The sequence below is a fragment of the Diuraphis noxia genome, unplaced genomic scaffold (genome assembly GCF_037042655.1).
Source record: "Diuraphis noxia isolate RWA-SAM2 unplaced genomic scaffold, SU_Dnox_SAM2 contig0001, whole genome shotgun sequence".
Taxonomy (NCBI): Eukaryota; Metazoa; Arthropoda; class Insecta; order Hemiptera; family Aphididae; genus Diuraphis; species Diuraphis noxia.
In genome coordinates, this window is record NW_028301711.1 from 74,263,396 (window position 1) to 74,335,484 (window position 72,089).

General features: G+C 32.9%; 7 protein-coding genes and 4 pseudogenes across 8 annotated transcripts; 6 read left to right on the plus strand and 5 right to left on the minus strand.

The window, feature by feature from the left end:
• Positions 1 to 1,158: 1,158 nt before the first annotated feature.
• On the minus strand, positions 1,159 to 1,892 carry LOC149061683 (uncharacterized). The gene is made up of 3 exons (XM_089215887.1): positions 1,762 to 1,892; positions 1,489 to 1,705; positions 1,159 to 1,422 (listed from the first exon to the last, which is right to left on the minus strand). Exons 1-3 carry the CDS (start codon positions 1,890 to 1,892, stop codon positions 1,159 to 1,161), a joined length of 612 nt encoding a protein of 203 aa, XP_089072013.1.
• Positions 1,893 to 5,036: 3,144 nt separating this feature from the next.
• Positions 5,037 to 6,126, plus strand: LOC149061684 (uncharacterized). Its single transcript, XM_089216914.1, has 3 exons — positions 5,037 to 5,675; positions 5,733 to 5,842; positions 5,903 to 6,126. The coding sequence occupies exons 1-3, from the start codon at positions 5,156 to 5,158 to the stop codon at positions 5,993 to 5,995; spliced, it is 723 nt and encodes a 240-aa protein (XP_089073040.1). The 5' UTR covers positions 5,037 to 5,155; the 3' UTR covers positions 5,996 to 6,126.
• Positions 6,127 to 6,475: 349 nt separating this feature from the next.
• LOC149061685 (uncharacterized) lies at positions 6,476 to 7,575 on the plus strand (annotated as a pseudogene). Its single transcript, XR_016189641.1, has 4 exons — positions 6,476 to 6,644; positions 6,704 to 6,808; positions 6,871 to 7,374; positions 7,431 to 7,575. The product of XR_016189641.1 is annotated as an uncharacterized LOC149061685 (transcript).
• A 3,289-nt stretch (positions 7,576 to 10,864) lies between these two features.
• On the plus strand, positions 10,865 to 11,596 carry LOC149061686 (uncharacterized). Its single transcript, XM_089215071.1, has 2 exons — positions 10,865 to 10,955; positions 11,013 to 11,596. The coding sequence occupies exons 1-2, from the start codon at positions 10,865 to 10,867 to the stop codon at positions 11,594 to 11,596; spliced, it is 675 nt and encodes a 224-aa protein (XP_089071197.1).
• Positions 11,597 to 12,851: 1,255 nt separating this feature from the next.
• LOC149061687 (uncharacterized) lies at positions 12,852 to 13,682 on the plus strand. The gene is made up of 2 exons (XM_089215072.1): positions 12,852 to 13,415; positions 13,533 to 13,682. Exons 1-2 carry the CDS (start codon positions 12,852 to 12,854, stop codon positions 13,680 to 13,682), a joined length of 714 nt encoding a protein of 237 aa, XP_089071198.1.
• Positions 13,683 to 13,805: 123 nt separating this feature from the next.
• Positions 13,806 to 15,764, minus strand: LOC149061688 (uncharacterized; annotated as a pseudogene).
• A 5,133-nt stretch (positions 15,765 to 20,897) lies between these two features.
• On the plus strand, positions 20,898 to 24,611 carry LOC149061689 (uncharacterized). Its single transcript, XM_089216013.1, has 8 exons — positions 20,898 to 22,609; positions 22,693 to 22,909; positions 22,971 to 23,081; positions 23,139 to 23,350; positions 23,502 to 23,634; positions 23,703 to 23,879; positions 23,938 to 24,042; positions 24,112 to 24,611. The coding sequence occupies exons 1-8, from the start codon at positions 22,364 to 22,366 to the stop codon at positions 24,609 to 24,611; spliced, it is 1,701 nt and encodes a 566-aa protein (XP_089072139.1). The 5' UTR covers positions 20,898 to 22,363.
• A 7,784-nt stretch (positions 24,612 to 32,395) lies between these two features.
• Positions 32,396 to 35,713, minus strand: LOC149061690 (uncharacterized). The gene is made up of 4 exons (XM_089215073.1): positions 35,456 to 35,713; positions 35,239 to 35,370; positions 34,369 to 34,627; positions 32,396 to 33,801 (listed from the first exon to the last, which is right to left on the minus strand). Exons 1-4 carry the CDS (start codon positions 35,711 to 35,713, stop codon positions 32,396 to 32,398), a joined length of 2,055 nt encoding a protein of 684 aa, XP_089071199.1.
• Positions 35,714 to 43,264: 7,551 nt separating this feature from the next.
• LOC107166697 (uncharacterized) lies at positions 43,265 to 45,201 on the minus strand (annotated as a pseudogene).
• Positions 45,202 to 46,310: 1,109 nt separating this feature from the next.
• On the minus strand, positions 46,311 to 48,557 carry LOC149061691 (uncharacterized; annotated as a pseudogene).
• Positions 48,558 to 65,817: 17,260 nt separating this feature from the next.
• Positions 65,818 to 68,543, plus strand: LOC107166699 (uncharacterized). Its single transcript, XM_015515469.2, has 2 exons — positions 65,818 to 65,952; positions 66,103 to 68,543. The coding sequence occupies exons 1-2, from the start codon at positions 65,899 to 65,901 to the stop codon at positions 68,185 to 68,187; spliced, it is 2,139 nt and encodes a 712-aa protein (XP_015370955.2). The 5' UTR covers positions 65,818 to 65,898; the 3' UTR covers positions 68,188 to 68,543.
• The last annotated feature ends 3,546 nt before the right edge of the window (positions 68,544 to 72,089 follow it).

Genomic DNA, 72,089 nt, shown 5'->3' on the forward strand with positions numbered 1-72,089 from the left:
CTGTTTCCTTAACTTGTATGTTTTTAGGATAACACTTTCTATTTGCTTCTAAAATTTGTTCATAAGTAGGATAAATATTAACATTTTTTTTTTTTTTAGCAGAGAGTCAAATATTAATATATTGCTGTTTGGTTAAATTGTTGTCCAAGAAAAAAGCTAGAGCTTCGTCATTTGTGTACGGAATGATTACATTCAATGAATTATCGTACGCTTTTTTAATTTTTAATGCTCTAATAGGTGTTACGAACCCCTGAATCACATTATTATAAATATGAATAATATTACAATATAATATTATTCTACATGATATTTTTAAGACCATCAGGAATAGTGTGTTGTACGACGGCGAGACCGTGGAATCCGCTGACATAGGATTTTGATTGTGACACGGAGCGTCGTCGCATAATACACTATACGGGAGGCCAATCAGTCTTATAATTACGTCTGAACCGATACATTGTTATTAGCCGTAGTAACTAATAAAATATAATTTTTATTTAATTATTTTGCGTACGTTATTTTATTTTGTTGTGTAAAATCATAACATAGGTGTTTTAATTGACTCTTTTAATAAATTAGCTGCAGTTCTATTTCCAGATGAATGAAGTGAAGTTTGTGTAGCTTGTATCATTTCAGAAGGAGAAAATGTATTTATTATTGTTTTAATTTTATTCCGTTTCGATCTTTCACAACTATTTTCAAAATCTTTGACTGGTCTTCCTATGGCTTTTTTTTTGTTCTTGTTTAGGTAGTTCAAGTTCACATTTAAGTCACTCACTATTAACTTGAATAAATCTTATATGGTTCCGTGAGCTTTTCGTCCAAAATCTTTGTAAAACCAAAGTAAACTTCAAAATTAATTGCTCAACAGTAGGATAAAAAAGACAGTTCAGAAACCACCGCCACCGCCCGCCACCGCACCACCGCCACCGCCGCCCGATCGTGTGCGTGCGCGATTTATAATCAACAAATATTTTATCATTTGTTATCATTTGTTATCAGATATCAGTTATCATTTGTTATATATTTATTTAACCCAGACGTGGATCACATGCGTGATTTTTATCATTGTTATCAGCTATCAATAATAAATTTAAACACATAAACATACACATAGATAAAAATATAATTTCAGAAAAAACTTTACATATAATCATTTTATAACATAATTAAATGTTCTAGTCTCTCTAGTATAAATTGGAATGTATCACCTGTCAAGTCATAATACGATAAAATCATAATTACATTCATCTTCCAATCAACTCGAGAATGTCTGGCTTCTTCGGAGCTAATAATACCCATTCTCTCACATTCAGCTATTCTCCGACCTCTATATATTAATTGAAAAAATATATAGTATTGTGTATGATGTTCAGTAATTGTTCTAATCAAGGAAAATAAGTCTTGAAATGATATCTGTACCTACAAGTTTTAAGTGGTTAGTAAATCTATTAATTTTAATTAATATTTTTCTATGTTTAAACTTACTATGAATTCATCCATAGGAATTGAATTGTCTGTGAAATTATCGACCATTATTACGCCCAACACATTAAACTCTAAACGTAAATCTCGGGAAACTAATCCCACACGTGTTGCCCATTCATTGAATTCTGTGTTACGGTCTCGCACCTCCAAATATTCCTCATAGAGGTCACGTAGCGAAATCGAATTAATTTCAATAACATCGTCGTTGTTTATCTCGCTACAAAAATTTTAATATGTAGAAAATGATAAAATATAATAATAATTTTAGCTTACCCTTGCTGAAAACCTTCTCCATGTATCCTTATGAGGTCACCGCGAGACAAAATGATGTCGTCATCATCTTTAGCACGACTCCAAATGGGAATTATGAAATAATAAATGAAAAACATTATTTTGTTAAACATTTTTAAACTGTTATAAGAAAAAAAATTAACACTAAAAAAACTTTTAAATTCAGAGCGAACGATACATGTGTCGGGGAAAGACTAAATCAATTGAGCTACTTTACATTTTAAATATGCAGGGTAGACACAGTGTGCTAATAAAATGATAATAGTCATACCTAATGGCATGAATTGTATCTTATTGTCGATACGGTTAAAAGGTATAATGGTCATTATAATGTACAGGTGGCAGTTTTGTTTACTTTACCCTCGATGTATATATATAACTCTCGCACGGCATACAAATCGCCACCGTATTGTCATTACCTGTCATCACTTAAAGGATAATTATTAAAGGATAAATATTCACACACACCACCTGGACATTAGTGATTTTTAACTGCCAAATGGTAGTAATAATCACTAATAAATGTCTTCTTAATGTGCCCTACCGGTCGCTAGGATGTCGCGGACTCTTATATATTTATCTACATTTAATATTATAAATATTTTACACACACACATAATATCGAAAAGGGAGAAAATTCACATGGCTATTATACTAATGTCTTGTACGTAAACCAAACTGTGCTGAAACAACTGACACTAGCCTTTAGTCCGTCTACAGTCTTACACCGTTGTACACATATATTTGACGTTCGCTCTGTCTTTAAAAATATTTTGCAAAGTTTTTAATTCACTGTTTATATTTTTTTGTTAAAAAACTGTGTGTTTTATATAATTTAAAAATGTTTAACTGTGAAAAATGTGCATCCACGTTTACACGCAAAGACACTTTTCTTAGACATATGAAAACTCATGATGGATATCAAGTAGCATGCAGTGTCTGCAGTAAAAAATACTCTCGAAAAGATATTTTAACCAGACATATGAAAAACAATCATGGTATGTCATATTATTTATACAATATGGTATAATATAATTATTATATTTAATAATATTATTTTTTTTAATTTGATATATATTTTACAAGCTATTGATCGTGTTCAACATAATATCTAAATCACTCTGAATAGATCTGATGATTCAAACGTATATTTCAATGATGGGTATGATGATATGTGCGTTGAAATTCTGAACAATGCTGAAGATGCAGGGCTATGTAATGTGATAAGTAAGATTTTTATTTTTTATTATTTAATTTTAATTTTAATTTTAATCATTGTTTAGGCAATGCTTGCGCTCCTGCTCATCACAGACCTAACGATATAGAAATAGCTCCTAAAATATATGTCCCCGACATGCCGGCTGAATCGTCTAACCGAAATACTATGACTTCAAATGAAAAAATTAATAAATTAGTACCTGAAGATGGTGATGATATCTGTATGAATGCCATGAATGAATTTGAAAATACACATAAGGGACAAGGTTAGTTTTTTATTTTATTTTTTTTTTTTTTATACGAATACGTTATTTCAACTAAAAAATAATCAGAGTTAATTTATAAAAAATAATTTTGGTATAGTTATCTCATAATAAATGATAGGTTTTATATTATTCGTATATTTTACTAGCACTTGAATTAAACGACATTCGTATTTTTAATTTTAGATTATTATACGACGATAGGTAGTAAACGCATACATGTAGAAAATACTCAAACTGCAGTGAAAGCAAAAAAAATTAGACTTCAGAAAGTAAATTCGTTAGGATTCGAAGAAATTCAATCAGCCCATAATCGTATGGTCGTATGGTATTATTATAAGAATCTGAATAATATACAAAATTATTCAGAGTTCTATGAGTCCATCAAATCTGCATTGTTAGAGACCTTTAATACTCACAATCTACCAATTAAGTTTAATTTGAAAATTGAGAGCACATATAATAGACCTAACGTGGAAAATTCTTCCGAGAATAGAGCTTTTAAAACCTCCGCCAGGGAGATTTTCACGGATAGTGATTTATCCTCAATTTTGGAGGAAAGTTTTAATAAACTAAAATGCGAAGAAGAAGAATACACTAGCAAAGGATCTGGGTTTTCATTGCAATATATCGATGGAATGTTATTAGGAATATATAAATTTTCACCAATGTCGGGTTCATCATATTTATCACTACCGGCTAGTATTGATAGAAAACGGGCAACAATCAATCCTCAAAATTCAGACCAGCAATGTTTTAAATGGGCCATATTGGCAAAACATGTCACAGAACAACCTAAATATCGTGTTGGTAATAACTATTACCAACACGTAGATAAATATAATTTCGATGGGATATCGTTCCCTACACCACTGTCGGATGTAAAAATATTTGAGCGCAATAATCCAACAGTATCAATTAATATCTATGGAATTGAGAAAAAATTTCAACCACCATTAAAATTTCCGACTCATACTGTTTTTCCATTAAAAGTCGTGGATAACGAAAAAGAAGATCATTTTGACATATTATTTATAACAGAAGTTGGAAATTCACATTATGTTTATATATCAAATTTTTCCCGTCTTATTCGTTCACAAAAAACTCAGCATGATGGACAAAGATATTTTTGCAAACGTTGCTTTATTTCATATGACGATCAGAATTCTAAAAATAAATTAAAGGGACAGGTGGCACTAGATCAACACAAAAAAGTATGCGGTATACACAAACCGATATTACCTGTATTACCGATGGAGGGGGAGATTCAAGAGTTTAAAGCCTGGAAGCATACATTGAGACATCCTATCGTCATATATGCTGATTTTGAGGCGATATTAGAAAAAAACAATCAGAAAAAAGGTAAAAATACAGCTATTTTTCAAGAACACAAACCAATGAGTTTCGGATTGAAAATAGTTGCTTCGGAGGATGTGCCAATACATTTATTAGATCAATTTGATATACCTACAGCGCCAATAATTTTCAGTGGATCTAAAACTCAACAGGAGGTAGTGAAAAAATTCATTGAGGAGGTCACAGAGTTAACAAAAAAAATTGAAAAATTGTTTAAAACAAATAAAACAATAATTATGAACAAAGAAGACTGGTGTAAACATAGAGCGACTTTTAAATGCGATTTTTGTAATTGCGATTTAATAGGGGGAGATAAAATCCATGACCATTGTCACCTGTCTGGAAAGTTCCGGCATACCTTATGCAATAAATGCAATTTGGATCTTCGACAACCAAATTTTGTACCGTGCTTTATGCATAATTTATCTAATTACGATGCACACTTCATCGTGACTGAACTCGGAAATTACTCTAAATCAATCTCAGTGATTCCTAACAGTGAAGAGAAGTTTATATCCTTCTCAAAGTATATAAGTAATATGTTCACTGTTCGATTTATCGACACATTTCGCTTTATGGCATCGAGCTTGTCGAATCTTGCCGCTAACCTTATAACGCCAAACCTGACGAAATTCCGTGAAACGGCTAAAGTGTTTGCACCTGCTGATATGTCATTAGTTACTCGCAAAGGTTTATATCCATATGAATATACGGATGGCTGGGATAAGTTGGACGAGCCAAGTCTTCCACCACAAGAAGAATTTTATAGCACGTTAAACGAGTCGGGCATAATGGAGAATGAATACACGCACGCAAAGGTCTGGGAGCACTTTGGATGTAGGACGCTGGGTGAGTACAGCGATTTGTACCTCAAAATTGACGTTTTGTTGCTCTCGGACGTTTTTGAAAATTTCCGAGATATATGTATGAAAACTTATTGTATAGATCCAGCTTATTATTATACAGCTCCAGACATGGCTTTTGATTGCATGTTGAAGAAAACTGCCGTAAAACTGGAGCTTTTGACGGACTATGATATGGTCTTAGCATTCGAAAAAGGTAATAGTAAAACGTATAAAAAATTAAAAAGAATTTTAATACTTATAATTATTTCAGGTATACGCGGCGGATTAGTACAAGCTAGTATGAGATACGCTAAGGCGAACCATGAAAAAGCACCTGATTTTGACTCGACCAAACCAATGCATGGCTTGTGTATCAAGACTGTAAGAATAAATAAAAATAAATAAAATAAAATAAATGTATTAAATATTATATACTTTTAGGCAATAACTTATACGGTTGGGCGATGTCAGAATATATGCCATTTGGAGACCTTAAATGGGTCGAAGCTAAGCTCGAAGGTCTTAATGATTTAGATGAAACATCTCCTATTGGGCGAATTTATGAGGTGGATGTATCATATCCGCAAGAATTACATGATCATCATAATGATCTACCATTTTTGGCCGAAAACGGAATACCTACAGGTTCAAAAATAAAAAAACTGATGGCGACTTTCAAATCGAAAAAGAATTATATTGTGCATTACCGTAATCTACAGCAAGCCATTAAAAACGGTTTGATAGTTGAAAAAGTAAATATTTTATATATATGAGGGATAGAATATATTTTAATATTGTTATTGCGTAGGTACATAGAGTATTGCAATTCAAGCAATCATCGTGGTTGGCTGAATATATCTCTATGAACACTGAAATGCGGAAAAAGGCTACTAATGATTTTGAAAAAGAATTTTTCAAACTTATGAACAATGCAGTATTTGGTATATATTTATATATATATATATTTTTTTTTATATATATATCTTATATTATATTATTATTTTAGGTAAGACGATGGAATCTGTTCGTAAACGCATTAAAATGGAGCTGGTATCGTGCCCATGACGATTTCAAAAACTTGTTAATAAATCCACGTTTAAACATGCGACAACATATAATGAAAATTTATCGGCGGTTTCGTTGGAAAATAAAATCATTGATTTTCGTAAACCTATTTATATAGGTATATTTATATATAAATATATACTTAATTATTATCTAATATTTTTAATTTTTTCATAGGTTTTTCAGTTTTGGAAATCTCCAAGACTCTGATGTATGATTATCATTACAATGTCATGAAGAAACATTACAAAGATAATATTAGTTTAATGTATACCGACACAGGTTAACAATTAAATAAATAAAAATTAATTTCGTGTTTTTTAAAACAATTTATATTATTTTAGATTCGTTGATATATTACATCAAAACAGATGATTTTTACGCAGATTTGATAAAAAATCCAAATTTACTTGACCGAATGGACACTGCCAATCTACCTCCAGATCACCAATGTTATATTGCCGATAGGAAGAAGGTACCGGGTCTGTTTTCAGATGAGACGGATGGGCAAACGATGACAGAGTTTTGTGCACTCCGTGCAAAGTCATATGCTTATAAAATCATTGGAAAAGACGAAAGTGGAAACAATATAATCAATGAGAGAATTAAGGCAAGAGGTATCCGAAATCATGTTGTTAAGAACCATATATGACTCTAGAAGATCATAAGAAATGTTTATTTGGCGAATCTGGCTTGGATGTTTATATTGAGAATGTATCTATTCGATCATTTAAACACCAAATCAAGACAATTAAATCAAATAAATTAATATATAACAATTTTGACGATAAGAGGATAGTACTGGATGATAACATCCATACATTAGCTCACGGCCATTTTAGAATAGAGTAAGTTAATACAAATATGTTTATGATTTATACTTAAAATATTTTTAATTTTATAGGGAAGATGAACCCGATGACGTTTGGTCGGAACTCGACTCCGAGGTGAATGCTGAAGGAGTGAAATGGAGTGAACAAGATAAAGATTTGATGAGAGCGCTTCTTCATCATACATCTACCCTAACTTAACCTGTACATATTTGTGTAACATATAAACTTGTAAATACTCTAACCTTTTTGTAACCATGTAAAAATAAAAAACACAATGTTAAAATATAATTACGTTTATTAAATATAATGTTTACAATTTTTAAGAATTATTTACAAACCACTTTCTTATAGCAAAAACTTTATAAAATGTACATTGTTTTGGATTAAATTCCATATGAAAAATACAACAAGGTAGAGTTTCATCATCACATATTTGATCCAAACGAGGGCAGCCCAAGTCTTCAATGTTGACGAGTGCGACGTGTGGTATATACTCCATAAGAACTTGTTTTTTCTGTTCGCCTTTGACGTAAATGCATCTGAATTTTAATGAATTCATTATTCTACCGACTTCTTCATACTCTATGTCACCGTATTCTATAGATAGTTGATGATAATTACGTTCCAGCCACTTGTTAGTTTTACGACTTTTGTTATCCGCCATGGATTTTGAATGTTTAAAAATCCAGTGTTGGGTCGCCCAAGTTTCTGTGTCTACTATAGACATTTCTTTAATCATGTATTTATTGTTCAAGCCAAGAACGCATTGCATGTCCAAGATGGCTGAAGACATTATGGCTTGTCTTTATAATAAATTTCTATAGTGTTAAGACGGCTCAGTATAGCTGGTATTATTTTTTTAATATCATCTATACTTTCTTTGATATATTGTAATGATACTTCGCCTCTTGTCATATGCTCTGTAATCTCTATGCACGTTAATTCTAACTTTTCTGTTTGTTCCTCTTGAAATAGAATAGATTTATGATTTTCTTCAAGTAAATGCTCAATTTCATCGAGTTTATTCGAATACGATTTAACAACTTGTTCGAGATTTACTAAAAATTTATTAGTTTTACTAGACTGGGAACTACCAAATACGTTCATGTCTACAGCTAGACTGACACTATTTTCTAATGTCACTTGTATTTATCCAACTATTGTGTGTATTATCGAACCCGAGCCATTTAACGAAAATTTTGTCCCCCTTCTTACGTATAATTTTCTCTACTAAATAATCGTTAGGATAGTTTGTTTTCAATATTTCTTCTGAATAAAAGCAGCCAGCAATTGGTTTTCCAGTATAATCTTGTAGCTGATAAGTAGTAGGTAATGTTTCATTAATTTTAACGATTTTAAATATTTCTGTAGACCAGCTCGGTAAATAGCCTTTTGCAAACACACCTTTATATGTGCTTACACGAACGTTATCACCTATGTTAAATTTAATTTTTCCATTTATAATTTTTCGTTGTTTAATTTTGACTGACGTAGGATTAGCATCAGCTTGTACAGGCGTCATTCCTATAGTTCTATGTTTTGAGTTGTTGTACTCGTTAATCAATGAAGGTAAAATAGAAATCCATTCGTGTGAACCTCGTGCCGTAAACTCTCTAAACATTTTTTCTTTCAATGTGCGGTTAAAACGTTCTACAATACACGCTTTCATAGTACTATACGTAGAATACTTGTGTATTTTGTGCTTCCCCGTCAACGCGTCAAATGTTGAATTGTAAAATTATTTACCATTATCGAGCTGTAATAGTTTTGGTGAGCGTTTGAGCAGTATTTTAGACATTGCACTGGAAACTTCTTTAGCAGTTTTGGATTTTAACGCTATTGCCCAAGCATATTTCGTAAAACAGTCTATCTTACATAAAATATACTTGTACCCTTTATTTTTTTTCGAATATGGTATCATTTCGACCAAGTCGGCTTGCCATAGATCGTTTTTGCCATAAACATTAACTCTACGCCTTGTATAATTTTTTCTAGCTGGTTTGTGTAATTCGACTGAGATTTCACGTTTAGACATTTGGAATATGTTTTATTATCCCTGCTTCACGCAATTCTTCGAAAATCGAGATTATTTCGTTTGAAACTCCTGTATTACCAGCTGCTTTTGACGCTAATAGTAACTTCAACCTTTCGACTAGCTCGTTAGGATCATTCCAGTATACTAAATTATGTTTTTGTAATTTGACTGACAGTCCAGCGCCCGATGGAAATAGATTTTGGATTAAATCCGTGTATTTATTCCCACCTCTTTTAATTTTTGTTCCGTCTGCCGTCAAATAAGCCGACGTTTGAGTTAATATTGATTTATATGTTTTTAAATCGTTTTTGGTATACAGCTTAGGGTTTTTTGAAAATATTAAATTACCAAGTCCTTGTGTTAGTGGATATGTCGTATCTTCAATAGTTAGCGTATTATCAACGAGTTTAATTTCTTTTTTACCCAAGTGTACACTTCCATTTGATTGTATTTTAGGCCCATACGTTTTGTCTATATCGTAAGACTTATACCAGTCGTTTATTTTGAATGAATCCCCAACACTATGTTCTATGCTGTCTTCATTAACGGATGGAGCTTGAAATGTTGATGGATCGAAACGTTGTTTCAATGGTTCGATAATCGGACTTAATGTTTCCGATACTAATGAATGAATTTCTGATTTTCCTTGTTTTAATGCCGTATACTTGCGTTTAATATTTTCTTTGGCTTTAACCAGTTCTCCGAGTACATCACCACTGGCAGCCATGACTGTGAATGAAGCATTTCCACAATAACAGCACTTTATATAACGATGAATGTGTCGAATCCATGACGATATCGACCGTTGTCACGTTCACAGTCTTTGTTTATGATGATAAACTCAAATCTCCCCAGACGCCAACACGAAGTGCAAAAGTCTTTAAACTCCGAGTATGACATGTCACCAGAGCAATGCTCATTGTATACATGCTTTAAATTAGTCTCATCTTGTTTGAATAATACAATAAAATTAGCATTATCGCGCAAAAGTTGTTTTGGCACTTTTGAATAACTCTGAGCCAGATAGAAAACATCGACTAAATTATGACGACCTCTGGAGAAGTAAGTTCTCGCAATCTTTTGGTTTTCAGTAATAATATCGTCGAAAATAAACACAGAGTTTGGTAAAGCTTTCTCAGGTTCAATAACTTGTTCGTTTTCATAGAATGTAAATAATTTTATACCATCAATATCTGATAATATATCACTTAGCATTTTATATTTAGGTTGATCCAATGTTTTTGAATATATGTATACATTGTGAAATCTTATTCCATTTATATGCGTTAATAACGTAAATATTAAATTAGTTTTCCCACAGCCAGAAGGACCCACCATAAGCGCACGTATCGTATTAGGTAGAAGCGATCCATGTCTCTGTTTCCACGTTTTCAACTGTGAGTTTTATTCCTTGTTTGATGAACTTCATTATAAATAACTGAGCAACGACGAGAATGTAATCAGTACACAATGTCACTCGCTCGAAGAAGCACCAAGAATAAGGGTGGTGGGCTTATCAACACGCTTATAAATAAATTACCAATCGAGCTGCACGTGCCTGGTAAGTCTAGTATAATAAATCCAAAATAATAATAATAATAATAATAATTCTTTGTAGGTTATCAATACTGTGGGCCTAGTACAAATTTAAAAAAACGATTAGCTCGAGGCGATAAAGGTATAAACCCACTGGACTCTGCTTGTAGGGACCACGATATTGCGTACGAGCAGAGTAACTCTATCGCAGATCGTAACAAAGCTGATTATATATTAGAGCAGCGAGCCTGGGATAGATTCAAGTCGAGAGATTCCAGTCTAAAAGAAAAAGCTGTAGCTTGGGGCGTAACTACCGCCATGAAAGCAAAACGTAAAGTAGGTGGTGGTTGTGGTTTTAAAGCAGCACTTAAAGCCACTAAAAATGTTATCAAGAAAAATGTCGGTGGAAAAAACTTGATGAAATTAAGTAAAAAATGTGTAGCCGTCGCGCGAAAAACATTCAAAATTAAGAAGACCAAAGTTCCACGAACAATAAATATTCCGAAAAAAGGCGGTGTGCTACCACTCATACCGATTTTCGCAGGGTTGTCAGCTCTGGGAGCCCTGACTGGTGGTGTGGCCAACGTTGTGAAAGTGGCTAATGAATTTAATAGAAACACACCATCTCATTTGGGAAAAGGACTACCTATATCTAACACCATATAAAGGCAACTCGTATAAAATAGAAACACCGCATAAAAGTGGTGGTGGGGGTGCAAATACGAAAAAATATAGAAAGTCAAAAAACTAATAACCACGTTACCCAGAAGAGCGTTTTACGATTTCGAACTTATAAAAATCGCTCGCTTAATGAAAATACCTCATTTCATCGGAGTGTTTACCAGAGATAAGTTGTCTAAACGCCCTAAACGTCAAGAATCGGCGATTGTTAACTTGGACGCTGAAAGCGGTACAGGAACGCATTGGGTAGCGTATAAAAAAATCGGAAAAAAAGTCGAATACTTTGATAGCTTTGGGAATTTACCACCTCCAATTGAATTACAACAATATTTTCACGGATGCGACATACATTTCAATTACAGCAGAGAGCAGAAATATAATACTACAAACTGCGGACACTTGTGTTTAAAGTTTTTATCATGTTCACATTAATGTTGAACGGAAACTCGAGTGAGTTGTCGTGCGAGATCTTTCCACCGTTGGAAGTAGAAAATACTGCCCAGATATGTCTTTTGAGTTTACAGACAAATAATTCTATACCAAACATAGAACCTGGTTGCAATACTATCGGATTTCGTAATATAATCAATAATAACGATAACGTTATTATACCTACAGGCACTTATGAGTTGGATCAGTTAGAGTCTATTATACAAAACATGATGCCTGACTATGTCAGATTTTTTGAGTTAAAAGCAAACAGCAGAACATTAAAGTGTAGTATATCGTGTAGTCATGAAGTCGATTTAGGGATCGAGAATAGCATAGCGAAATTGCTAGGTTTTAGAAATGTGCTATACACTACTGGCGCTACTCACGAATCTGAAAATATTGCCAACATAATGAAAATAAACTGTATAAAAGTAGAGTGTAATTTAATCACCGGCTCATTCTGTGACGGAGAACCGAGCCAGATCATACACGAGCTTTATCCTACTGTACCTGCGGGATATAAAATCGTTGAGGTACCTAGGCATCCAGTTTTTTACGGTCTCAATACGACTTCAATAACTAAAGTGAATATCGCGCTAAAAGATCAGAACGATTGTCTGATTAATCTACGCGGTGAGCCAATAACAGTTCGTTTACAAATAACCCGTGGATATGGCGCTCAAATTTAATATAAAAAGAGCTACAATCAAAAACCTGTCAGTATACTACCCGCCATTAAGAAATCAACACCTAAGCCGAAAAATATCAAGCTCACGAAAAATAATTTAAATTTTCTCCGTTCGTTGCAATGATTGATGACTCATATTTAGACGTGACGGCCGACTATGTCGACGACTGTAAAATAACTCAAAAGAGTTACCATTCGTTCACACCGTATTCAAGCACCGCTCTATCATACAATGAAGAAATTAGAATTAATGTTCAAAACATGGATTCTTACACTTTGCCGTGTGAGAGTTATATTTTCATCGAGGGTAAAGTAAACAAACCTGCCGATGCAGTGGGAGAAGTTCGGTTTTCAAATAACGGATTGGTATTTTTATTCTCCGAGATGCGATATGAAATAAACGGAATAGAAATACAAAAATTGAAATCACCCGGAGTGTCATCATGTTTGAAAGCATACTGCTCGTACACTCCAAACGATTTGAATGCATTAGAGAATGCAGCTTGCGACTCGAAAATGGATAGTGAAGATAACAAAAATTTTATGACCAATAATATATTTTCCGGATGTATTCCATTAAAACATGTATTCGGATTTTGTGAAGATTACAAAAAAATATTACTCAATTGCAATCAGCAACTGATTTTAAATCGCGCATCTACCGACCTTGATGCGATACATGTTGTGGGCGAAGGCGCAACCGCTGCCGTCGATAAAAATAAAAAAAATACTGAACCGTTGTTATCAAAACATATTTTTCAAAACTATGTTCCAATCGTCGTTGTCGATTTGTCGCATCAGAATGATAACGTGAAATCATCGACCATAGACCTACGAATAGACTTTGAAACGGACACAGTTATTCCAGAAAAGACTGCAGCTTATTGTTTAATACTACATGACCAGATTATAACTTACAATCCGTTTAGTGGAGATGTTAGAAAATTATAAACCTTGTAAATATCTTATAATTATTTTTATACCTTGTAAATATTATTTTCTAATAATAAAAAAACTTGTTTTAAGTATCACGCTTATTTTATTTTCATATAAATTATGTTTTATGAACAAATATTAAAATAGTCGCCGCTTAACATTGTGCACTGGTGCTGGGTGTTCGGCGAATGGTAATTGATATGGCGGTGGCGTAATGACTTGAGATGGTGATTGCGCCCTGAAAAAATCTGGTCCATCGTTTACGTCGAACGACTGCTCAACCCCGTCTGGCACTTCAATATTATCTATTAGCTGAAAAAATTTACTATTAAATAATGTTTTTCTTTAAAAAATATGATTATATAAATTACATCTAACGGTCTAAGAGTAGCGTATGTAAGCGGGTCATCGTGCATGCCGAATATATTGGTAATGCTTGGTGACATTGGGGATTCCATTTCTCCATTCTGCGACTAAAATAAAAAAAAAAAAAAAAAAAAAAAAAAAAAAAATGGTATTAAATATTTTAATATAATATATTAAATTTATTAATTACCTCGTGTGTCGCCCGATTTAGCAAAGATGCTGCTAGTTGTTTGGCTGCGAACATTTGTATTTGACCGGTCAAGTTTGGGAAAGATTTGTCCATTCGTTCATCTTCCGCGTTCTTAACGTATATTATCATCTCTTCTAAATTTTTCGGTGGAGATTTAAGGAGATCGCATTTCTCACGTAGGTATGTCGCAAACTCATCAGTCTGTTCTATAACTAATTGAGCAGTGTATATTGTTTTCCTTACAATACTTTCGAAAATACAACATTCGAGATATTGAAGACGAATAAGGTAGGCCCGATTCAAGAGTACCCTGCATCCGCTTTCGATTTTTGACTCAATCACTAGCACATTTTCTCCTCCGTACACCATACTGGATATTTTATAAAGTTCGGTTTCAAAAAATATCGTACGCTTATATGTTAGTGTCTGATCCAATACGAATGACAGTATATTACCCATCAGTGAAAATATACGCCGGAGAAAATCAGGCAATATTTTAACGTGACGTGATGAAGTTAATACATTTACAACGACTTCGTAATTTTCGCTCGGATCAATACCGATATGCACAAATTTACGGTTCGCAAAATCCAGTGTGTAGCATGTAGTTTCGATGAGGTCAGCCGGTGGTGATGGTGTAACATATGTGAAATTCTTCTTGTACACTGCAGCCATGTTTCAAATTGACCTACTTAATGTCTCTTATTGTAAATAAACGCCCAACGTGCTTAATTTGCTAGTAGAAACGGCTATGGCATATTTCAATAATAATGTATAACAATGATAAAAATCACGCATGTTATTTATATATAATTTATATTATAATTTATTTATATATAATAACCACTGGGTTAAATAAATATATAACAAATGATAACTGATATCTGATAACAAATGATAAAAATCACGCATGTGATCCACTGGGTTAAATAAATATATAACAAATGATAACTGATATCTGATAACAAATGATAACAAATGATAAAATATTTGTTGATTATAAATCGCGCACGCACACGATCGGCGGCGGTGGCGGTGGCGCCGGCGGCGGTGGTTTCTGAACTGTCTTTTTTATCCTACTCTCAACTAATTTTGTATAATGCGAATTCCATTCTTCAATTTCGTATCTAGCCTTCAAAATGTCGAGTAAGTATTTTCTTGATTTTATAGAGTGAGGATTTAATGGACCTCTATTTCTTAATAGTTGATATAAATCATCATACCTAAGTATAAAAATGAGAATATGAATTATTGCAATTTAAATTTTCGCTAATGTCGATATCGTCTATATCAACGTTACTACTGGAACAGGCTACAAAAAAAAATATTAAAAATACAGACGCAAACTAATTTTTGGGATATTATACAGTAGAATATATACAATACTTATTATATATTTGTTAACGATTATTTTTTAATTACACGCTTTGAAATATAAGTATTATTTTTTTTATGCGATTTTTCTAAATATTTTTTTTGTTTATTATCACAAAATTATATATTTAGTATATTAAACACTTACCTAGGTGTTCGTTGTCCATTTCTTATTTGAGAATTAGTAAAATTGAACAAAAGAATCAATTTAATACCTCATACAATAAGAGCCGGCGCAAATTGGACCTAGCCCATGTACACGCCACGCGCAGCACACGTGTGACCGAAACCCAGTCCAAGTCCACGTTTTTTAATAGTAACGCATATTGAACTCAGCCCACGCCCATGCCTTACCCATACCCATTACCCTACATATACCAAAATCTCCATCATTTCTCCCAGTATAGCTCATAAGATGACAGCAAGCCAGCAGCAACTTCTTCTCGATTTAGAATCTGAATCTGAGGACGATGAAAGGTATATAGTTTCACACCTACTCGGCAAAAAAAGTAAAACGAATGAATATTTACGAAAAAGAGAGAGTCATGGAGAGTTTAAGTTATCCAGTGAAGTTCCAGATAGTGTGTTCAAAGAGTCGTTTAGATTAAACAGAAAACAGTTTAGTGAAGTTCATGAATTAATTAAAATGGATATCACTGGTCAAGAGTGCAATGCACAAAAACCTATTGGAAGTGAAGAAAAACTAGCAGTATGCCTAAGGTAAGCGTTTAATACCACGATTACATTTGATGGTTACTAATAATTATGACTGGCGATAAGTTAGTGTTTTGAAATAAATCGTAGGCGATCATGTACGGTTTCAAGAATCTAATAATATATTTGGTTTTTGTTTTTATCTGTTTTATGTACTTTTAATGAAAATAAGAAAATTTATTTTGCATTTCTTGACAATTTTTAGGTTTTAGGTTATTTTCTTAATTTTTTAGAACATTTTACAGTTTTGTAGCATTTTTAAAGATTTTGGATACGAAATTTGAAACTTTATTTTAAGATTTTTATATAAATATAACAAATTACAAAGTAGGTACTCGTAATTCACCAGTTTTCGACAAAATCAATTTTTTTATTTGGCTGTTACTTTAAAACTAAAAACGAAAAAAAATGTAAAGAAAAATGTTTTTTTTGTAAAATATTATTATTATATTATTATATTATTCAATTACACCATGTTATAACAAATCAAAAAATGTTCTTGAAGAATCGTCTTCATGTCTTGAGCAGTTTCTTTCATTTGTGTCAACTGAGCTAATCGAAGTTGAATTCGATGCAGAAAAAAATTCAGGGTATCCTTGCGTTAAGGCACAAGACAATGAACTAGTAGGCTGGGGTGTTATTGAAATAGCACGTTGTGTGTTCATCTGATAAGTTTGGTTAACTTCACGTTTGTCTGTGATTTCATCCTCAGCTTTATCTTCGGCATCAGAAACAGCTTGAAACAAATTTCTTCTGACTACTCTTTGGTATTTTGTTGGAAGACCTTTAGTGATGTTGTACATAGACATAAAAAATTGATACAAAGCATCATTTTTTAATTCTTCTTGCTTTTGTGTTTCTGCAACAAGACTCTGACGTAATTCATCCCTCTTTTTTGCTCTCTTGTCACTTTCGCATAACAGGATCATTAGAAATCGTGGATTTTTTAAATCTTTTACGGGCGACATTTTCAGAAGGTTCGGTTGGTTCGCCATTTGTTGCTTCAATTCTGGGTTCATCAGATGGTGGAATATCAAACTCTTCCAACTGACTTTCTTCACAGGGTAAAGTGGCCAATTGACTTTCTTCAAGGGGTGAAGTGGGATTTCCAACAGTATTTCTGTTTTTCATAAAAGGTTGGAGAAACTCCATTTGTTTTTGGTACGTCCATAGCCTAACATGTGTTGCCTGTTGCCCACTTTTTTTTTGTTGTCTCCGAAGAGCTTCTCTATGACATTCTCTTAGCTTTCGCCATTGATCCTTAGCAGCTTGGGCTGTAATTAAAAATAGTCGTATAAAATAAAATACAAATTCAATCGTCAATTATAAAAAAATAAACAAAAAAACACACATCATTGTAAAATCAATACATTTATCACTCCGTTTAGAAACTATATCATTTTTTTTCATACTTTTTTAGGTATTTGGCCACTGGTGACATGTTTAAAACTATAGCATTAAGCTATAGATTGGGGGAGAGAACAGTATCAAATATTGTAAATGAAGTATGTGCAGCTCTGGGGCATCGTTTACAACCCTTCTACATACCTGCACCAACAGTGGAAACTTGGAAAAATATTTCCTTGGATTATGAGAGAAAATGGCAGTTTTATAACTGTTTGGGTGCAGTTGATGGAAAACATATCGCCATTCGGAAACCACTTCTTAGTGGGTCTTCTTTCTACAACTATAAGCAATATTTTTCCATTGTTTTGATGGCGACTGTGGATGCAAATTATCGTTTTACAACTATAAATGTGGGTTCTATGGGTAGGTTTAGCGATGGAAACATTTTCGCCAATTCCTCGTTAGGGAAAATGCTAAACAGTGGGTCTTTACAATTGCCCGAACCAAAACCGTTACCCGGGCAAAATACAGGAACACCGTATGTCTTTGTCGGAGACGAAGCATTTCCTCTAATGCCAAATTTGATGCGTCCATATCCTAGAGCGAGAGTGACTGGCAATTATGAAAACAAGGTTTTTAATTATCGATTATCCCGAGCAAGACAAACAGTAGAAAGTAGCTTTGGAATATTAACAGCAAGATTTCGTGTGTACAAAAGACCTTTTGAATGCAAATTGGACACCATAGATAAAGTAGTGTTGGCCACAATTGTGCTTCATAATTATTTGAGAACTGATATTCTTTCAAATGCCAGTATACAGGACGAAGATGATGAAATAGCATACAGCTTTGATGAAAGTAATTTTAGTTCATTAGCACCTAATCGAAGTAGAAGTTCTAATGAAGCATTTTCAATTCGACAAAATTTCACTGAATGTTTTAATTCTAACTACGGATCTGTTGACTGGCAAAGAAGAGCAGTACAAAGGGGACAGTTTTGAATAAAAAATATGTAAATTAAGATGTCATTATTTAAGAATATTTAAATTAGGATGTTATTAATTAATAATATATAAATTAAGATGTTGTTAATTAAAAATGTTGTTGATACAATATAAAATGTAATTTACTACAATGTAATATAAAAAATAAATTACATGTAAAATCGAAAAAATAATATTGTTTAATATTATAAATAAAAAATAAAAATAAAAAACTGTGATGCCACGCTAAATCTTAAAATTATTATCTTTATACATACTTGTTAAATATTTAAATATTAATATTTAAATACTTTTTCTGTATTTTAAATACATATTATTATATTTTGTTTTTAAAAATATTAAATATAAAATTTTCAAACAAGATATTATTATTTACTATTTAGTTTCGTTTATCGATTATGAAGAAATATTGCTTATCGTCGATGAAAAGACATGACGATTAAAAATAATATTTCCCGTATATCGTATATCTATTTGGCTATTTATAGTTCATAGACTCATAGTATCATAGCACAACGACACCACGAATCCCAGTCTCACACACACACACACACACATACACACACTCCGCACTCGTTAATCGTTATTCGTTAATATTTTAATAATCGTCAAAAGTTATTTTATTACGTATTGTTTCTTAAATGAAATAAATTTTAAAATAGTATTACTGTACAACTGTATAAGTTAATTATTATTTCTACAAAATATTACAAACAAGATTACTCACCTGATGGTATTTCTGGCGTATTTAATTCTTTAGCTATCTTATCCCACAAATCATCTTTCAGTTTTGATCTCATATAATCTTCATGAGTATCTTACAGAACAGGAAAGCCTCTAACAATTTCAATTAATTTTTCCATCTTAAAAAATATAGGAAATATAGGAAAATATATATTAATATAATATTATATTATAATATAATCCAAATATAGGAACCCACGATCCACGAAACTGTGTTGAAAGCACAACTTTACCCATGCGAACACAGGCTGGAACTGTACTGGCCGTGGGATAGGTTTAATATGCGCCACTCCGTCTCAATCAACGTTCTACAAAATAGTCCACGCGTGTGCTGCGCGTGGCGTGTACATGGGCTGTGTCCAATTTGCGCCGGCTCTAATCGACAAAACTCGAATGCGAATAAATGCTAAAGTAACAGTTTCATGAAAACATTATCTACTTTTCTTATCGCCTGAGCAGTCTAACGAGCTCAATATCATTTTAGATAATAATTCCTTATTACATATGATATATATATTGGATTAATACAAAACAATATTTATTTCAGTCAAATTTAAAAATGGACTTTTTTCCGCCTAAAACTGGATTTCAGACCACTGTGTAACGGCCCGAGTAATGACGGTGCTTGTGGTGGTGGTGGTGCTGTTAACGACATTGAAGAGGTGATTATTACTATTGAAATATAATATTATTTCGTATTACATATCCCTAGGATATCGTAGAGAATATTATATCTTATAATATAATTTGATATTTTTTTTCACAGCTTTTAGGATTCCACGAGAACGAAGGCGCCATGTACACATATTGAGACTATTGCCGGTAACGTCCTACTTGACCTCGACATTCCAACCACTGTCCACCACCGCCGCTGACCGAGGAAAATAATATATTAAGATGAAACACGTCATGTATAATAATATCATCATAATATGTCTAATAACGGTGTTATATATATATATATATATATATATATATTTATATACATATATATATAGCCCTTAGTCAGAGATGAAAAAAAAAATTTTAATATTTTAAATTTCTCACCCCCTCATTTTGTTCATTACTATAAAAAAGTAATTTTTGTTAAATTTGATCATTATTGTTCATCCCCTTCGCGTGCCCAAAGAGGCTAAAAATGCAAAATAGGGTTTTTTTGTCGTTTTTTGAGTTTTATCAAATAAATATTGCACTTTTCGATAAAATTAATAGAACTTATATAATAGATATTTATATTTTTAATAATAATCATATTTATAAAATTTCTTATGAATTTATTATTTTCCAAGAAAAATTATAAAATACAAAATTTTTTATTTATTTAAAAAATTTATTTTTTTAAGGTTATTTACACATTTTATTAGAATAACGGTTGGTGATGTTTATGATTATTTAATAGTCCTTGGATAAAGTGCTTTTTTTACAATCTGGAAATTGCTGACGATACTCGCTGACTACTTGCAGTAAATATTGCTTCTGATCTTCGTTTTTGGTTAATAGCTTGTTATAATCTTCAATCAACTTAACTCCTCTCTCCGCAATATCATTTACGACATTTATATTATTTACCAATTCTTTACTTATTTTGTACTGGTCATTTTCATTCCACAATTTGGGATCTAAATCTAAAAAGTCCATCTGTATACCAAATCTATTATAAAAATTACTAGATTGGATAGATATGAAATCATTGATATCTTTATTAGCATAATCGTATATTTCATTTGGTTTTAAACTTATTCATTTGTTGGCTTCTGATTCGATATCACGAGACTGCATTATTGCTTTAACCGTTTTTATTTTGGTTTGTGATGATACTTTGTCATCAAAAAATGCTAATGAAGTCGCTTCTGGTGTTAAGTACCATAAATGACCACACATTTTTTTTAACGCTGACTTAGAAATTTGTTCATCAATTACCTCATACAATATAATATCTTTAATAAATTGCAAGTCCATGTTTGGAGCTAGAGCAGCAGCTCTAGCACAAAACCATTGCTTTATATATATACGAACTATAAAAATACATAAGTCACGTAAAGCATTATTTTCTTTTAAAAGTTAATTTAAATTCTTTACGAAATAAAAATATTTCAACAAGTGATATTCTTCTCTAACTGGAATACGTGCTTTTTCCCAAAATATAATGACTTCGTGGATCACTAATTTAGCACTGTCGCGTAAATTTAAATTTAATTTACTTTACGTATGTTAAAAAAGAGAATACTTAATACCTGTTTTATTGAAGGTAACTTACTACCTTTAATTTGATTCGAAATATGTCCAACTAAAAATACCTTATTGGAATCACGAAGATTTATTTTTGATGACGACGCCATAATAATAAATTTAAAAAATAAGTATGTATCTAAACGAATGGTATTTGTAAACTTTGAGTAATAGTAGGATATATTAGACAGTTCTGACCGCTGAGCCGCTGAGCCGCTGATCCTGTGCTGAGCCCGCCGTCCGGTCGTGTACGTGTATGACGTATATTTTACCCCTCCTCCCCCTTACCTTACCATGTTACTGAGCCCGCCGCCGGTCGTGTACGTGTATGACGTATATCTTACCCCACTCCCCCCTTACCTTACCATGTTACCGAACCCGCCGCCCGGTCGTGTACGTGTATGGCGTATATTTTACCCCTCCCCCCTTACCTTACCATGTTACTGAGCCCGCCGCCCGGTCGTGTACGTGTATGACGTATATTTTACCCCACTCCCCCCTTACCTTACCCTGTAAGTGTACCTTGTAGTAGCTCTAGTACCTTACCTAAGTTTGTACCGGTTTTTTTTCATAATCTTTCAAACTACGATTCTCACTATGTTATTTCCCAACTTGACTATGACACCTGTAAGATTTCCGTTATACCGAACAGTGAGGAGAAATTTATATCTTTCTCAAAATATATAAGTGGCGACTTCACTGTTCAATTTATCGATACCTTCCGGTTCATGGCATCAAGTTTAGGGAAATTAGCCGCTAACATGATTACACCATTATTTGAAAATTTCCGAGAAACTAGCAAACATTTTGCCGCCGGAGACATGCCACTCGTGACACGTATGGGGGTGTACCCTTATGAGTACACAGATAGTTGGGAACGGTTGAAGGATACAAGACTACCGAGTAAGAGAAGATTTTACAGTTCGCTGACCGAATCGGGTATAGAAGAAGACGAATTTGAACACGCGAATGAGGTATGTTATTATATGATTATTTCTATATAATATATTTTTAAAATGTTTGTTTGTTTCATGTATGGTCTCGGTTCGATTGTAAGACGTTGGGCGAGTATTCCGACCTGTATCTTAAAATCGACGTGTTGTTACATACCGATGTGTTTGAAAACTTCCGTGATGTATGTATGCGGACATACAACCTGGACGCAGCCCACTATTTCACCGCCCCCGGCTTAAGTTTTGACGCAATGTTGAAGTTCACGGGGCAGAAACTTGAACTGTTATCGGATTATGACATGATGTTAATATTTGAGAATGGTGAGTATATTATTTAAAAAAAAATACACATATGATAATAATAACGATTTTTTTTTTTTAGGTATACGTGGTGGATTGGTGCAGGCCAGTATGTGTTACGCGAAGGCGAATAATGTAAAGACTCCGGGTTATGATGAGCCAAAGGAAAAATCATGGCTTATTTATCAGGACTGTAAGTATATATAAATATTTTTATTTTTATTTATTTTTATACTTATTAATTTTTTAGGCAACAACTTGTACGGATGGGCAATGTCCCAATACATGCCTTACGGTGGCTTTAACTGGGTTGAAGCCACATTGAATGGATTGAATGATCTGAGCGATACCTCCCCCATAGGGCGAGTATACGAAGTTGATGTGTCTTATCCGAAAGAGTTACACGATAACCATAATGATCTGCCTTTCCTGCCACAAAATAGTATACCACGCGGATCAAAGGTACGAAAACTGATGGCTACATTTGAAAAGAAGACAAACTACGTTATACATTATAGAAACCTGCAGCAGGCGATTAAAAATGGTTTAATAGTTGAAAAAATAAATTTTTATTTTTTTATTTTTAATTTAATTTTATTTTATTTATACCTAGGTTCACAGAGTGTTGCAGTTTGACCAGTCGCCATGGTTGGCGGATTATATAAATTTGAATACGAAAATGAGGAAGAAAGCGAAGAATTTTTTCGAGAAAGACTTTTTTAAACTCATGAACAACGCGGTGTTTGGTAAGTTAATTTATTTACTACCATATATATTATGTATATATATGTTTTGATTCGCATATTGTTTATAGGTAAAACGATGGAATCGAAAAGTAAACAGATAAAGTTGGAATTGGTGTCAGATGAAAAGCGACTTCAGAAATTGATAAACAAGACGACTTTTAAACACTGTACCAGGTACAGTGATAGCCTGAACGCCGTTTCACTGGAAAATAAAATAATTAAATTCAACAAACCTATCTATATTGGTAAAATTTATTTTATTTTCAAATTTTTGCATTTATTATCACATTTATTTTTCTATAGGATTTTCAGTTCTGGATATCAGTAAGACGATAATGTACGACTATCATTACAACGTGATGAAAAAACACTATGGAGACAGAATAAAACTTATGTACACCGACACAGGCAAATATATTAAAACTAATCTCATATATATATATATATATATTAATTAATATCATTATTTTTTTCTAGATTCGTTGGTGTATCATATCCAAACTAACGATTTTTATGCTGATGTGACGGCTAACAGTAACTTATTAGACCGGATGGACACCGCAAATCTTCATCGCGACCATCCGTGTTATGTGGCAGAGAGGAAAAAGGTACCAGGATTCTTTTCCGATGAGACTAACGGACATACCATGACTGAGTTTTGCGCACTTCGCGCAAAATCGTACGCATATAATATATATGCAGGGGATGATGACAGATTAGAAGGAGAGTACATAAAGGCGAAGGGGATTCGACCTCACGTAGTCAAACACCACATGACTCTAAAAGAGCATAAAAAATGTTTGTTTGGTGAAGTTGGAGTGGAGGCATACAAGGAGAATGTATCTATTCGCTCATTCAAACATCAGTTGATGACGATAAAAACGAGAAAGCTAACTTACAACAGTTATGACGATAAGAGAGTGGTGCTAGAAGATAAAGTGCACACACTAGCACATGGACATTATAGTATAGAGTAAGTTATTACAAACATATATATATATATATATATATTTTTACTAACATTTTTCTTATTTTTACAGGGAAGATGATTGGCCTGAATTAGATGAAGAAGGACAGAACTGGAACGATGAAGAGAAAGGTTTAATGAGGGGCCTTCTACACTACATAACCTGTATATAGTTAAATAGTTTTATTGTAAATATTGTTATATTGTAAATATCACTCGAATAATTATTTGTATATTCGTGTAAATGTAAACACATAAAAATATAAAAACAATGTTAAAATATAATGTTTATTAAATACAATCAAATTTTTAAGAATTATTTATAAACCATTTTCTTATAGCAAAAACTTTATAAAATGTATACTGTTTAAGATTAAATTCCATATAAAAAATACAACATGGTAGAGTTTCGTCATCGCATATTTGATCCAAACGAGGACAGCCCAAATCTTCAATGTTGATAAATGCGACATGTGGTATATACTCCATTAGAATTTTTTTTTTTCTGATCACCTTTGACGTATATGCAACTGAACTTTAATGAATTCAATATTCTCCCGACTTCTTCATACTCGACATCACCAAATTCTATAGCTAGTTGATGATAATTACGTTCCAACTACTTGTTAGTTTTACGACTCTTGTTATCTTGCATAGATTTCGAATGTTTAAAAATCCAATGTTGAGTTGCCCAAGTTTCCGTGTCTACTACAGACATTTCTTTAATCATATATTTATTGTTTACGCCAAGAACGCATTGCATGTCTAAGATGGCTGAAGACATTATTGCTTGTCTTTATAAAAAGTTTCAATACTATTGAGTTGACTAAGTATAGTAGGAAATATTTTCTTCAACACGTTGTTATTTTCTATGATGTTTTGTAATGCAATTTCAATTTTACTCATACGTTCCACTATATCTACGGACTTTAATTGAAGTGTTTCCGTGTGTTCTTCTTGTATTTGGACGGATTTATGATTTTCTTCGAGCATTTAGCTCGATTTTATCCAATTTATTCGAATACGATTTGATCGACTGTTCGAGATTTGAAATATTTTTTTTTGTTTCACCAAACTGAGAACTACCGAACACGTTCATGTCTATAGCTCTACTGAAGTTATTTTCTAATGTCACCTGTATTTATCCAGCTATTGTGTGTATTATCGAACCCGAGCCATTTAACAAGTATTAGATATCCCTTCTTACGTATAATTTTCTCTATTAAATAATCATTTGGGTGATTGGTTTTTTGAATTTCCTCAGAGTAAAAACAGCCTGCAATCGGTTTTCCGGTATAATCTTGCAATTGATAAGTAGTGGGTAACGTATCGTTTATTTTAACAATTTTAAATATTTCTGTAGACCAGCTAGGTAAATAACCTTTTGCGAATACACTTTTATATGTGCTTATTCGCACGTCATCGCCTACGTTAAATTTGATCGGTCCATTAATAATTTTTCGTTGTTTAATAACGACAGCCTCCAGATTTGCATCAGCTTGTATAGGTGTCATACCTATTGTCCTATATTTTGAGTTGTTGTACTCGTTAATCAATGAAGGTAAAATTGATATCCATTCGTGCGAACCACGTGCAGTAAACTCTCTATACATTTTTCTTTAATTGTTCTACGTTAATTAAATTAAATTAAATTAAATTAAAAAGGGTTAAGACGTTCTACGATGCATGCTTTCGTTGTACTATACGTAGAATATTTGTGTATATTATATTTCTTCATCAACGCGTCGAATGCCGCATTGTAAAATTCTTTTCCATTGTCGACTTGTAAAAGTTTTGGTGAGCGTTTGGGTAATATTTTTGACATTGCATTTGAAACTTCTTTAGCAGTTTTAGATTTTAATTCTATACCCCAAGCAAACTTTGTAAAACAGTCTATGACGCTCAAAATATACTTGTATCCCTTGTTCTGTTGTGAATATGAAAATGTGAAAATTGTATCATTTCGACCAAGTCGGCCTGCCATATATCGTTTTTGCCATAAACATTAACTCTGCGTCTTGTATAATTTTTTCTAGCAGGTTTGTGTAGTTCGTTTGCAATTTCGTGTTTAGACATTTGGAATATGTTTTATTACCCCCGCTTCATACAATTCTTCGTAAATTGAGAGTATTTCGTTGGAAAGCCCTGTATTACCAGCCGCTTTTGACGCTAATAGTAACCGCAATCTATCGATTAACTCATTAGGATCATTACAGTACACTAAACTATGTTTTTTTAATTTTATAGATAACCCGCTACCTGAAGATGAGAACAATGGTTTGATTATATCAGCGAATTTATTCCCACCTTTTTTAATTTCTCTCCCACCTGCTTTTAGGTGTGCTGATCTTTGAATTAGTATAGATTTATATGTTTCTAAATCTTGTTTGGTGTAGAATTTTGGAGATTTTGAATTACCAAGTCCTTGTGTTAGCGGTTATGAAGTATCTTCAATAACCAACTTATTATTGACAAGATTAATTACTTTTTTACCCAAATGTACACTTCCGTTTGGTAGTATTTTAGGTCCACACGTTTTGTCTATATCGTAAGACTTAAACAAGTCGTTTATTTTGAAAGCTAGCGAATCGTCTGTGTCGTTTATTTCAAAATATTGAGAGCCTTTTCCAAGTTCCGCGGGTGAGGATTGAAATGTTGTAGGATTTAAATGTTATTTCAATGGTTCGATAATCGGACTTAACGTTTCTGATACTATTGAGTGAATATCAGCTTTCCCGTGTTTTAATGCTACATACTTGCGTTTAATATTTTCTTTGGCTTTAATCAATTCTCCGAGTGCCTCACCGTTAGCAGCCATGTCTGAGAATGAGGTAATTTCATGAAAACAAAAATTTATATAACGACAAATGTGTTAAATCCGTGACGATATCGACCGTTATCACGTTCACAGTCTTTGTTTATTACGATAAACTTGAATCTCCCCAGACTCCAACACGATGTACTAAAGTTTTTAAACTCTGAATACGACATATCACCAGAGCAATGCTCATTGTATACATGCTTTAAATTAGTTTCGTCTTGTTTAAATAATACAATAAAATTAGCGTTATCACGCAAAAGTTGTTTCGGTACTTTTGAATAACTCTGAGCCAGGTAGCAAACGTCTTTTAAATTATGTCTAGCTCTGGAAAAGTAAGTTCTTGCAATATACTGATTTTCAGAAATAATATCGTGTCAAAAATAATTACAGAGTTCGGCAAAGCTTCTTCGGGTGCTATAACTTCTTCGTTTTCGTAGAACGTGAATAATTTTATTCCATCAATGCCTGATAATATATCGCAAAGCATTTTATATTTAGGTTGATCCAATGTTTTCGAATATATGTATACGTTGTGGAATCGTATTCCGTTTATATTGGTTAATAATGTGAAAATTAAATTTGTTTTTCCGCAGCCAGAAGGACCCACGATAAGCGAGCGTATCGTATTAGGTAGAAGCGCTCCATGTCTTTGTTTTTCATACGAAGTAGGCGGGTCCACGTTTTCAACTGTGAGTTGTATATCTTGCTTAAGGAATTTCATTTTTAAATATATCTGTTACACTGAGAACGTGATCAGTGCACGATGTCACCCGCTCGAAGAAAGACCAAGAATGGCGCCGGTCTTATCAACACGCTTATAAATAAATTACCGCTCGAGCTTCACGTACCTGGTGAGATCATAATATGCATATATTTTATTAGCAATAATAATAATAATATTTATCCAAAGGTTATCAATATTGTGGTCCTGGAACAAATTTAAACAAACGTTTAGCTTGTGGAGATCCAGGAATAAACCCATTAGACACTGCATGTAGAGATCACGATATTGCATACGATCGTAGTAACTCACGGATTGTAACTAGGCTGATGACTATATATTAGAGCAGCGAGCCTTGGATAGGTTCAAGTCTAAAGATTCTAGTTTAAAAGAAAAAGCTGTGGCTTGGGGTGTGACTACCGCCATGAAAGCAAAACGTAAAATCGGGGCTGGTTGTGAGTTTAAAGCGGCTGTCAAAGCAGCTAAAACCACTATAAAGAAAAATGTCGGTGACAAAAACCTGATGAAATTAAGTAGAAAATGTGTAACTGTCGCACAAAAAACATTCAAAAATAAAAAAAACTAAAGTTCCAAGGGTTATATCAATTCCAAAAAAAGGAGGTGTGTTACCACTCATTCCAATTTTTGCCGGTTTGTCAGCACTTGGAGCGCTAACTGGTGGTGTTGCCAACGTGGTTAAGATGGCTAGTGAATTTAAAAGAAATTCAAAATCTCATTTGGGCGGTGGATTATACATCGCATTGTATAAAGGCACCTCGTATAAAATCGGAGCAGGGTTAAATCTCGCACCATATAAAAGTGGTGGTGGCTCAAAAACAAGAAAAACTAAAAAAAAACTAATAACTACGTTACCCAGAAGAGCTTTGTACGATTTCGAACTTGTAAAAATCGCTCGTTTGATTGAAATACCTCATTTCATCGGCGTGTTTACTAGAGATAGGTTGCCTGTTCGTCGTAAACGAATAGAATCAGCGATTGTTAACTTGGATTCGGAAAACGGTACAGGTACTCACTGGGTAGCGTATAAAAAAATCGGAAATCAAGTTCAATATTATGACAGTTTTAGAAATTACCACCTCCATTAGAAGTACAAAACTATTTTCACGCGTGTGATATCAATTTCAATTATAGCAGAGAACAGAAATATAATACTACAAACTGTGGCCACTTGTGTTTAAAATTTTTATCATGTACACGATAACATTAAACGGGAACTCGAGTGAATTGTCATGTGATATTTTTCCACCGTTGGAAGTAGGAAGCACAGCACAAATATGTCTTTTGAGCTTACAAACAAATAATTCGATACCAAACATCGAACATGGCTGTAATACTATCGGGTTCCGAAATTTAATCGGCATGCACGAAAACATAATTATACCTACGGGGACATATGAGTTGGAGCAATTAGAGAGTATTATACAAAAAATGTTACCAGACTATGTCTCTCGGTTTGAATTAAAAGCAAACAACAGAACATTGAAGTGTATTATGTCGTGTAGTGATAACGAAGACTTATCCGTTGGAAATAGTATAGCTACATTAATAGGGTTTAAAAATAATGTATACACCACTGGCTCTAGTTACGAATCGGAAAATATAGTTAATATTATGAAAATAAACAGTATAAAAGTGGATTGCAACTTGGTCACCGGTTCATTCTGAGACGGAGAGCCGAACCAGACTATACACGAGTTTTATCCATCTGTATCTGCAGGATATAAAATCGTTGAAGTACCTAGACATCCAGTTTTTTATGCTCTTAACACTAGATCAGTAACCAGGGTAAGTATCACACTAAAAGATCAAAACGATTGCCTAATTAATCTTCGCGGCGAACCAATAACAGTCCGTCTACAAATCACGCACGGATATGGCACTCAAGTTTAATATAAAAACCGGTACAATCAAAAAACCTGTCAGTTTACCGTCTGCCGTTAAGAAGTCAACATCTAAACCGAAAAAAACTATTTCTAAACCGAAAAAAAACGAGATCAAGCTCACTAAAAATAATTTAAATTTTCTCCGTACGTTGCAAGGTTAAAAATAAATATGGATGACACGTATTTAGACGTTACGGCCGGCTATGTCGATTAGTGTAAAATAACCCAAATGAATTATCTTTCGTTCTCTCCGTACTCAAACATGTCTTTATCTAACAAGGATGAGAATAAGTATTTTAAATATGGATGCATACACTTTACCGTGTGAGAGTTTTATTTACATCGAAGGTAAATTGAAAAAACTTAGTGATGCTGTTGGTGATGTACGTTTTTCAAATAATGGATTAGCATTTTTATTCTGTGAAATGCGATATGAAATAAACGGTATAGTGTTGTATATGCATGCCTGTGTGTATGTATATAGGTATGTATGTATGTACTACGTATATATTAAATTTATGTATGTGTTGTAACGTCACAGCATTTTTTTTGCACTGATATGATTATTACAACAATTATACCTGTACCCGTAGTTTCACTAATGAGCATACCTTATTTATATATTATTATGACTATCGCGCGCTAATGCAGAAATGACCGCAGTATTATGTAATAATTGTCCCCTGGCCCTCCACAAACCCGCAGTGTACGGTGTCCACACGTCGCCACGCACGGCCGTCGTTGCTGTCAGCGCTTTCGTCGCGTCCGGCGGCACCGCACCGGCGGAACGATGCTGAAATCTCCCCGAATATTATGTATTCCCACAATATGACGACACTGGCCTGCCCCACCAACATCGAAAAGCTCCGCCGCCAGCACCAGGCCACCGCCGTCGCCGGGTTTCCGACAAAACAAAATCATTTCTTTTTTTTCTTCTTCAACTACGCTGTACCTGGCCGGTATTATTTTTCAACCGACGTCTCTACACACGTTCCGACCGACGTCTCTACACCCGTTCTAACGACGACGATACACAGACCACGCGGTCAACAATTTTTGGCACACCAATCAACTCGGTGAAACATATGCCGATTGCTATCATCATTTTCCACACCTGCAACATATCACGATGATGGGCTAAAACCACCCACGAGGGCCCGGGCGGCGGCCACAACTGCTCCAGCCACAACAACCATGCAGCCACGTCAAAAGTCGTAATATGTTTTTATTCCCCCTGTCCCCCCCTTTACCAGCACGTAGGCCACAGGTTATGCGAAATTCATGTTCGTATAACCTGTGCGCCAGGGAAGCGTCGCACGACGCGGGTCCCTAACAAAATCTAATTCCCCCTACTTTCGGCTTTAACAAGCCCGGCACGTTTTCCCGGTAACCCTGCGAGGACACGCCATGAGTGATATGGTGTGTTGCCTCCCGTGGGCCGCGGAAACATGCGACAAACAAATTATTATATTCTGTAATTGCCATGTGCCACCTTAAATTATTATATTCTGTATTTGCTTATTATTTTATTATGATGAACATTTTGTTATATTATAATAATGTCAAGTATTAAACACATGTTATGCCAACCTATTATATTGTCTTAATAACCAAAATCATTATTCTTATTATTCTTTAATATTATCTTTTTCTCCCCTTAAATAAATAAATCCTCGTCATTCATTTGCCGTTGCGTGTGCAAAGCCTGTGAGCTCCACCGACTTGGCCCTCGGGTCATCACCAGTGTTGGGAATAGATAACTAATAATTTATCTAGATAAAGATAAAGATAACAGTACCTAATTTTATCTAGATAAAGATAAAGATAGTTATACTAAATTTTATCTAGATAAAGATAAAAATTATTACATTTTTATCTAGATAAATATCAGATAATTTCATGTTTAATTTTGCAAATATTCAGTTATATAGCTATTATTTTTTTTTAAATACATCATATATTTAAGACATTAAAAATTTACATAAAATAAAATAGTTTATTTTTCAAATACATATGAAATGTCATTCTCTGACTTAATTTTATAATAATACAATGAAGCTGTTAGCTAACATTTGAAAAAAAAATAATAACAGTTTTTAAAATAATAATAAGTCAAACCCTACAACATAAAATCATTTCAAAAGTTCTTTCATTTAACCTATTATGCCTAAGTGTTACAACTTGTATTGCCAAAAAAAAAAATACATACTTATTTAAAACATATTACTTATTAACATAAAATAAAATAGTTTATTTTTAAAATACATATGAAATGTCATTCTCTGACTTAATTTTATAATAATACAATGAAGCTGTTAGCTAACATTTGGAAAAACAATAATGATAAGTCAAACCATGTTTGATCTACAACATAAAATCATTTCAAAAGTTCTATCATTTAACCTATTACGCCTAGGTGTTAAAACTTGTATTGCCTTGCTAAATAATCTCTCAACTGGTGCTGAGGATGGAATTGTAGTATTATACTTTAGGAATACCTCTTTAATAATAGGGTATTGGTTTAGAATGTCTAAGTCTTTTTTTGTTGAACTTAAGAATGATATAGCTTCTAAATTTGCATTATTTAATGTCTTTGTTTCGGAACCAGTGTTACTTATACCAATTTTATTTGTTGTACAGATATTGCTATAAAATGCATTATCACTGTTATCAGAATCTATTTCTTCATCTTCAATAACCGAGTTTATAAAATGTTCGGAAGTTGTAGCTACCACGCTGCACTCTTTTAAAAATAGAGTTTTACAAACATTTATATACCTAACAGGTATCCAACTGAGCTTGAATTTGGGGTGGCTTATGGAAGCAATAACGAATATTTTACTTTCTGGACTACTTAAATCAAATAGATAACTAAATCTAGTTTCTATGGATTTTATAATTATAAAACTTAATGGCTTACAATGTTTCAGATCTGTAAATGCTATTAATAATCTCCTTAGTACCAGAATAGTTGGTGCTACATAACCCAAAAAACTCCTATTTTCACCCTGTAATTTGTCCAATGATATAGCTAAGGGTTCCATGGTTTTGCTATATTCTTCTAAAAATACCCATTCATTTAATTTTAATTTAGTTAAATGTAAATCATCAAATAACTTAATAATTTGTGTTTTATGTTTCAAGATTTTTAGTGATGCATCATACAAAGAATTCCAGCGCGTTATTACAGGTACTGGAAATTTACAACTACATATTTCAAGTACTTTGTCTGAAGCAACAGTGCTTCTACTAATTAAGTTCCAAAAACTATACAATTTTTTAAAAGTTGATTCAGAAAGACGTAAATAGTTAGTATCAGTGATTTTAGCAATGTCTGTGGTCGCAATCAAATTTAATGTATGTGCACAACATTTTAAATGATGTGGTAAACAAAAAGAATCATCTGAATTAGGTAAATTATTAAAAATTTTCTCTACATCCATTATTTCCATGGTATCTATTTCTAAATCAGAATTATCATAATCAGAATTATTTTCATTTAAGTCACCAACTGAAGTTGACTCGGACTGAAATGATGAGTCTATTGAAAATGTTCTAAATGACTTTCCAAAATTACTAGCGTTATCAGTCACTGTATGCGTAATTTTAGAATAATGGATACTGAAATTCTGTGTTATTTCTGTCATGACTTCAGCGATATTAAAGTAGTTGTGACTCCCTTTGATTCGTTTGCAGCATAAGACAAACGATTTACGCAGATATGACTCGGAATCAATAAAATGACAAGTCATTCCTAAAAATAAAAATATAAATTAGAACTCTTCATATCTCTCTCTAGTCTAAAATATTATTGTTAAGACTTAACAGATATCAGACAATTTCATGATAAATTAATAATCATAAATCATAATTATTTAAAATAATATAGTAGGTTTAATAAGTTAATAATATATTAGGTATCTAGACACTAGGACAGGTATACATTACATTAGAAACTTTATTTAACAAAACTGTAAGTGGCCTGTAACTACTTAATTTATTTGTTTACATTTTAATAACTAATTTTAGGGAATCATGAAATGTTAACTTAAAAATGTTTCTATAAATTTATTTAATAAATTAATGTTTTACCATTTTAATAATAATAGTGGTAAGTGTCTTTATACAATGCTATTCCTTTAATAAATATATAATGTAACATATTATTATAAATATTAATTTAAAAAATGTATTTTCAAGATACCTACTTTATTAATTTATGAGAAAATTTAAACATAACATATTTTTTTAAGGAAGCTTCAAGTTTGCTAAATAAAGGTTTGACTGCATATTGCAAAATGTACACAAATATCATACATACCCATGTAACTTTTATTATTCCCACTCCAAATATCAGCAGTTGTGCAGATATAATTTTGTTTTTCAATCAAATCAGTTAGCATTAATACATATGCATTGTAATTTTCTGTTAGCTGTTTTGATATTTGTTTTCTATTTGGCAGAATTGTTTCATCTTTAGATTGAGTCAGTCCCAGAATCAAATTGCGAAAACTTGGTTTTTCACAAGTTACAAGTGGACGCATCTCACTTATGATATACTCAAAAACCAAATCATTTATCTATTGACATAAATTTTACTATGAAAATCAAATTAATTCAAAACAATTAAAAAATGCTATTATTTAGGTACCTAGTTAAAATTAAATTAAACAACATTAATATAATTAATTTGGTAAATAATATTATAGTTTATTTATGTATACTATATACATATTACATAGTAGCCGTGGATTATTATCTTCCAGTATGGTATGGTCTACCGACATTTTGTGTACTACCTACCTAACTAACTATAATAAATATAAGTATAGTATGCAGTCTACAAATTATATTTCTTATGGGTACTTTTCTACATATTAAACATCTTTCATGGTATGTACTAAATTGGATGTTTAATATTGAAATACAAAACAAATAATTAATACAAAATACAAACTATGTAAATGTAAATATATTTAAATGTTAGGAAAAACTTTAGAAGTAGGGTATTAATTATTTATATGTAATTTATATTAATAATAATATACCTTATAAAGTTATACCTAACTATTTTCCGAAACAAAATAAACAAATCTCAGGACTGAAAAGGTTAATTTGGTTTCCTACTTACCTAATAGATTTAATTATATTATTAATTTATTCAACTTTATTAATATTATATTATTATTACCTTTTGCTTTGTAATTGCTTTTGAATGAATATCCAATAATTTTGTTTGCTTGGTATTTGTGAATTTATCTTTGTCCATAAGATTATTTTTTCTAGATTCTTCAACTTTGGACATGATTGAAGCATGTTTATACTAAAATAGGTGTAAAGTATTATTTATTAATATCTTAGGTGATTACTATTTAAAATTAAATCGATCTTCATAAAGTTATACATACCTTGTAATGGCTAAGGAAATTGCCACTTGAATTAATACTCCCATTCACAATTTTTGAGCAATTTTGACACGATGCAGATAATTTATTTTTTTCTAAGGATACTATTTTATAAAATTCATTAAATAAATACTTCAATTTCGAAGTATTTATCAGAAGATTCGTAGATTCCGTTGTTTCAGTTGATTGAGTAAATCTTGTATCATTATCTGTTTTTTGGACCTTAGATGGGCCACTTAAAACTTGCACAAACCGCTTCATAATTATTTAAACAAACAATTAATAAGAAAACTAAACAAAAAATAATAATAAAAACGGAAAGTTGCACAAAATGTCACAGACGACTGACGAGGAATAACTGAGAAGTGAGCTGTGAGAACATTAAATGATAACTGAAAACAGCCAACGACGACTTATAATTAGTGGGAATAATATTATTAACTTCCACAATGGTATTATAAATTTATAAATATAAAGAGTAAAGACGTATCACTCGTATCAGCTAATGACGATCGTCATAATATTATGGTGGCGGCCGGCGGGTAATAGGGAATCCTTATTAGGGATATATCATAATATAATGTTATCGCTTTTGCTATTATTAGTTATTCTTCTATAGAACGGCCAACGAAACTATTGTGACTGCGGTCGCTGTCGATGACCGTTTTTGTGAAAACCAGGGGTTCTAATTATAGTTACCTTCTGGCTTCTACATAACATAGGTATTTTATATTTTTAGGTCTTTTCATTATTTTTATTATTTACGATGTAATACTCGAGACTATAAATGAACATTCATTATTAAAATACATGGTATAATGACGTAAATATAAATATTTTTAATTTAAAAATTAAAAAAAATTTTTAAGTAAATTAAAATAAATTATCTAGATATGTTACTCATAGATAACTAGAATTTTATCTAGATGAAGATAAATATGACAGAGTTGAAATTTATCTAGATAAGATAAAAGATGAATAATTTTTATCTAGATAACTTATCTAGATAAATTTATCTAGATATTTCCCAACACTGGTCATCACGCGGTGCGGCTCATAGGTCACGGCAAGAGTGTTCCCCTTTTGTCGTGGGTGTTTTACGGAGCTCTAAAAAGCTCCGGATTCTCACAGTGTGTATGTATATATGTGCAGGGGGGGCTTGCATATATATAACGCTCAAATGTGCTGTCTCAGGATAAAATGACTGTGTGACCGATTCGGTTTTCACGATGGTCTACGTGACCAAAAAGGCTGGGTCAGCACATACTGAAGGCCTCGGACGGACCGTTGCAACGCGCCCCGTCTGTTGGTGGTCAGTCAAGTCTGGTCAAAAGAGTGAGTAACACCCGCGTTACTCAGCAGAGCATCTTATAATTTGTATAGCAGAACCTCGTATAGTTTCAATCAGATCCTCTCGTAATATTAGTATTTTAATATTCATTTCTTTAGTGTGTAATTCATTTAAATATTCAGTTCTTTAGTGTTTAATTCATATCAATATTGATTTATCCAGTGTTAAGTTCATAAATCAGTAATTATAATATAATATATATACCTATAACCAACACATGTGTTACTTCATTTGACACTAACAACTAAGATAAACCTCACACGACGGTACACCACACTTCATTGGTGGCAGCGGTGGGATCTCTAAAAGCGAAAAACTATCGTAATTTACTTTGCGACAGTGCAATTTTGGAGATCACTAAAGAACCTACGTGGACTACCGCCGATTGAGTTCAATCGATTTTGGTGTCAGAAATCCGATACAGAAAATCTACAGAAAATCCGCAGAAACTCGTGCAGAAACTCAATAATCAGGGACACGGTCACACGGACGACAAAAGGTGTATAATATATTATATTATAATAAAGTGTATTATCGATAACATTACGCGTCGCCACCAGCAGTGTCGTATCTGCGCGTCGTTATATCCTACCGACGGAGTATTAAGATATATATATATACACACACACACACACAATCGCGTATATTATACATTATACATAATATATACGTATCCATTGTCATTATATCGCTGAACGAACGCGCCGCCGACATCGCTGCATAGCCGCACGTCATCAAGGTCGGGTAGGGATAACATATGCAGTGCCGCGTCTTAGCTGCCGTGGGGGCAACCCGTTCAAAGTACTCGTACGTAAAATAACGAAATAGGGCCCGTGCGTCTGGGAGGAGCCCGTTCATTAGTACTCGTCGCTATTAAAAATTAAATATTATCATCGCCGCCGCCACGGTACACGTCGTCGCGTAATTAATTCAGTCAGTAATTAACGACTTAATTAGTGCAACAATGGAGGGGGGAGATTACGCGAATGGAACGGACATTGACAGGTTGTTACACAATCAGGTGCTCAACGCATTTATAAGCGGCTTACCCGAATCTTATCGGATATTATTAAAAGCGCGAGGCCCTAAGAAGCTGAGCGACGCGTTAGTATTCGCTTTAGAAGAGGAAACAGAGGGAAACCTGGCGAAGGAAACTCAATTGTTCAGTATACAAACTAACACCAAGAATCAACAGCCATCGAAATCTTATTCCGGAGTGTCAAAACATGGAAACAATGGTAAAAGCAACAACACCAATAAGGGCTGTTTCAAGTGTGGCAGAACGAATCATTTTGCCAGAGACTGCAGAGCATCACAATGGGATCAAGAAAAGTTTAGAGCCAATCAACAAAGTGGACCACAAAATTTCAAAAACTCCGTTAGAAATGTATTGATATGTAGATATTGCAAGAAAGAAGGGCACGAGCTAGAAGAATGCCGCAAAAGGAAATACGTAAACAGCAAGAAAGAACAGGACCCAAAAGAAGTCACTGCAGAGAATCAGAATGCGGGAAACGGGGCAGAGCCGAGCACAACCAGCGCACGTTCGGTTCAGCAGATTCAGAGCGCTGTTTTAAGTCTGCAACGGCCCTCCACTTCTCAGCAGCATTAATAGACAATACGACCTCGCTCAGGATTGCACAGTGTGTAAAGGAAAATGTAAGATTGTTGGTGGATACTGGTAGTGACGTAAATATGATAAAACTTTCAGAGCTGAAGAAAAATATACTGGTGGACGAAACCACTATTTACAAACTAACAGGTATAAATTCACAGCCAGTGTTCACCATAGGATCAGTCACTTTAAAAATCCAACTTGGAACGGAAGATACAACTGCCGGGTTCCAGGTCACGCATGACAACTTTCCTATATCAGAAGCAGGGATTTTGGGCGCTCCATTTCTCCGAGACAATGGAATAAATATTAACTTCAGAACCTCTACATTGTCGACAGAATCTTCAAATCCAGAACCTCCAGAACCTCAGATTATCCAACCACGTTCGGAAACACTCATACCCGTCTTGACAGACAAGGAAGATGGGACAACCTTAATAATCCATGCGCAGAACATCGGAGAAAAAGGGATTTTATCGGGAAATCATGTAAAGGATGGACAGATATTGGTCTCTGTAATAAACACGTCAGAGGATCCCATCGAATTGTTTCCACCCTGGCTGGGGGGTGTGCAACATGAAATCTTCAGAGAATCAGGTGCCTATGTCTGTCATCAAATAGAAGAACAGAAAGGTAAAGAGATCCGAACAAAAGGGTTAACAGAAACAATTCAAATGGACCACCTAAATCACGAGGAGCGAGCCAGCCTCCTACGAATATGTAAAAAATATCAGGATTTATTTCATTTTGAGGGAGAACCTCTGTCGTTCACCACAGCGATTCAGCATGAAATCAAAATTCCGGAAGGAACGGCTCCAGTAAACATCAGGCCTATATGGCCTATATGGTAAGCCTATATGGCTTCCCTACGCTCATAGACAGGTGATTGTCGAGCAAATCTTAATTAAGATTAACAATCCTTAATCAAATCCGTTGAGATCGTTAATAAAAACATCAGAGATTTGAAAATTGACTCGACGGATGCATGCGCCAGGATCGATACACTCGAGGATAAAGTCTTTGGATATCATCAGTATTCATACAAGCCTGACGCTAGTAAGACGTTATAATATATATATATAATAATATAGCAAGTACAATCGCGTATACGATGCCGTCGGCCATTCTGGATATCCAGTGCGTGCTAGGTCCGAACTCTAAGTATTTTATAAAAGAAATGTCTATAGTTGATATAGACGGGTGGGCTAGCCAACACTGGATTTTTTAGTACACATACGAACATCGTCTACGGCTAAAATCAAGTCTGTCAACCTGTGGTTGTTTCGCAACTACTTTCTTCAAATGTCTTTGGATTGCGGGGACGTGGAGTATTCCGAAATAGAAAAGATTTTAAAATCGTTACATTTCGAATGCATTTACGTGAAAGGCGAAGAAAAACGGCAGATCATTCAAGACTTCATTCCCAATGTCGAAATCGTCGAGATGGGCACGGATTTGGACTGTCCGTGACTCGATCAGCTACACGCGGGGCTGGGCAAAAATATACAACCGTGCTGTTTATACCATATGAATTTAGATAGTGCACAATGTAGATATAATCGAGTTTTTGCATTACTTAAATGGTTTAAAAATAATATGTAAAAATAATGTGATATACCATTTAATTTTTGTATATAATATTTCTGAAATAAATGCATATTATATTATATAATCGTGTAAAGAGTTTTATTACGCATATTATATCCTTGTGTGTATAACATGTATATACTCCACATCTGGGATTGATGGTTGGTCGGCGTCACACAAACGACCTCGCACTCCATAACATGATTTTTAAAAATAATTTTTTTCTGTATACACTATATAGTCTCCAAGTAGATACATATACATAATATAATGTCTACGAATATCGAGTTTTTCACACAAATAATCGTATTCGTTAGCCGCATCTGGATGACCTTATAGACGGAGGGTGTAAAGTATCATCATCTCGCTGTGACGGTAATCCGCCTGCAGTCACATGTGGTTCGGACAATACATACCGCTAGATATACGACGCGCTACGCGCAGGATCCGCTCGAGGATCGACCTTTTTCACTGTAATTTACACATGCATGTATATCAATCGGTGTACCCGTTCAATATTGCCCACGCCGAACGATATAGGTGGGGGTGGCCGTCGACGACGATAATTTTGGACACATGTCCGCTGTCCACTCAATATTGAATCAATCCTATTTTCTCTACAGCACTAAGCAGACCTCTCCAGATGTCATCACTCGCCAGTTCAAAACATAAATATTACAACGCCTCCGTACGAATAAAGTGAGTTTTATTTAATTATTATTATTATATTCTGACGTATTACACGAGACTAATGTCTTGTTAAAGTCTAATGTCAGTGAGAAATTTTTATATCTTATATAAAATTAACGGACGATATTTTTTTTATTTTTTTTAGTTCTGAATTCATAATCATTCAACCATATCAAGACGACTTCATCACACGACTCTACACACACGTCGTCTAATTAAAGAAGTGAGTTAATTCAACTAATTTAAATAATTTACTTTTTTTCTAACGTAAATTTTTTTCTGTTCACAGTTAATTATGGATGTTTTAAATTCGCTCCAGCGGCAGACGAACGTGTTGAATCTATCTATCGGGGAGCTGACAAAGGACATCGAATACCGTGTGGCGTGTACAATCGATTAATTATGTGGAGACGAAATTTGGAACGGCTGTGGCATGCGTCTTACAAGATCCGGCTGGCGGTGGGATAATCAACGTATTTCTCCCCAAGTCCGTGCAATTGCCAAGTGATGAAATACAACGGTTCAATCAACATGAGGCTGACCCGGTAAATCTCATTTTTTGGAGGATGAGTAAAAAAAGCTTTATTATTAAATTCGTACCCGCTTAAGCTCGTTTTTCGGGTGATGTCTAATGTAACTTAAAAAAAAAAAAAAAAATATTTTTATGTCTTGTTTTCAATAAAAAAATTTAAAAATATGTTTTTATTTTCATTTTATCTAGATCCTATAGTTTTAAGGGACGTATAATATAATTATATACATTTAACAAGTTATAAAATTATTTTGTCCGAGCAATGAGTTGGTTTTAAAAAATATATTATTTAAAAATTATTATAAGGTTTATTCTCGCAAATACGAGATGATGAAATATTTTATATTTATAATGTTTTATTATTTAATAGTCGACATTTGTATACGAATTTAGGAGACGTATAATATAATTATATACATTTAACAAGTTATATAATTATTCTGTCGTAATAATAATAATAATAATAAACCTAATAATAATGTTGTGACCTCGGTATAATATTATATCGGATGAAGATAAGGGTGAGTATAAGATAAGATAAGATAAGATAAGATAAGATAAGATAAGATAAGATAATGATGAGACACAGATATATACAATAAACTAGATTGCTAACTATTGATAAGACGTGAATCAAAGTTCCGCCATTTTATCTGAGGCCAGAAGTATTATCAATCATTATCACTTATATATATTCTTCGGTTTTATGCGGGGCAAATTTGGGCATAATAATAACCCAAATTGTTCTGGAGTTTAAAAATGCTCTAAAAAGTATCTTATTGCATAATTCTATAAAAATGAGCTCTGGAAATTGTGCATTGTTGTCACCAGTTGAAGATTCACTTTTTGCGATTAAATGGAACTATAAAAAACCCAAAGAGCAATATAATGATGAGATTGATTATTATTTATTGGCAGATCATTGGAACAATACATTTCTTAGTTTGATCACTGAAAATGTTTTGTATTACATCAGTGGATATGTAGTAAAACACTCTTACAGAATTTTAAGTGTGAATCTTGTATTCGAGCTATTCTAGATACTCAAAGTGTCCATGATCATACATACTGCAATGAAGGAGATGATAATAAATCAATTAGGAAATTTACATTTGTAAAACAACGAGACGGCCTTAAACTACCTTCAGATAGCGTCTATAAAACTATTAGATTGACAAAAACTTTGTTTAGATAAATCATTGATAATTGATAAAAAAAAATTGTTTGTTAAAAACATGGACCAAAAAATAATTATTTATGTACAAAATGAATTAGCAACATCTTCAACAGTATCCAGAGAGTGTATTAATAGTTGGGATACAACCAACTTATATACAAAACCACATAAAATAGATATAACAAACCAAATAACCAGAACATACCTCAAGATACGACTACATGCCTACAGTAAAATACTGACATCGTCAATTGTAAAAACGGCAAGCAAAAGACAAAAACTGACAAAAACTATTTTATTTTATAATATGTAATTTACTGATCAACGTTATATTTAGTAATAGCTTGCTATAGTTTATAACAGCTACCTATACCATATACCTATTTATATGTAAAACTAAAAATATTTAAAAGTATATTTAATTGAATTGATTTATATAATTATTAATTATAACTAATTGTGATTTACAGAATTATTTTTCTAATATCGAAAAAAAAACATTTGTTATCAATATAAATAATAAGTGATATGGTGTTCCGGCCTCGATTAAAATGGCGGATTGTTGGCTTCAATTAAATACACAGGCTGTATAGGTCAGTTAGCAATCTAGTTTATTATATATATCTGTGTGATGAGAAGATAAAGATAAGATAAAATATGATAAGGATTGAAAGATGAATCTGTGATACTAAAATAATAATAATTTAAAAAAACGAGATTAAATATAAAAACGGTGTTAATATAATATTTTAGTTAGCATGGTACATGCACATATTTTTGTATACAACGAACGTATTTCAAGAGGTTATACAAATTATATATATATATATGATTTGAGGTAATTTAAAAATAACAATAATTTAATATTTCGCGAGGTAGTGCCCGTGCGCATACGTCGAAATGTCCGGTAACACGTAACGCTTGTCGTCTCTCGTCTACCCTGTTCAAGACGAGTTTCATAGACCTAATTGTTTGCACTTCGTGCTTAAACGACCGCATAGACACATTGTCTCTATACGGCGTGAAAGGCATATAGCTGTAAACGTGGGATGGGGGCGTGATCGTCGACGGCTGAGTCGACTGCGTAGCAAGAATTGAGGCGTTCCTTGATCATTTTACCCCTAGTAGCGTCAAATTCGTCGTCGCACTCGTCGGATTCTGCATCGTCGTCCGCGTCGGCAAATAAGCACCGCTTATGTTCGGCGAACGTCAGGTGATTACGAATCACCTGCCCCATAACACCCTTAGTACGAATGCAGACGTCCTGCTCCACGTCGTAGGCGTAAGACTTGGCACGCAACGCTACGAATTCGTACACAGTGCGGGAATCGGTCACATTTTTGAACAGGCCCGGAATCCGTTTTCTAACAGTCGAGTAACACTTATGATCGGGCGGTAGATTGGAGGTGTCCATAAACAGCATAAGATTCGGATTGGCTGCCAAGTCGTCGTAAAAATCTTTTGTCTCCACACTGTAGAATAGGGAATCTGAAACACATAATAATAATAATAATAATAATAATATAATATAATACATGTTTTTTCTAGAATGCATATATTGTAAACGCACCAGTATCGGTATACAACAACTCGATGTCGGTTAGGTTAGGTTAGGTTGTACACTTTGCTGAGCTCTAATACGGCGAATCCTATGTTGATAGGTTTGCAGAAATCCACTTCTTTACTGTGTAACTAACGACCGTGTGGTAGCTCAGGGAAGCTAATTACGAGCGATAGAGGTTCAGACGACGCTACTGCGGCGTCCTGGTCGTCATAGGGACCACCAGCACCGGGTTGCCCCGTACCTTTCTGATTTCGGTCGGCTTACGCTGAGAGGGTTCCGTCCTCTCACTAAGGTTCCGTGATTGGTTACTATCTAGCGCTGGTCCCACAGCCACCGCGTTTCAGCCGAGGTAGGCTCCTCAACCTTGAGGGGCATCGTCTCCGGAACGATGAGCCGGTCCGGCGGACGATGGGGCTCCCCTATCCCGCGATACTGACTTGATTTTAAGTTGACGTTAGTTGGTCAACCCGAGGCGAACCTCTCCCACTATTCTGGCTACCCGGGCCGGCTAGTGGTTGGCCTTGTTGTCCCATTCGGTTCCCATCAACCGGATGGGACTAGAGTATTCCGAGCATTGGATGATAGGCTCCATTATGCTCGTCATTATACCCTGATAAATCCTTTTAGTCGCCTCTTATGATTAAGTTGGATTAAACTGATGCTGCAATTCTGTTCCCCAGCAACAGGGACGTAAATGACTCCTAAGCCATGTCCATCTCCTCTTTTGCAACAAGTGTATCTTTTGCAAATCTTCTTTTAGTGTGCTGTATGTTTTCCTTGTTTTCGTGAAAGTGTTTGGCTCGCATGGCCATGCAAAGCCTTCCTCTGTGATTATCTGTGCTAACCTTATTCTGTGCTCACCCTATTTTATGCATTTGTAGATTGCGTGCTCCGGGTCATCTATACCCTCGCCACAGCTGCAGTTCGGTGAATCTCTGAGATTCAACGAGTGTAACTTAGCGGCGAAGTTTCCATGTCGGGTATTGGGTGGTATAGTGGTCCAGCTCGATTGGTATGCTTAGTCTAAATCTTATATCAGGAAATAACCTGTAAGTCCATCTTACCTTTATTGAATTTTCCCACCTTGTCTTGTTCACTTGGTATTAATGTATCTAAAAGGTGTTGTAGTGTTTCTCTGAGAGTCTTTGTGTTTGTCATTTGGCGTCTTGAGAACAGATGGTGCTTCATGTTCTGCCGACCCCTTTTTTTATCCATCTGAAGCATCTTCCCCATTTTTTGTCTCTAATTTCTCCTGAAAATCTTCGCCAAGAATTTCGTTTTTTCCTTTCTCAGAAGTTTTACAAAACTATTTCTTTCCTCATTATATTCTCTTCTATGGAGTTGCCTATCTTCTGGGTCTGAGTTTATTTTTCTGTGTGCTGCTCTCATCCTCTTTCTTTGTTCCTTCAGTTCCCTGGTCCACCATGGAGGATGCTGTTTTGTCTTTACTCTTCTTCTTGGTATTGCTATGTTTGCTGCTTTTGTGATGGCCTGCATTAATAGCTCAGTTCTATCCTCTAAGTCTGCGTGTGTAAAATCGTCTTCTACTATACTTAGGTGCGAAACTAATTCAGAACTGAAGGTTTCCCAGTCTGCTTTAGCCGTGGCATATCTTAGCTTGCTTTTAAGGGTCTTGAAGGAGTCCCCTTTTCCTATGTTATAACTTATTAATCTGTGGTCGCTTGTTATTTTGCCTGCTATAACTTTCCACTCTTCTATTTCTTGTGGTATATCCTCTGTTGACAATGTTATATCAATATTGTTTTCATCCCTTGGGCCCGAGAATGTGAATAGAGGGTCTCTCTTGTTGGCTAACATGAGTTGCTCCTCCGCTATCATATCCTCAACAATCAATCCACGTCTGTCTGTCGTTCTACTAAACCAATTTCTTGAAAAGGCATATATGTCTGCTCCAATTAATGTGCGATTGCCACAGGCTCTCTTAATTCTTCTTAGTGTTTCTATTAGCCCGGCGGTGGGTTCCCTGTACTTAAAATACGCTGAGATAAGGTTTATCTCTTTGTCATTTTCTGCACTTATTGTTGTTACCGTGAAGTTATCGCATGTCAGATCGTTTCTCGCCAGCACTGTTAGTGCTGGATTAAACACAACTATTGCTGCACCATGTAAAATGTTTTGCGCACCCCTATGTTGTACCCCAGGCGATAAGATTATTCTAATCGGCGAAACCTCCAATCCTACGAGCCTCCCTCGTCTGACGTAGGGTTCCTGCATTAGCGCTACATCTTTCTTTTTCCTTTGGGCATAATCTAGAAGGTCCTCATTCTCTGTTGCTGTTCTAGCCGTATTAATCTGTGCTATTCTCATTGTATGTTTACTCATTACTGTCGACCATAATCCGTATTGCGGACATTTATCCTGATTTTCGACGCTTTCATTGTGCATGCTTTGTGATAAGAGGTGTATACCTCACCAAAATTGGCACACTTGGGTGGTTTGTCCTTATTTTTACAGTCTTCGACTTTGTGACCCGATTCCGCACAGTAAGAGCACACCATCTCGGTGGCTTTGCACTTGGTAGCGATATGTCCATACTTCTGGCATCTATAACAAATAGAAACATCCAAGAATTCCTTTACCTTACACGCTGAGTATCTGATGTATACGTTCCTGACGACAACTTTTTTGAATGTCTCGGGTCTGACCTCGCAGACCCAGTGAACTATATCCTTGTCCCTCGGGCCTCTTTTGAATCTTGGGAGTATCTTGTCCTTGTCTGATATATCAAGGCCCAGCTCTGAATTCTGGTCGATTATTGCTTTTGCCAATTCATACAGTCTTAACTCCTTCTCGACTTCGTAAATTATTATTCTAGGCAGCCATGCCCCTGTTTTTTGGATACCAAATCCTTTTTTAGTCAGTGATTCTATTGCTGCCCTGGTTTCGTCATCCGCCGGTGTGATCAACAGATCACCTCCGCTAAGTACTATGGAATCCTTGTTCTTCGGTGCTTTATTCTTTGAGACCATTTGAACCCACAGTAGCTTCTTGGTCTCTTCTGTCGTTTTTTCTCCTGTATTAACTATGAATTTTACTGGGACAATCTGTTCTCTGCATTTGTCAAGTGTCTCCCTCTCTTTTTCCTTTCTTCTCCTACTACTAGATGTTAACGACTTTGGTCTAGATCTTTCCGTACCCGAAGTTGCAACGTCCGTATCCGTAGTGATGGCTTGGGATCTCCCTGCTGACGTTGAGCCTTCATATTCAGTGGCTTCTGTGGTTCTATTTTTTCTTTTCTTCAGCTTTCTTTTCTTTTTAGTACTCTCCGTTTCGGTATCTGTTGTCAAAATATCTTCTGCAATTCTGTTTGTCCTTGGGGTAGGCAATGGGAGGGTTGATGCAAAGTCCACCTTTTTGCTGTCCTCGAGCTCGTAATATATCCTTTTCAATTCATTGTACCTGCCTACATAATGCATGTTTTCCAAGCATAAATCAGTTACTAGTTCATTAAGGAGTTCAACACCCTTGTCTAGTTCTGAGTTGTTTGATGCGTTCAGCTTTTTCTTTGTTGTTGTCTTGAACTTTTCGAAGTACATGGTTAATTCCCTTGCTTTTCGTTGGTAAAAGCTAGCTTTCTCCATTTCGTTCGTTGGGGTTCCTGGTGCGGCTGATTGTTCTTTACGTTGCTTTGCTGGGTTTGTTGGTGTTCTGTATCCCTCCTCCTTTGGAGGAGAGGCATGGTTCCTTTTGTTAGAGACTTTCTATGAAGTCCCTTCTCCTGATGGTGAGTTGTTTTGTGTTGAGTATTGAGTGACTTCCATTTCACTGCTGCTGCTCTTCGCGCCTCCCCTAATTCTCAAAACTGAGTTTATTTGGGGTCTTACGTCGCCTTCTGATTCCTGGTTGCTGGTTCCTTGTGCATAATTACTGATTGATTGCTTGGGGTACCGCCTTCCAAGAGGAGGTGGTAAATGAAATCTTCTTGTTAATTTGCAAGCAGCTTCTGCCTCACTCATATCCGTGTCCGGACCTTTGTTGGTTTCTTCATCGCTTGTGCTGTAATCTCCGTCGTATTCACTGTCTCCTCTTCTTTTCCCTATATGGTGGCAGATCAGTGGATGCTCTGCTTGCCCTTCCGTTTTATTCCATGCTTCTTGCTGGTAAGTAAATTGTCCTAATAATCTCCTTTGGTTTGACCTCCTTGGCCAATCCCTCAAATTGATTGAAGCCACTATGGTTATATAACCCCGCTGGTCCATTGTTTCGAATAAACCTTTTTCCTGCATTTTCCTCTGCTGCCTTTGTTCCCATTCTCTAATAGCTTCCTGCTTATTGCTGCTCCTTGTTTGTTGTCTGCAGTTCGTTTTTGCCAAGTCTGCAAAGGCACCTTTCTTCTCCTCGATTTTCTTGCTGATCTTATCATTTTCTTTAATTATTTTAGCCATGTTCTCTTGTCTCTCTATCTCTGTGTAACCCTTATTGTAGAATTTACTTAGCTTAAGTTCTACTGGCTCTTGCGAGCTTGTAACTGAGCTTAAAGTGCTTATAGAACCAATGCTTGTACCTCTCTTCCGATAATCTTTATAGGGAGGTCTACCGACCGTCCTTGAAGCTTTCCATTGACTCATGGTGCCCCTATAACACCCATGTGCCGTCTCTGGTCAAAAGCTCTGTTTTTCGAACCAGAATTTCCGTTCGAGTTCTCACCGCACCTGAGAAAGCTCCTTAGCCTGGTGCAATTTGAACGAGAGCGCTAAGTCTTCCGGATCGAAAGTTTGGTTGTGGCCACTGCCGGAGCGGTAAAGGATCACTTTGACGTTAGTCGCCTTTTATGCTTATGACCTAAAAGCTCTGGAATTCATCTTACTACTTCCGTTCAAGTATGTACTGCCCTAAAATGACCCCCTTGGAGTAATAATCTTTGAATCAGGACTCTAAGTCCAACGGTTCGGAAGTTAGGAAGTTTGCCCTGCTGGCGGCTTAATGTGCCACCGCTTTTACCTTTGATGTTTGCCGACTATGATATGAAAGTTCTTTAAAGCTTCAATAATTGACCTACTGCCTCGGTTCAAGTTTGCACAGTCTTAGAATAAGCTCCTGCAATGAACAACCTTTGAAGCAGGGCTCTAAGTCACCTCCTTCAAAAATTAGGTTTTAACTCCTGTCGCTATTGTAGCTGCCGACCTTGTGCCTGCTTTGATGTGTGGGGTAGTTGTGGAGGGTGCCCAGTTTATGACTGATGCACGACCTAACATACATTATTAATATTAAAATAGCAACGTCATTATTATTATATATAAGAGAAAAAAAATATTTACCCATTGCACCACCTACTCGTACAGCGCTGTGGAATTCGGGAGTGTTTTTAGCAATCAATATTTTAAAAAAAATTTAATTATTAACCCTGAGTTAAGCAAAACGTTGCTGATCCGAAAAAACGTCATACTATGTGTAGAATTCTAAGTTTTCATTATACAAAAAACTAATTTAAAAATTAATAATACATATCCAATATATGGTAATAATATTATTGTAATAATATTGTAGAGAATTTTCCTGGCTTTCCGAATACACTATCGAACTGCTTCGCCACTCACCGGAACATCATCGAAAAAATTTAAAACCGTGCGCCCGCCTCTACCGATTGATCGTCTGAAAAACGGTCCCTTGTAAATTCCGTCGCTTATTGCTGAGCATCTGAGACCCGTGTGCACTCTAGATTCATATTTAAATTGTAGTGAATTTTCCTGGCTTTCCGAATTTGCTATCGAACCACTTCGCACCCTTCCGGAACATTGACAAAAAAATTTAAAACCATGCACCCACCTGTACTGATTTATCGTATGAAATGCAGTCACATGAACGTTCCGTCGCTTATTGCTGTGCAACCGAGACCCGTGTGCACTCTAGATTCATATTTAAATTGTAAAAAATTTTCCTGGCTTTCTGAATATCTTATCGAACCGCTTCGCAACCTTCCGGAACATTGTCGAAAAACTGCGCACCCGCCTGTATCGATTGATCGTCTGAAAAACGGACCCTGGATGTTCCGTCGTTTATTGCTGTGCAACCGAGACCCTTCGTGCACTCTAGATTCATATTTAAATTGTAAAGAATTTTCCCGGCTTTCTGAATATACTATCGAACCGCTTCACAACCTTCCGGAACATTGTCGAAAAAATTTAAAACCTTTCGCCCGCCTCTACCGATTGATCGTCTGAAATTTGGTCCCATGAACATTCCGTCGCTTATTGCTGTGCATCCAAGACCCGTGTGCATTTTAGATTCATATTTAAATTGTAGAGAATTTTCCTGGCTTTTAGAACATACTGGCTTTCCGAATACACTATCGAACCGCTTCACAACCTTCCGGAACATTGTCGAAAAAATTTAAAACTGCGCACCCGCCTGTATCGATTGATCGTTTGAAAAACGGACCCTGGATGGTCCGTCGTTTATTGCTGTGCAACCGAGACCCGTGGCCACTCTAGATTAATATTTAAATTGTAGGTAATTTTCCTGGCTTTCCGAAAATACTAACGAATCGCTTCGTGACCTTCCGGAACATTGTCGAAAAAATTTAAAACTGCGCACCCGGCTTTACCGATTGATCGTCTGAAAAACGGTTCCCTGAAAATTCCGTCGCTTATTGCTGAGCAACCGAGACACTTCGTGCAATCTAGATTCATATTTAAATTGTAAAGAATTTTCCTGGCTTTCTAAATATACTATCGAACCGCTTCGCAACCTTCCGGAACATTGTCGAAAAAATTTAAAACCACCCGCCCACCTGTACCGATTGATCGTCTGAAAAACGAACCCGGGATGTTCCGTCGTTTATTGCTGTTTATCCGAGACCCGTGTGCACTCTAGATTCATATTTAAATTGTAAAGAATTTTCCTGGCTTTCCGAATTTACTAACTAACCGCTTCGTCACCTTCCGGAACATTGTCGAAAAAATTTAAAACCTTTCGCCCGCCTCTACTGATTGATCGTATAAAATTCGGTTCCCTTAACGTTCCGTCGCTTATTGCTGTGCATCCGAGACCCGTGTGCACTTTAGGTTCATATTTAAATTGTAGAGAATTTTCCTGGCTTTCCGAATATACTATCGAACCGCTTCGCAAGCTTCCGGAACACTGTCAAAAAAATTTAAAACCACGCTCTCGACTGTACCGATCGATCGTCCGAAATACGGTCCCCTGGACGTTCCTTCGTTTATGTTTGATGAAATTTTATTTTTTTAGAATGTTTCTCGAAATAAAAAAATGAACGAACAATTAAAAATTAGATAAAAGTTTACCAAATTAATTTTATTTAAACACCAATAATGTTTTTACTATTGAGTTATTTAATATTTCTTTGACCAATCAAATGCAAATTATCGAACATGTTATAACTTATAAGCAACAAAATACAAAATACAACTAATAAATAATATTATCATTTTCTAGATTTTTCCCTTCGATTTGCGCCAAAAATTTCGTTTTCGTTATCACCTATGGTTGATACCAAACCTTAATTTTAATTAACCATTTTGGTTACTAGTGTGCTCTTCGATCACACTTGAATAGGTGGTATGTCCTATCCATGTATATATTATCTATGGCTGGGGAGAACAGCAGTTGTCCGAAAATTGATAACAGCTCTGACCGAAAAATGGTGGCGTCGAATCTATTGCCAACATTGAAACTTTAAAAAAATTTGTTAAAATAATTATTGTTTCTTTTAGTGTTAACACTAGTTTGAAACATTAAATTAAAAGAATTAATATACTACATATTATGCAATTATGCTATTTATATTATGGTTACTCGATTGTCATTCACTAATCGCTTATGTCTTATTTATAGCATGACAAAATAGATCTATTTTGTCATGATTTATAGTTAATTTATCTGAATTATTAATAATACGACCATTAAATAGATTAAATTTAATCTATTTCTATTCCTTAATACAACTACACTGTATAAAGACATTAAAGACATATTATTATATAATATAATATTCTAATAATATGAAATATATTAATAAATCATTATGAATATGAAAGTGGTCTCTACTTCTCTTTCTTTTTCAACAAGTTGTATAATGATAAGAAGCCGATGACTGATAACAGTTCGAAAATCAAAAAGCGTTGCCAATACCATTACATACAAAAGTCGGTATTTTAGTTGTAATATAAACATATAAATATATTTTATATTTTTATACATAAGGATATATTATATTATAGAACATTTTCTGTACTTTTCTGGATTACAAATATTTATACATAATAATACATATAGTAAATCCGCACTTTTCTGGATTATACAACTTGTTGAAAGAGAAAGAGAAGTAGAGACCACTTTCATATTCATAATGATTTATTAATATTTCATATAATTAGAATATTATATTATATAATAATATGTCTTTAATGTCTTTATACAGTATAGTTGTATTAAGGAATAGAAATAGATTTAATTTAATCTATTTAATGGTCGTATTATTAATAATTCAGATAAATTAACTATAAATCATGACAAAATAGATCTATTTTGTCATGGTATAAATATGACATAAGTGATTAGTGAATGACAATCGGGTAACCATAATATAAATAGCATAATAGCTAGTATATTAATTCTTTATTTTAAAGTAAAATGTTATTTGTATACTTATATCCTGCAGATGAAGCTTCTACAGGTGGTGTTGGGGATTAGATAGGAAGGTCCAAATGTCCAATTCGTATGACCATTGTTCTTATAACTTATTAGATATTATCTATTATGACCATTATGGGTATTGTTGAATTGAGATTTAATTTCATTTTGACTTCTGGTTATTATTGTTGGGTATAATAAATTTTTCAGTAGCAGTAAGTAAGTCGCTAACGGATTTCTCAAATTCAATAGTGAGAATGTTAAATCAATTTTTTTTCATTATGCTTAAAAATTGGCTATTTTAAATTTAAAAAAAAAAATTAAATTTTTTTGATTCTCTGTAAAAAAAAAAAAAATAGGTAATTATGTTTAATATATTATACGTGTAGTACTAGAGTCTAATAAACTCTATTTGTGTATTAATAATAATTTAATTAATTAATAAAAATTAATGAAAAAATATTAATTTTAATACAAGTTATTTCGTTTGTAAGAAATTCGTGGGACATCCTGTATACATCAAGTATTTTATTTTTTTAAGAAATTGTTAAAAGCGTGGCGTCCTCTGGTGCACAACCACCGAAAATATGTAAATAAACAAGAATTCTCGTCCATGATAGATCGCAGTTACATTTTCGAACGACGGAGTAAAATGAATTATATTATATTATGCTGTTATTAGAATATTATATTATTATAACCTTATTATACCTGGATATTCAGGTGACGATGATAGATTCAAAACATTTCGTATTTAAAATTAAACGAATTAATATTTAATGCTGTTAATAGTAAATAGTTTAAGTATTATTCTCAAGCATTTTACCACTAATCAAACATAATAAAATTAAATATTTTTGATTTAATATATTGTAAATTAAAAATAATAATAATAAAAAAAAAGCGGGTAAGTCGTGGATGTCGCTCTGCTGTACAGTAGGTTACTGTAATGGATGGAATTAACTTTGAATGCAATGATAGGTATCATTGTATACGAAAAACGATTCTGAACAGAGATGATTTGTCAGTCTAGGATATATTATATTTTAATATTGTCATATATTCTATTTTGAAACAAATATTTTATTTTTCAATTAAGACGCATTTTGCATAAGGCATGGTTAATCAATTAGTGTAGTTATCATGTAGTTATCATAATTCATAATACCTTATATATATGAATACCTGGTTTGAGAATAAATCGTTATCATTACGCGATTTCATAAAAATTTAAAACTTGAACGCTCAAAACATTTTTCCTATAATGACGCTTCAGATTTTCTCTATAGCTATTTGAAGCAAAACTTGTGGAAAACTTGGTGTTAAATTGTATAACCTTAGATATAAATACAAACAATATTATGAATTTTAAACTAAAAAATAATTTGCAAATATTCATGGTTTTGACAAATTTTTGTCAATATTTGAAATTCAAATGCTAATAAAAATTTAATTTGAATTTCCGGTGGACATTTTTTTTGTGATAAAGATTGACAAATTTGTTAGGAATCTTGTATTAAATTTTCAAATCTTAGATTTAAAAAGAAAATTTTTTATGAATTTCTATCTTATAATAATTTGCGAATTTTCGTGATTTTTACGTATGTTGTCAAAATTAAAATTTAAATGCTTGTAAAAAAAAATGTGACTATACATTTCTTGTATTTTTCAACTGCTATTTTAAAAATATTTTAGGAGCCTTGTATTAAATTTTCAAATCTTAGGTATAAAAGGAAAATTTTTTATGAATTTCTAGGATAAAATAATTTACGAATTTTTGTGATTTTTACGTATGTTGTCAAAATTAAAATCTGAATACATGTAAAAGAAAAAATTGTGGATATACATTTATTTTATTTTTCAACTGCTATTGTAAAAATACATTATGAGCCTTGTATTAAATTCTCAAATCTTAGAATTAAAAAGAAAAACTTTTATGAATTTCGATCTAAGATAATTTGAAAATTGCCGTAATTTTTACGTATTAAGTCAATATTTGAACTTCATATGCTAATAAAAAAAAATCGTGCCTATGTATTCTTATAATTTTTTAATCACTAAAAGAATAACTTATGAGGAACTTTGTATTAAATTTTCAAGTATTTTGATAGGGCCAAAAAATTTTTATCGACACTTAAAAAAAAAATTTTCAGACAAATTGAAAATTTCAGTCGTCTATAAATATCTCAAAAAAAATCAAAATATTTTGAAAATTAAATCATGTAAAGAAAATGCCAATCTAAATAACTGATAAAATTTTCAAGTATCTGCGACTTATACTTTTTGAATAATAACAAATATTTAAATTCGTTAGAGGATAAATCGTTATCGTTACACTATTTCGTAAAAATTTAAAATTCAAACGCACTTAAAATTTTTCCTATAATGATGCTTCGAGTTTTCTCTATAGCTACTTTAAGGAAAACTTATGGAAAACTTAGTATTGTATTTTTAATCCTTAGTTATAAACGCAAAAATTTTTATGATTTTTCAACTTCAAAATTACTTGAAAATTTTCGCGTTTTCGACAGATTTCGTAAAATTTTGAACTGTAAACGCTTATTTAAAAAAATTGTGACTTACGATTTTTAATTTTTTTTAGCTACAATAAGAACAACTCATAAGGAACCTTGTATTAAATTTTCAAGTTTTTTTGGTCGTCCAACATTTTTTTACGGACACTTCAAAAAAACTTCAGTGGTCTATAAATAACTCAAAAAAGTCGAACATTTTTGAAAATTAAACTGTAATTAGGTATCACTAACATTAACATTTGGTGAAAATTTCAAGTATTTACAGTGATTAGTTTTTGAATTACAACCATATAAAAATATCGATTTGGTCGAAAACTGGTTTTGCGTAAAAATTCCCGTTTTTCTGTCATTTTTTTTCGTTTTTCTCGATTTTTCTGAAAAATATTGGAAAATGTTTACTTTTGACCTCTATAATGCACCAAGGATCTTCAATTTTACATCGGAAACCACCCCCAAAGTTTGAAATCGAAGCATTATTTCGACTAGTTATGCTGTACACAGACACAAAAAAAAAAAACACACATCATTGTAAAATCAATACATTCATCACTTCGTTCAGAATCTAAAATAATAGCGTAATCGCCGTAATCATAATTTTCAATATAATATTTCAATTTTCTATTTGAAAATATAAAAAACAAAAAGAATTAAAATTAAATAAAATTTAAAATAAATTAAAATAACATAATAAATAAAATAACTTGGTGGTTAATAACATAACTTTCAACTTTGTAGATAATATTTTTCACGTACAATTATCTCAATTAATGCAAGGAACTTATGACTAGTTCATGTATAATAATAAAAATAGTAATAACAATTATTATTTTCTACTTGAAAATAATATTTTATAAATGATTATAAAAAAGATGCGTATATCTTTATATAAATATAAAACAAAACTCATTTTAAAATAAATAACACGATGATATGTTTTTATTTTCTATGTACCTATTTGACGATAACATTCTGTCCGGGGAACAAAATATAGATAAATGTATATTACATTTGTCTTGAATTTGCATGGTCTATTTTTATATCTACTATTACCTATTTAGTTTGTATTCATAAGTAGGCATATGATCTAATCCATCTTTTATGTTTTCATCATATGGAGTTGAATCTACAGATCTTAGTTTGGTTCTAACTGGTTGTACTTCATGTTCAGGAGTTGGAGATGGTGATGTGCTAGGCCAGCATCTTTTCTTTGGAGGAGTTATGAATGCTTTTGTTCTTCCTAATGAAATTAGGGTGTTTGCTAAACGTTCTTTGGATGCTAGTAGGCCCATTGTGTTTTGAATTAAAATATTACAGTGTTAAGTGTGTTTCTTATGCTTTAACCAACAATTTACAACAGCCATATCAAACGCACGAGCAATTAACTCTTCAGTGTCTATTTTCGAGACTTGATAAAAATTCTGTAAAAGCTAACAAGTTGTTCATGCACGTCTACTCCTCCCATTGATTTCTTACATTAATCCAATGACTTCCGGTCTTTCAACATCCACAAATTGTTTATGTTTTTTTGTCCCAACGCTTGATTGTTTCAGATTCACCAAAGGTTATAAAATTAGAACCTAAAACAACTCCTTTATTGTCAAACCATTTTATGAAACCTATTTGACTTTTTTGGCCTTTTGCTATTCCAGATACTTCATAAGAAGTTCCTCGACCCATTTTCGATAAACATTTATCGGTTATTAGTGGAGGTTTAGCAAATCGATTGACTTTAACAGTCCCAGCAGCATAAATAAACCTGTCAGCTAGTACAGACAATAAATTATATGTAGTAAAATAATTGTCAAAATACACATAATGTCTATTTCTCTCTAGACGTTCTATGAACTGCATCACTACTGCTCGACATTGGCCAAATTGATTTTGAACAACAGGATCTAATCCAGTACTACTATCTTTAAACATGATGAAATCATAGACAACTTGAACCACACATTAGAAAAATTTTAATTTAAGTATATACTGTTTTGGAGCTTCCAAAATTGGATCATTTTTTTTTTTTGGTCATAATTTCTGCAATTATGGACATTAGCTGTTTGTTGGGGACAGAACGCTTTGATTTAGAATACGTATTATATATGTGGAAAGCATTTGATGCTAAGAACCCCGGTGGTCACCCATCCGGGAGCAACACCAGCTGGTACAGCATTTAGAGTGTACGTACGACCGCGCTACACCAAGCCGCCTTTAGTTATTTTGTTCAATTTAAAAAATATTATTTGTTAGGACTTAGTCATAGTTGCTTTCACTATTTTTATAGGTAATAAGAATTCAGAAAATAAACGCATCTGTTGCAATTTGTTATTTATTGGCTTTCAAACGTTTTGACGACAATTAAAATCAAATATAACAATAATAATTAAGACCAATGTCGATGATGTTAAAATAAACATTTGATGTTCTAAATTGATTATGTATAATGTAGGTATACACAAATACAGAACACACGAATTAATAATATATTCTAGATATTATATTATATACAACATTTATAGGTACCTACCTACCTACTAACCTACAATAATATTATTACTATAATAAATAATAGCCTAATAACTGGTGAACGATTGGTGCTATTGGCATGGCATTGCCTCATCGAAATATCAAAATTATGTCTAATGAATAATATTATATCATTGACGAGTTGATTCTAAAAAATATATTGTTAGATTTTGTGTTTAAGATATCCTAAGATCCATGACTATAACATATTAGATAACATAAAATTAATAAATATTAAAGTTATAATAATCTAACTATAGCTCATAATGCTATTTGCATTGAGCTCGAAAAAACAAAATTTTAGCGAATAAGTTTTGCCACAGAAATCGGGAAACTTATAATTACATAGAATAATGAAATTTGATAATTTATAATAGGCGTATTTGTTTCAGGTATGTGTATAAAATATGTAGGCTCTAGGAATAAACACTAAACAGCCATATCCAACGTTATTTATTATATATTGTTTTTATCCTATCTAAAGTCTGTTCCTTTTATTTTCATCTTAAATTCGCGTAAAACTAATGGACAACTATTCAAAAAGGATTAAAGGTCAATTAAAAATTAAAATAAGATAAGTTATTGTTCATACTTTGCATAGTATATTAAGTTGTAGCAATTTAACGTAATTTATGAGAAATAAATACCTCGTATATAGTCTTTTATTTTGCTTCATTTCTCTATACCTAATATAAAAATAATATACAATTTATTTATATGTATATTACTGCTAGGTACTGACATATATTATTGGTATTTAATTATATCATTAAACTGTAAACGTGAGTTCCAAATGGTTCTATTCAATGCAGTATTAGGTTTTAACTCTCACAAATCGACAGAATATATTCGGATTTGATATTTGATGAATTTTAATTTTACATTTAACACGAAGTGTATAGCACCGATTAGCCCATTGACTTCTATAATACAATAACAAATATCGATTTCTTAGTAGGATGTAGCTACAGTAACCCACCAGCATCAATTTCGTATAGAACTGCTATCATAACGCACGAGGAAATAAAACAAGAAATCGCCACACCTTTAAATTATAAATTGCTGTTTCAATCATAATCCATCGCCAAATTGTATTATTATACGTTAGGTTGGTTATTCGCGTATGTAATATTATTTTTTTATTTTCGCAAGCTCACTGATGTAATCGTTCACATATTTAATCGTTATTAATGTGTGTATAGTACACTTACACTGTATGTTATAAATCAAAACATTATACTGTGTATTTGCATAATGAAAGCTCCATGATTTGGCCAATACCTCTGCATGTACTTATACAATGTACAAAATGTATTTTTTAGCATTTAAGTTTTAACTGGATACACTTATTCTCTAATTACATTTTTTTTTAATTTTAAAATATGAAGTACTTAAATATACATACCAAAATACCTCACTTGAACTCTTGAAAAATATAAAACAAACAATATTTTTAATTTAGAAAAGAGCTGATTGTAAAACACATTTCAAAAATATTAATGTATTAAAATCGCGCGATGAATAAATAGTTGTATTTAATGTTTAGACATCTAATCAGAATAATTCAGAGTGAAGAATGTTAGCACGACTCTTGTAAGGGTAGGTTGTGCAATATTTTACTCACCCACCTAAGCTTTGAAGGCTTTTAAATCCTATACAATTTATTAAAATATTTGATCTAATATACTAACGTTTTTAAGAATATATGAATTTGTTATTTTTTGTTATGACATCAAATATGTATCGGTTTTCAACAAAAATTGTAATAAAAATAATAAAAATTTAATTTTTTTTGTACATATTATGTTATGTACACAAACTTCAAATTGTATAAAAACATTTTATCTTCTTTGATTTATTATTAAAATTGGTGTGCCAGTAAGGCAGTAATATATAGTCATGCATAACTTAAACTTTAAAATATATATGACGTATAATTTCGATGAAAATTCTGTGGGTGCTTCATCAATTGTATACGATTACAAGATAAGTGTTGGATTTTTCCACACATGTAACACACACGCACGTATTTATGTTGACATATTATATTATACTTATTTTTTGAAAAAAAAAAAATATATATATTTATATTAACATTCTAATCATTATATATAATATAAATCTAATGTATAATAGCGAGTTATCAACAATCAATACAATATGGTGTATTAGCAAATTTAAAAAAAACACTTATTAACATTTGGGGCGATGGACTTGTACTTTAATGTTATTGATTGGAGGCTAGAAAACCCTCCACCCACTCCAACCCCTTACAAGTATCCCCTAATTGCACTACTGCGTATATCCGTTTAAATGCTCATCATCCTGTATGTTGATATATTATATAAATGACTAACGAGAAAGCGTTATAGTTCTCACTTCGCATATTATCTCTCACTCTCTCTTACTCTCTCTGCGAAGCCGTCGCGAGCGTGAATATTTTATTAGTATTAATCGGCCCGACTGTTTATAAATGTCATGCACTTATGGCGTATATTATATTAGACGTATTTGTGTACCTTACTTGGTGCAGCGGAGCGTTTGAGTATAAAGCACCGTATAATTGGACGGTTAGTATAAAATATGTATAATACACTTCACATAGTGTATCGCGTTAGAGCGGTAAGCCAATAATACAGTATATAGTATATAGGAGCATAATATAAATAAATATTATGTATATTGTATATAAATATATGAAGTAGAAAAATAAAATAACAGCGTGGGCGTCAACATCAGCTACACCAATCTATATAGATAGTGGATCGCGTATATGACATACGTTATATAACCCATATAATGTATGTGAATTTTTACGGATAAAATAATATAATATTAATTATAATTTTAAACATATATATATTATAATGATTACCTACAGACTGTGCATAAATAATCCGTCATACATAAATAGTAAGTAGGTACTTGTTAAGAAACCAAATATTCTTTTGGTATGTCTCAAATATATTTGAAGTGCGTTAAAAATAACAAAAAATATTGATCGTTTAAGACTAAAATCAGTTCAAATATACTTTTAGCTACCAATAAAGGGATATTTGTTTGTTGATTTTTTCTGCTATAAATTAAAAAAATGATTGGTATATAAAAATAAAAATAAGAATACTAAGACAATTTGGTTTCTGAAGCGCTCTCGTACTTAAGTGAGTTAGTAATAAATATATTATGTTTACTTATTACAAAGTTTTTTAAATGGCTTTTACACTAAATTCATATATTTGTATCTAAATATATTTTTATCCTAGAACTTAAACACATTTTTTGAATAAATTTCAAAAGTAGTGTAACAAGAATTCTATACTTATTTATAGGTGTGTGTAATACTCAGTGCTCGAATTTTCAAAAAATTTACAAGTTCAATCCATCGGAATAAAAACTGCATTCCAAGTGAACAATTACTTTACATACACGACCCCACCCCACCCCTAACCTAACCTAACCTAACCTTACTTATATTTAGAATACCACTTTTCAGCTACACGGATATTTAAATTCCGATTATAACATATTTTGATCACATACTAGTCCACAGATATTATGTATAATACATTATAGGAAAACAACACAGTGTGATATTGTAATTAAATGATGAGCAAATTATAAAAATAAAAATATAAGACTATAGAAATGATAATAAATTAATAAACTAATATAAAAAATAATTTTTGAAACTAAAAACTGTAAAATTCGTCATCCTTGTTATATAATTAATGTAAATTAAGATCCATATTTTAATAAACATTTTTTGGATATAAGTTTGTGCCATTGCCCCGTTCCTATGTTACTAATTATTGTAATTACCAGTTTTTAGTAATATTTCATTATTCCCACTTGGACCTCAACGCATACAAGTAGCTTACTAGTTACTGATGATAATTTGATAAACTAGTTGGGATAGTGCCGGAGATTAACATGGGTCGACGACGAAATAATTTCTCAGGATAATATTTCGTGTCTATGACATATTTTCAACTTTGATCGGATCCCTGATGGCAGGAATAGCCTTTCTCAGCGGGTACTGATATATGCATTATGCATATATCCCATAGCAAGACCCACCCACCTACATTAGGTTGAGCGACCGCCCTTCAATTTTTTTTCCACTCATCTATGTATAATTTTAACAACCAAGAGTTATAAGTACATTTTTAAAGATTGCCAGTTGTGCCGTGTTAAGGGGGGATAGTAGAGTATATAAACCGGTAGCATAGTGGCCGAAGCTCCCCCCCCCCTGGAAATGACTCAATTGTTAGCGTTATGGTTTATGGTTTATCCTAATTCATAATGTTAGCTATAATATATTTATAACTTTCATAAATTAAAATAATTTTAGCCAGTGTGTCCGTAGGCTTATTACACCCACCCACCCTTAATAATAGGTATTGCAACTGCAATACCTGGACATAGGGATCGGCGCCACTGAACGTTTTAACTTTTAAAATGGCTTATATTTTTTTAAACCGTTTTCACAACTTACTGCGTTTATTTAAACGTAGTAATAGTTGTTTATGTAATGAAAATAATGTAAACTAGGTATGTAAAAAAATTTTGAAATTTTGAATAGGTATTAATGTTCCTATAGGTTAAAGTATTATTATTCGTTTTCAACCATGTTTTATATTGTGATAATATAACTAAGGAACAGTAATTCTATAACCCTTCACACGTATCATTACAGGTACCTATCAGTACTTTCACGTCGTAGAATATATAATAATTATTAATTAATAATAATATTTCCTGTCATTATTAATGACCTACTGTACCTAATACACATAAGTTATAGGTACTTAGTTGTTTAAAAAAAATACGTCAATTAAAGATCAAATACCGATAAAAATCTTTTTGTTTTATTTACTGTTTTTACTTTATATAAATTTATTTGCAAATAATCATCGCACTTAAATCTTTAAGTTCCACAACTGATAAAATATTAACTATTTTTAGTTGTGGAGAGCAATTTCTAGATTTTATAACATTTATAATCTGAAAATTCGTTCATTACATTTGAAATTATCATAGAAAACATGAAACCCTTTAGACTTCAATGTATATATATATATGCTTATGCGTAAAGGTATATTATACACCATACAACTACATAAATACGTAGAATATAAATTAGATCGCGTACTTTATTTAGCTGATGGAATATTTTGAAATTTATTTAACTCCATTCGAAGTAGGTTATAAACAGCAAATAAAACATGTATATTTGCATTTGAACCAGAACTTTATTCATTACAGTACGAATTTCAGAGATATATAATATAATGTAATACCTACAATGTTACATGTACCTTGTTTATTTTACCCATTCGTAACACACGTATTAAATTCAAATATTTGTTTTTCCATTTTACCATAAATATTATACTATATATGTTCCTAGTATATCATATTACCGTGTAATTGTAAATGGATCATTTTTTTTTACATTTCCATAGTTAAGTCACACGAATTATAATATCGTATACCAATTATTTGATATTTTAATGACAAAAATAAATACGTTGGTAGGAATAACAAATAAAACTGGTTATAAAAATAATCCTTATACTCTGACAGTACAATGCTCAAACGAGTTTAATATATATTTAGGTTCCTATTAATAAGCACCCATTGCACCCATTATATCGACGAGTATTTAAGCTTTTTCCGACCATTAAAAAAAAGATTTGTATTTATCAGTGACGTCGTTATAGAAGGTTGGGATGTGTCTGATATTTTAGATTCGAGTGGGACGATGTGTGAATTATTGTTACAATAATCTGTTGTTTTAGATACATTTTTGTGCCTATAGTTGTACAGATTTTTCTAATTTATACGATTTTCAAGATTGAGGATGGCTTCTAATCGAATAAAAATAAAAAATAAATAGTACTTTAATTGAGTCTAGATTGTACTTGTAAAAGGTTAAAATTGAAAATTCTCCGAAATTTTCTAAATAAACAGGAAATGTAAAAAAAAAAATTGTATAACACGCTGAATTTTTACGGAAAACCAGTCATTGGCGTAACTTACAAACTATAACCGTATATATTTGAAGTTTTCACCAATCGTTTATTTTTTGTTTTTTACATACTTAATATTATAATTATTAAAATATGTACAATTGTACTTATTTTGAGCTGTTTAATCGACCTATGAAATTACTTTTTTTTAAATATCGATAAAACATTTTTCGTTGGGTTATAATTTATAACAACTTATAAAGCTGGAAAATTGAATATAAGGTTAATTTTATTGTCAAAATCTTGACAATTAAATTTGCAAATTATTTTGAAGTTACACATTTTTAAAATATTCAATGTTTTAGTTAAAGATTGAAAACTTTAATTAAAGTTTTTTTAAAGTAGTTCATTGTTTATATTGTAACCAAAAATCAAACATAGTCTTGACTTAAAATTTCAAGCCCTGCATACGTTTTGTAATTTTTGAGAAATATCGATGAGTGATATTATATGGATTAGATATTTTAAGTGTTTATATTATATATTATAGCTATCTATATTATAAACTGAAAAAATGTGGTTAAGATTTTCAATATAAATTATTTTACCTACTGTTTAAAGTTATGTATTTAAAAAAAAAACAACAACACCAACATAGAGCTTTGAGGTACTTATTTATTAAAAATTACTTAATTTATGCATAAAATAAAAAATATAATAATAATAATATAAAATAAAATGTTTTAGTTCAAGTTTAAAAAAAAAAGTTCGTTTTAATATTATTTTATAGTATGCTCTAATAATATACTGACTGTGGAAGAACATCTTTAAGAGTATCTACGTTAATTGTAATGAAGAAAAATATTAAATAAGCCGTTAACATACAATGCAAAAATTGCTTTACACATTATATAAAACAATATAAACATAATTGCATAATCTTATAAATTCTCGACTCATAGACCACAAACTCATCATAATAATTTAACTGATAACATCACAACACGTCATTCTAAAACTAAAATAAAATTTTCTTCATATTCTATAATACCTTCCTATACTATGTATTATTTAGTAACTATTTGTTTTACTTTATATTGCTCAATAATATTTAAAATCATAATATAATATTTATAAAACGATATAGTAATATCACTGATGTGCAACTAAAAACTGATTAACTCTAAAACTATTATGGTAATTGACAAGATACCACAACCTGAACCACAGCTATTTATATGTTTATTAATATCATTCAATGTTTAATAATATGTTTAATAGTCAATACTAATCATATACACAGGTATACGTCATACGTATAAAATAATTGTACTGACATAATATTTAAAATTCAAAACCCGTCTATACGTAATGCACAATCACATACAATATAGCAATGCAAATCAACCTTCGTTGGCATAATATTATCGTGAACGCGAACATATGGTATAAACCGGAAGCATGGAGACGGTTTTCGAGTGCGATTACACAATGCGTATAGTTTTTATAATAATAATAATAATATAACATCCACTCGGACGGTTAACGAACGAGAGTTGAATTGATCTGGATGATATATTGTGTTGATTTCTTCTACACGCGCTACGGTGGCCGAGGACCTGCAACGGCCGCAACACGCTGTTAGAGGTGAAGAAGAAGAAAAACAAGCGTCTGCAGAAACTAGTTTCTCGTCTTTAATACTATATAGGTAGGTATGTGCAAGTATAGGTATAAATTCGGCATCGATGCACAGTAATAAACTAAAATATATTATAATATTAATAAAGTACATATATTATATATTATATACTTATACGATCTCGCGTATACGTGCGAGATCATCATCGCGTATTACGACGACATCGCAGCACACGCCAACCGATACAATAACATCGGAGTCTATAACCATAATTTATATCTATATACCTATACAAACATATTATATTATTAGGTATTATTAATACGGGTACATAATAATATTATACGCGTAACCGGAATAGCGTCAAATAGTAATTACTATGATACGAATGTACATAACACTATTATGATTATTATTTATAAATTATTCAAATATTAAGTGGGTAGAGTGTATTGTAGATAAACATACAGAGAAAGTACAACGACAAAAACTTGAAATAAAAAATAAAAAAATAATTTATAATAACGCGACCGCTCTCGGGTGATGGCAGACGAGTGGTGGTAATGAAGAGGATTGATGGGAATCTTCTTTACCGGTTATAAAATATTATTATAAAACAGCGAGCGCGTCTGTAGCCGCTTATCATTCAATAATGGTCAGCGGACATCAAAATATCCAGCGCATTTTCGCCATGGAGTGTTTAAAGGTAATAATAATATTATATCGTACATTAATCTCGATTCACAGCAGTGGATGTAACGATTTCTATCGACTCACTTGTATATAAAAATATTTGAATATAACTTCGGTATAACCGTTTTTTATGCTTACATGTGTGATTTTTATTTTATTTTAGTTGTGCGTTATTGTGGGTTTGGCTCTAACTGCTGCACCTGGTCGACCAGTGGCTGCAGCACCGTCACCGACCAATGCTTATGTGTACCAAAAGCACAAACGGAGCCCTGCAGAATTCAACCGGGATTTGACTTCCACGCTGACAACAGACTTCGATGGTTTTAGACCGTTGCTAGATTTTGGTTACGGTTCTCGTTTGTCGTCCAACACAGCGGGTTTCGGGTTCGATGACGCCACCGACGGTTTCGGCACATCCGCCGGATTACTACACTTGTCTCATCCGTACGCTACTACCGCATTCGGCTCTGGGTTTGATTCAATTGATTATCCATTTTCTGATTCCACACTGAACCAACTTCAGTTCAAAGCCACGCTTGCTTCTGGTTCATCGCCATCGCTCCCGGTATCTATAAAGTATAGTCCACTGGTGGATAATGTCGGTAGTCATCAAACCCAAATCACTGGACTTTCAGCCAATGAGCCCGCGAAACTGACTGCCCAAAGAACTGTTTCATTGCAACAGACTAGACTTAATGAACAGCGCATTCCTATAGAATCGTTTAGAGCCGCACCTGCTCAGCTGCAACAGTCATATTCGGCATCTGTATCTGTACCAAAACAACAGCCGTATGCAATTTATGCTCCACTACAACAGTCATATCTGGCTTCCGCATCTCCACCACAACAACAGTCGTATCCAACCACCCAATTTGTACCACAGCAACAATCTTATCCAGCTGCAATATCTGCGCCACTTCAACTGTCATATCCAACCTCTGTGTCTATACCACATCAACAATTGTCTGTGACTGCAATATCTACCCCACTGCAACAGTCATATTATCCAGCTTCTGCATATGTATCACAACAACAAAAACAGCAACAGTCGTATCCTGCTGCAATATCTGTACCACTTCAACAATCATATCCAGACACTACATCTGCTTCGTTTCAACAGTTATATCCAACCACTAAATCTGTATCACAGCAGCAGTCGTATCAGCCTTCTGGGTCTGTACAACAGCAACAGTCTTATTCTCCGTCTGGATCTATACAACAGCAACAGTCGTATTCTTCTTCTAGATCTGTCCCGTTGCAACAGTCGTATTCTTCTTCTAGATTTACTCCGTTGCAACAATCGTATCCGAAAGGCGAATCTGTACAACAGGAACAGTCATTTGTAGCCACCGCATCTACGCAACAACAACAGCCATATCCAGTCACCGTCGGAAATTTACAAATTCCTGTATATCAATCCCCCGCAGTTAGCGATTCAGCGGGTTCACTGATCGCATCTGAAGCTGGATCCACACCAGACCTAATTTTGGAGTTGAGACCTCCACCGTACACCACACCCTCGACGTCGGTCGATTATCAAAAAAATATGAACATTCTGTCTAATCCGTCATCCACCTATCAACCTGCAGCTGGCAATAATTACAACAATAAAAACTATCCTGGTAATGATTCTGGTTTGTCAACGGCTCCCGTGGCCGGTACTTCTGGTCCAAACCAGGTCTCCAATGCTCCGAATGGTGGCTCGCTCTCCGGAAACACAAACGATTTTGGTGGTTCATACGCCAAACCCGACCAAACTTTCTCGAACACCTACTACACGGTCCCCCTTCCAGTGTCTGGCGGTTCGAATAGTGTTTCAAGCGATGTTTCTAATTACTTTTCGTTTCCTAGCATATCTTATTCCTTAACCAGTACCGCAAACAGTAAGTTTGATGGTTCGACACAAGCACCACTAGCTGCTACAGTACCTTCTTTTGGAACTGACCACGATGTATCTACAGTAGCTAATCCTACTGGCGGCCAAAGCTCCTCTTACCGAGACGTTAACTCCATTCCAAGCGTGTCTTACACTAACTCCAATTCAATTTCTGCGAACTCGTATAGCGATTCCAACTCAATCCAGAGTAGTTCTTTTACCATATCCAGTTCACCAGAAGCCGGAAACTCTTACAGCGACTACAAGCTCAATACCAACAATTTTTACGGTGACTCGAATTCGATTTCACCCAACAGCAAACGTGAATCACCCACTGCCAATTTATCCGAAAAAATCCCGAAGTTGGGTTAGGTTAGGTTATCAACGTTGCATAACACTTCGACGACAAGAGTGCTTATAAATCCATATAGTAAGAATATATTTTTTACACTGTGAATATGACTTAATAATATACTTGTATATTTTATTTTTTTTAAGTTAATTACATCTTAAGTTTAAGTGCTGTTAGTTTAAGTTTTTTTTAAAGTAAATTAGAAAATATATTTGTACCAACATTTTTTTCATTTTTTATAAATGTTTAAAATATAATAATGTTGAACATTATAATATTGTATTATACCTACCTGTGTAACTGTGTTTTTACTTGTATGGAAACGTTATTTATATTGTGATTTTTGATTATAATAAATATTTGTATTAAAAAGTTAGTTATGATATTTTCCCCCAAAAATTTTGGTTTTTGAACAGAAACACAACGACTGAGTTACTACAGGTTATGGAAGTAATCAGTAATTGCTGTTGGGACAACGATTAATAACAACTACCGGAATATGTATTGATAAATTAAACCTTATATAATTAATGTTTAAAAAATGAAAATTTCCAAACATATTTCAATATTTATATTTGTTCTAATACAGTTGTTACGAACTTACGTACAAATATAAAAGAAAGGAGAACAATAATTTTAATGACAATAAACGTACTTAAATAATATTATTATATCATGTAACCGTCTCACATAATCCTAATATATCCGTTTATCTACATTATTTATGTTACAATCTAAACAGTTTTACGTTTTGACTTAAATTTACCAATTTTATTTTATTTTCAAAATAAGAAACATTTTTTTATGCATTTTAAATAAATGATATTTTAATGTAATAAGTACAAATCTTATATAAAATGGAAAATATTATTAACTAGGTTTAATTGTTGTATGTATAATTAACTTAGTTAACAAATATTGTAATATAACATTATTATGTTTTATATAAAATTGTTATTATTGAGTGGTGTATTTCATGATAGATTTGCAATATTTGCATACATTTTGATCAATGTTATATGAAATTTATTGGGGTCAGTACACTTTCCCGACATTCAATTGCCAGACACCTCAATTTCCCGACTCCATTTGCCCGACAAAGCATTTCCCGAACAAAACATTTGCCCGACAATATATTCAAAAATATATTATTATTATTATATTATATATTATTAGGTATATATTCAAAAATTCATACATTTGTTCGACAGGCGGCAATATCAAGTTATATTATACATAAATGTGTGTCAAAAATTATTCAAAATTATACATATAACTAATAATAATTAATAATAATACATTTGTCCGACAGTCGACAATATCAAGTTATATTATACATAAATGTGTGTCAAAAATTATTCAAAATTATATAACTAATCCTACAGTCTAAAACCTATACTGTCTATCTATCGCCTATCTATTTGGGAAAGAATAATATCTTATCGCAAATCACGAACTATGATCATAGTTCGTGTCGCAAATAGTAGTTCATACAAGTCTACTCGCTGTCTGTCTATCACCTATCGGTTAATTGGGAAAAAAATCTTATCGTAAATAGCAGTTTAGTATATCGACCACATTATTACTTTATGTAGTTTTACTTACCTACTTTAATACTTTAACGCAGAACAATATTATTGTCTGTTTAAAAAGCTATAATAATAAAATAATGAAAATAAAAAAAAGGTACCACCTATAATAATATTACGTACTTACAGTAAAAAAATGCAAAATGTAATGTCAAGCAAATGTATTGTCGGGCAAATACATTGTCGGGTAAAAGTAGTATCGGGAAAATGGTGTCGGGCAATTGAGGTGTCGGGTATTTGAGTTTCGGGCAAACATATCAGACCCAAATTTATTATATTTATATATAACTTAGGTACCTATATCGACTATATCCCTAAAAACTTTAAGTTAACTATTGTATTTACGACGTTACTTAGATGATTAATTGTAAAAAAAAGTATACTCATATATATTTCATTGTTCACGGGATGACAAAATAATTAAGACGTAATTTTTAAATAATTGTAATTATAGATTCATTAATGAATTGCTATTATTGTCCATTAGACTGTAGTCGTATATAGGTTGTCATCACCGAGTGTTACAGAGAATTTAACATAAATATAAGAGCTACCGAACTTATATATTTTGTAATTTGTTCCCTGATTTATGTAATAAATCTGCGACCAAATTTAAATTCATTCAGCGTAGGTAATATTTAGTGTAATAATAGTACTTATAACGAGAACATTAATGGGTAATTATATAATTTAAATGCTTTGTTCGTATTTATATTGTAATTAATATATTCCATTGCAGTAATATTATGATATTCGTTCGAGGCCATACGTTTTGTTTCAATTAATTTTAATTAAATACTATCATATAAATAATAACACCGTACTTTGAGGCAACCTATTACACTTTTACTTACCTATTACCTCATATACAGTGTATATAACGACACAATTAGATTATAACGATAATATAATTTATAATTTAATATGTATATAGATTAAAACGAAGACGAACCAAAAACGAATTGCAGCAAAGCATAGAAACCATTAAAAACATATTTTTCGGCATTTAATTTCTAAATTTCGACTTCCAATTAAATTCTATTAAAAGTGCATGACGCTAACATCTATCTATATTTGGGCGAATTGCGTTAGTAATTCAATGAGTGAATGTCTGCAGAGCGCCATCTTTAGTAAATTGACAAAATCGTCAAATCCTGCAAATGGTACCTATTTTTTGGGCAGATCGTCAGGAGACATAATTTTCTAAATTTAAAAACTAGACAACTCACTCTGATTGTATAGTACATTTCGAATGAACCTCGTCATTGAATACTTGGTAAGTAGGTATAATGCAATGAAGACATGGGTGCAACAATCAAACATTTCCATTCTTTTTTTTCGAAAATCATTTTTTTTTGAATTTCCCTATAGAAAAAAAATCAGTTTCGATTGGTGCAACAATTATACAAATCCGATCGTTAGATACGAAGTTATAATATAAATGGAGATGTCTGTTTTATAATTTGTTGCAACAACAAGACTTCTCCGGAAATGTCGACGTTTGGCTTGTAACATTTTTATTAGAGTCAATTCAATTGCAGTTTTGACACATTTTATCGATGTGGATTTTATTCTTGTTAAGTTTTAAACCTTTTAGAGTATTAGGTATTTACTGTTATATATTTAAATAATTTGGTACTATAAACTAATTTTTTTTATTATTTTCATATTAAGAGGAATTAACCAAGTCCCAAGTTAGGGGACATTCAACCCTATGGCCTCATTAAAAACCAACACTGATCTAATGTATATATTGAATTTGAATTCAATCATCACCTATACGAACGAAGACAAAGCGCAATTTTATATTTAATTATATTTAATTGCATTATTTTAAGCAATTTATTTGAAAGTTAGAAATATGGTATAATGTTTTGAAAAAATAATCGCATAGTATTATTTATTATTATCATCTAGGCAGGAAATTAAACAAACTTAAAAACTTCTAAAAAAAGACCTTGAAATGACTTTTTTTTTCTTATTTATAAAAACAACTATATATTTACAATCTGTATACATTTGATACAATAAGTAAATTTTATAACATTATTTACAAGGCATGTGGGCGTGATAGAAGGGGGCATCCAGTGACACTACTTGAATAATAAAATTTTGATTTTTGATTTTATCAATAAGTTTTTTTTATGCTGATTATGAAAGTAAATCACGTGACCAGTTACGTTTAAGGCGGTGAGGAGGATTTTTGGGAATGGTGGCAGAGGAAAGATTAGAAATTAGAGGGTTAGGGTGATTGTGAGTGTGCGCGTGGAAATTCGAATAATGTATACGGGCGAGAGTAGGAATGGTGCAAATTTTTAGGTCATTATGTAAGG

Bases quoted from the DNA above. Each gene is read 5' to 3' on its own strand.
- LOC149061684 (XM_089216914.1), top strand. From the start codon at position 5,156: ATGTTCACTGTTCGATTTATCGACACATTTCGCTTTATGGCATCGAGC. The intron at 5,676-5,732 runs GTAATAGTAAAA...TAATTATTTCAG, and splicing joins GGTCTTAGCATTCGAAAAAG to GTATACGCGGCGGATTAGTA. The intron at 5,843-5,902 runs GTAAGAATAAAT...ATATACTTTTAG, and splicing joins ATGGCTTGTGTATCAAGACT to GCAATAACTTATACGGTTGG.
- LOC149061690 (XM_089215073.1), bottom strand. From the start codon at position 35,713: ATGAAGCGGTTTGTGCAAGTTTTAAGTGGCCCATCTAAGGTCCAAAAA. The intron at 35,371-35,455 runs GTATGTATAACT...CACCTATTTTAG, and splicing joins ATTTCCTTAGCCATTACAAG to TATAAACATGCTTCAATCAT. The intron at 34,628-35,238 runs GTAATAATAATA...TTATGTCAATAG, and splicing joins AAGCAATTACAAAGCAAAAG to ATAAATGATTTGGTTTTTGA.
- LOC149061687 (XM_089215072.1), top strand. From the start codon at position 12,852: ATGATTGATGACTCATATTTAGACGTGACGGCCGACTATGTCGACGAC. The intron at 13,416-13,532 runs GTGGGCGAAGGC...TTGTCGCATCAG, and splicing joins ACCTTGATGCGATACATGTT to AATGATAACGTGAAATCATC.
- LOC149061689 (XM_089216013.1), top strand. From the start codon at position 22,364: ATGGCATCAAGTTTAGGGAAATTAGCCGCTAACATGATTACACCATTA. The intron at 23,082-23,138 runs GTAAGTATATAT...TTAATTTTTTAG, and splicing joins ATGGCTTATTTATCAGGACT to GCAACAACTTGTACGGATGG. The intron at 23,351-23,501 runs GTACGAAAACTG...ATTTATACCTAG, and splicing joins GTATACCACGCGGATCAAAG to GTTCACAGAGTGTTGCAGTT.
- LOC149061683 (XM_089215887.1), bottom strand. From the start codon at position 1,892: ATGTTTAACAAAATAATGTTTTTCATTTATTATTTCATAATTCCCATT. The intron at 1,706-1,761 runs GTAAGCTAAAAT...AAATTTTTGTAG, and splicing joins GGAGAAGGTTTTCAGCAAGG to CGAGATAAACAACGACGATG. The intron at 1,423-1,488 runs GTAAGTTTAAAC...TAAAACTTGTAG, and splicing joins TTCCTATGGATGAATTCATA to GTACAGATATCATTTCAAGA.
- LOC107166699 (XM_015515469.2), top strand. From the start codon at position 65,899: ATGGTCAGCGGACATCAAAATATCCAGCGCATTTTCGCCATGGAGTGT. The intron at 65,953-66,102 runs GTAATAATAATA...ATTTTATTTTAG, and splicing joins TCGCCATGGAGTGTTTAAAG to TTGTGCGTTATTGTGGGTTT.
- LOC149061686 (XM_089215071.1), top strand. From the start codon at position 10,865: ATGTCACTCGCTCGAAGAAGCACCAAGAATAAGGGTGGTGGGCTTATC. The intron at 10,956-11,012 runs GTAAGTCTAGTA...AATTCTTTGTAG, and splicing joins AATCGAGCTGCACGTGCCTG to GTTATCAATACTGTGGGCCT.